The 72089-nt window shown below is 37.6% G+C and overlaps 3 protein-coding genes and 2 long non-coding RNA genes across 6 annotated transcripts; all 5 read left to right on the top strand.

Annotated features, from left to right (window-relative positions):
- The first annotated feature begins 14051 nt into the window (after nucleotides 1-14051).
- popdc3 (popeye domain containing 3) lies at nucleotides 14052-20311 on the top strand. The gene is made up of 3 exons (XM_056476190.1): nucleotides 14052-14710; nucleotides 16910-17018; nucleotides 17088-20311. The coding sequence occupies exons 1-3, from the start codon at nucleotides 14217-14219 to the stop codon at nucleotides 17379-17381; spliced, it is 897 nt and encodes a 298-aa protein (XP_056332165.1). The 5' UTR covers nucleotides 14052-14216; the 3' UTR covers nucleotides 17382-20311.
- An 863-nt stretch (nucleotides 20312-21174) lies between these two features.
- Nucleotides 21175-21977, top strand: LOC130243757 (uncharacterized). The gene is made up of 2 exons (XR_008839165.1): nucleotides 21175-21379; nucleotides 21611-21977. It is a non-coding gene; the product is annotated as an uncharacterized LOC130243757 (long non-coding RNA).
- A 6256-nt stretch (nucleotides 21978-28233) lies between these two features.
- LOC130243763 (uncharacterized) lies at nucleotides 28234-29036 on the top strand. Its single transcript, XR_008839166.1, has 2 exons — nucleotides 28234-28438; nucleotides 28670-29036. It is a non-coding gene; the product is annotated as an uncharacterized LOC130243763 (long non-coding RNA).
- A 3062-nt stretch (nucleotides 29037-32098) lies between these two features.
- Nucleotides 32099-67915, top strand: bves (blood vessel epicardial substance). 2 transcript variants are annotated; one of them, XM_056475258.1, is made up of 9 exons: nucleotides 32099-32206; nucleotides 32984-33203; nucleotides 51294-51418; nucleotides 51620-51807; nucleotides 54221-54329; nucleotides 54627-54794; nucleotides 59414-59555; nucleotides 59900-59928; nucleotides 66866-66957. In XM_056475258.1, the coding sequence occupies exons 2-8, from the start codon at nucleotides 32999-33001 to the stop codon at nucleotides 59920-59922; spliced, it is 960 nt and encodes a 319-aa protein (XP_056331233.1). In that variant the 5' UTR covers nucleotides 32099-32206; nucleotides 32984-32998; the 3' UTR covers nucleotides 59923-59928; nucleotides 66866-66957. The 2 variants fall into 2 exon arrangements, with proteins under 2 accessions (XP_056331233.1, XP_056331232.1); XM_056475257.1 differs by lacking the exon at nucleotides 59900-59928 and having other exon boundaries at nucleotides 66866-67915.
- LOC130243176 (uncharacterized) lies at nucleotides 37323-42600 on the top strand. Its single transcript, XM_056475256.1, has 10 exons — nucleotides 37323-37743; nucleotides 38863-38956; nucleotides 39157-39303; nucleotides 39378-39505; nucleotides 39580-39716; nucleotides 40681-40774; nucleotides 40854-41189; nucleotides 41282-41459; nucleotides 41673-41800; nucleotides 42286-42600. Exons 1-10 carry the CDS (start codon nucleotides 37732-37734, stop codon nucleotides 42598-42600), a joined length of 1569 nt encoding a protein of 522 aa, XP_056331231.1. The 5' UTR covers nucleotides 37323-37731.
- Nucleotides 67916-72089: the final 4174 nt, after the last annotated feature.

Here is a 72089-nt window from a genome sequence, read left to right as displayed (position 1 = left end):
AAAACTCAGCGCTGTTCTTCTAGATTAATGACCAGCAGGTTCTATATCTGTCAGCTGAGCATGTGAGCACTGGCATACAACCTAATACAATAAAACAGTTGTGTACATTTTTATTCGGATGGAAGTACATTTGCACATCTCTAACCCCAATTTCTAGCTCTAATTCAAAATCTCTCCCTCTCTCTCTTATGTAGAAATACACAGACCCACACAAACATGTTGATATTGGTGGTTTCCATATGTGCAATCCATTTTATACATCAAAAAACAATTAATATGGCCCTGACCTACCCCTAGCCCTAACCTCAACCTTGATAAGTAACCTATGCTAAAACTTTAATATCAAAATACATAAAAGTATGACTTTGAAAGAAACGTCCTTGTAAACCACTGTAATAGAGTACAAATTTAGGTCATAGCCATGTCATTATACAAAAAACTGTCCTTGTAAACCACCAACACCAGTACACACATACACACAGGGACTTTCCATATGCCTAATGTATTTTATACAGCAAAAAACACTTTTTATGGCCCTGGCCTACCCGTAACCCTAACCCCAACCCTTATAAGAAACCTGTGGTAAAACCTGAATATCAAAAGACCCCATTAAAGTATGACTTTGAAAAAAAAAGTCCTTGTAAACCACTGTAATAAAGTACTGATCATGGTCATAGCCATGTCATTATACAAAAAACTGTCCTTGTAAACCATCAAAACCAGAATATCAAAAGACCCCATTAAAGTAAAAGGAACATCCTTGTAAACCACTGTAATAGAGTACAAATCTAGGTAATAGACATGTCATTACACAAAAAATGTCCTTGTAAACCACCATAACCAGTACACACACATACATACGCAAGATTCTTTCAATAGGCGTAATGCAGCAAAAACAGTTATTATGGCCCTGACTAAGCCCTAGCCCCAACCCTTATGAGAAACCTGTGGTGAAACTTGAATATCAAAAGACTCCATTAAAGTATGACTTTGAAAGGAATGTCCTTGTAAACCTGTAATGGAGTCCAAACCTAGGTCATAGCCATGTCATTAAACAAACTGTCCTTGTAAACCACCAAAACCAGTACACACATACAGACACAGGGACTTTCCATATGCGTAATGTATTTTATACAGCAAAAAACACTTGTTATGGCCCTGACCTACCCCTAGCCCTAACCTCAACCCTTATAAGAAACCTGTGGTAAAACATGAATATCAAGAGACCCCATAAAAGTATGACTTTGAAAGGAATGTCCTTGTAAACCACTGTAATAGAGAACAAATTTAGGTCATAGCCATGTTATATAAAAACTGTCCTTGTAAATCACCAAAACCAGTACACACAGGGACTTTTCATATGTGTAATGTATTTTATACAGCAAAAAAACACTTGTTATGGCCCGACCTACCGTTAGCCCTAACCCCAACCCTTAAAAGAAACCTGTGGTGAAACTTGAATATCAAAAGACTCCATTAAAGTATGACTTTGAAAGCAACGTCCTTGTAAACCACTGTAATTGAGTCCAAACCTAGGTCATAGCCATGTCATTATACAAAAAACTGTCCTTGTAAACCACCAAAACCAGTACACACACATACAGACACAGGGACTTTCCATATGCGTAATGTATTTTATACAGCAAAAAACACTTGTTATGGCCCTGACCTACCCTAGCCCTAACCTCAACCCTTATAAGATACCTGTGGTAAACCATGAATATCAAGAGACCCCATTAAAGTATGACTTTGATAGGAATGTCCTTGTAAACCACTGTAATAGAGAACAAATGTAGGTCATAGCCATGTTATATAAAAACTGTCCTTGTAAATCACCAAAACCAGTACACACAGAGACTTTTCATATGTGTAATGTATTTTATACAGCCAAAACACTTATTATGGCCCTGACCTACCCTAGCCCTAACCTCAACCCTTATAAGAAACCTGTGGTAAAACTTGAATATCAAAAGACCCCATAAAAGTATGACTTTGAAATCAATGTCCTTGTAAACCACTGTAATAGTGTACAAATCTAGGTCATAGCCATGTAATTATACAAAAAACTGTCCTTGTAAACCACCAAAACCAGTACACACAGGGACTTTTCATATGTGTAATGTATTTTATACAGCAAAAAAACAATTATTATGGCCCCGACCTACCCTTAGCCCTAACCCCAACCCTTAAAAAAACCTGTGGTGAAACTTGAATATCAAAAGACCCCATTAAAGTATGACTTTTAAAGGAATGTCCTCATAAACTACCAACATATAACACAACTATAAGTCATAGCCATGTCATTATACAAAACTTTCCTTGTGAACCACCAAAACCAGTACACGCTCACACTTACACAGCCACTGACAGATATTCTGGGGTCTGGATCTATATATAGATGTGCTAGGGTGTCTGATAGCCAGTATAAAGGCAGAGCTGTTCATGGCTGACCCTCCAACACACGTCAGCTCTCTGCTACTCTATGCTATCTGTGTTTTTTACAAAGAGAATTCAATGGTCATACTGGGGAGACATGATGTTTATTGCATGCGATTGTACGATGGCTGCCGAGATAGTCTGTCCTCGATTTCTTTCTTAGGTGAAGTTTGTTTTCATACCCCCAGAGTGTGTATGAAAGGCACCTTCATCTGCCAGGCTGCAGGATGGGGGGTGGGGTGTGTAGCGATGAGTTATTTTCAACCAGAACAAAACTGCCCCTGCTGAAACAACCCGATTTGTGTCCCAATGAGAAATGCACTGTACCAGTGTCATACATGATATCTCGTGCTTCATTATAGTGTGGTGGGGTTTTTTACACAGAAAGATTGTCTGCCCTTGACATTCTCCTTTATACGTGAATTCTTCTTGGGAATTGTTCTGTGTATGCAACCTTTATTAGCATAACAAATATATGTTGTGGGGGAAAAATGTCTTCATTAGTTTGAGATGTCTAAAGTACATCAGGAATTTCACTGTAATTCTCATGTAGCCTATTTTGGAAGTAAACTGATTATGTTGTGATGTAAATGTATTTATTTTTTCCAGACTGATGAGGAGTTTAATGTCTCTCTTCATTTGCATAAGTTCTTTCCAAAAAATGATCTACATCGATAACCTTCTTGTGGTTTCCAAATATGGGATCATGATAGCGTTTTGTTGTCCCGGCTAACAGGATACAACTTTAGTTAATGCTCTGACAATGTGTTCTCAAAGTTGTGGTAATATAAAATATTGACAAAATCCAGCGTTGGGTTAAATGAATACATCACCCCCAACATGAAAATTTACTCACTATTTACTCACCCCCATGTCATTGTAAACCTTTATGAGTTTATTTATTCTGTCAAACACAAAAGACGTTATTCTAAAGAAAGCTGAAAACCTGTAACCATTGATCTCCATAAAGGTAAAACAGATACTATGTAAATGTATGGTTACAGCTTTGTGTTTAACAGAAGAAAGAAGCCCCTCAAGGTTTGAAACAAGTAAAGGGTGAGTAAATTATGACAGAATTTTCAATCGTCATGGACGAACTATCCTTTTAAATGTGGTCTTTTAAATTTTATTTTATACACTGTAAAAAATTCGTAATTTTACTGTTTATTTCCGGCAGCTGGGGTGCTGGAAATAAACCGTAAAATAACGGCCGTTAAATTACAGAAAATTACTGTAAAATAACAGAGGTTGAACTCCAGAAATTTACCATAAATTTAAATTTAAGTAAATTTCTGTCATTTAATGTGCGTTATTTTACAGTAAATTTCTGTAATTTAACAGCCATTATTTTACGGTTTATTTCCAGCACCCCAGCTGCCAGAAATAAACAGTAAAATTACGAATTTTTTTCACAGTGTATATTAACCAAGCAGATAAACCCAGCAGTTCATTTTGACCATATATTTACCCAAAATGGGATCATAATAAACCCAGCCTTTTTTAGAGTGTATAGTAATTTAATTTACTCAAAATGTTAGCACAAAAACTTAGCATACAGTCAAGCCTAAAAATATTCATATCCCTGACAAATTCTGACTTTAAATTGAAAGTTAATTTTACTCAACCAGCATTTTTTAACCGGAAATGACAGTGTTCTCCCACCTCACCCCCCATAAAAAAAGTGTTTCTCAACTTTTATTTAACTTTAAGCAAAAAGTGTCATGTCCAAAATTATTCAGACACTTTGCAATACTGTCACAGGGAACCTAATGGCACAATGAAAAAGGAGCAATAGATCAAAATTCTCGACAACAGCATCAGGAATATATATAATTTTTTTTAGTAAGTTAGTGTTTATTGTCTGACAAAACACTGTGTATTTTTTACAAAACAAAACTGTTATAATAACTGAAACTGTTAAATGAATCTGATATCTCACACTGCAATTGTCACGGATTGGCCAGGCTCTTCCACCAACATCACGCATCGAGCACCTTCACCTGAGTATTAACCACGCACAGCTGCACCCAATCACTCCCATGCACTATATAAGCACACACCTCACTTCACTCATTGTCCGGTCTCGTTCCTACGAAGCGGACTCTGAGTGAACCACTTCCTAGGTTTCACTCCCCTACGATCTCAGCAAATATACTTACCTTATCTCTGTTTTCATTCCAGTCTGTCCAGTGTTCCAGTTGTCCTGTCAACGTTGTGTGTCTCGTCAGTCTGTCTTCCCCGCAAGTCCTCTGGTGTGTGCATTCGGTCATCCTTCTGTGTCTGTCATCCCATCTGGCAAAGAGAATCATCAGTTCATCCAAACTCCATTTCAACTCTCAATCATTATCCAAATTACTCTGCTGTTGTAATAAACCTCATTTATACTTACTCCCCTTGTTTGTCCGTCTGCTTCCGTAACAGAAGACCGGACCTTCAACTACCAACAGCATGAGCACTCACGATCCCCTTCAGGAGTTGGTGGATTCATTGAAGAGAGTGCTACTACCATCTGCTCCACTTCCCGAAGCACCACCAGCACCGAGCACTTCTTCACCGTCCACCCACTCATCCAGTCCCATGGCTCGACCAGCGCCCTACTCTGGCGGGGCGGAGGAGTGCAATGGATTTCTCCTACAATGTTCTCTGGTATTCACTATGCAACCCGAGTTATACCCTACAGATCGGTCCAAAATCGCATTCATCATCTCCCTTCTCTCTGGGTCGGCTCTTCGGTGGGCTGAAACCATCTGGCAACAGTCTGGGCCGGTAACAAATTCCATTCAGTCATTCACCCAATATTTCAAGGAGGTTTTTGGTCGCGCGGATGCCGAAGTAGCAGCTGGAGAACAGTTATACCATCTCAAACAGGGAGCCATGTCCACTCAGGATTATGCTCTCAGGTTCCGAACTCTGGCTGCTGCTAGCGGGTGGAATGAGCGATCTCTTCTCACAACCTACCGGCTCGGACTAGAGCCCAGCCTCCGGTTACAGCTAGCCGCCCTCGACGACACGATGGGATTGGAGAAGTTCATCCAACACTCTCTGCGCTGTTCCGATCGTCTGAGGGTCTACCAGCATGATCCTCCACCGGTATCCCAAGCACTCCTCCGTTCGCCAGAGCCAGCCGTCCCTCCAGAACTAGAACCCATGATCATAGAATCTGGTAGACTCACAATCACCGAGCGACAGAGGAGGCTGACCCGGGGTCTGTGCATGTACTGTGGTGCCAAAGGACATGTCAGGCTGGACTGTCCCATTCGTCCAGCACGCTCTGTGGTGAGTTTGTTCAGTTCTCCCATTGAAAAAATGCATCCTCTCACCACTAATGTCCAGTTAACTACCCCTTCTGTCTCAGTTTCAGTCACAGCCCTCATCGACTCCGGGTCAGCAGGAAATTTCATCTCGCACGCCCTCTGTCGCCGACTACAGCTTAACACCGAAGCCTCGACGCACGTCTACCAGATTCAACCCATAACCAACGATATCCATTCTCAGGCACGTATCCATCGAAAATGTGAACCCGTCAATCTCCAAGTAGGACTGCTCCACAAAGAGGAGATTCAATTTCTGGTTCTGGAGGGTGCATCGATGGATATCATCTTAGGGCGCCCGTGGCTGGTGAAGCACGATCCCATCCTCTCTTGGGGCACAGGAGAGATTAAGAGATGGGGAGAAGAATGCAGATCCAGCTGTTTTCCCGATCTACCCTTACCAATTCAATGACCCCTTACCGTCTACGTCACGTCTGTCGAAAGTCCTGTCGAGAAAATATCCATTCAGATCCCGAAGATCTACTCCTCATACGAGGATGTGTTTTGCCCCAAGAGAGCTTCCCAGCTACCTCCACATCGGCCATGGGACTGCGCCATAGACCTGCTTCCAGATGCTCCTATGCCCAGAGGTAGGATCTACCCGTTGTCCCTTCCGGAGACCAAGGCAATGGAGGAGTACATCCATGAGGCTCTGAGTCAGGGGTATATCCGTCCATCCACGTCACCTGCTGCCTCAAGTTTCTTCTTCGTGGCTAAGAAGGATGGAGGGCTGCGGCCATGTATCGATTACAGAACCCTAAATCAAGGTACAGTCAAGTTCCGGTATCCCCTTCCTCTCGTCCCTGCGGCCCTGGAACAACTCAGATCCGCCAAAATTTTCACCAAGTTGGACCTCCGCAGCGCCTATAACCTGGTGAGAATACGTGAGGGGGACGAGTGGAAAACTGGGTTTGTGACCCCTACTGGACACTACGAGTACCTGGTCATGCCCTATGGTCTGGTTAACGCCCCCTCCGTATTCCAAAACTTCATCCACGAAGTTCTCCGGGAGTTCCTCCATCTCTTCGTCATCGTATACATAGATGATATCCTGATTTACTCCCGGAGTGAGGCCGAACATCGCCACCACGTTGCGGAGGTCCTGAAAACCCTCAGGAAACACCGCCTGTACCTCAAGGCTGAAAAATGCTCCTTCCATTCACCATCTGTTCGGTTCTTGGGGTACATCATCGATCAAAGAGGGGTTCGTATGGACGAGGGGAAGGTCACTTCCGTCATCTCCTGGCCCGAACCAAAGACCATAAAGGAACTCCAACGTTTCCTAGGATTTGCGAATTTCTACCGACGTTTCATCCAGAATTACAGTCTTATCACCGCTCCGCTCACCAACCTGCTGAGAAATAAACCCAAAGCACTACCCTGGCCTCCCGAAGCCGCCGCAGCCTTCCAAAACCTAAAAGAATCCTTCACTCAAGCCCCACTGCTGACTCATCCTGATCCTGACTTGCCGTTTGTGGTCGAAGTGGATGCATCGACCACCGGAGTGGGAGCCATCCTGTCCCAGTACCACGGTACTCCTTCATTACTCCATCCATGTGCCTATTTCTCCCGGAAGCTCAGCCCGGCGGAAAGGAACTATGACATCGGAAATCGAGAGCTTCTGGCCATCAAGCTCGCCCTGGAGGAGTGGCGACACTGGTTGGAGGGGGCCAAACATTCGTTCCAGGTGATCACAGATCATAAAAATCTTCAATACCTAAAAGATGCTAAAAGACTCTGTCCTCGTCAGGCCCGTTGGTCATTGTTCTTCTCCAGGTTTCAATTCTCTATCTCCTATCGACCAGGTTCAAAGAATATCAGAGCAGACGCACTTTCCAGAATTCACGACCAGCATGAAATTATTGAGACACCGGCCAAGATCCTTCCCGATCAGATCACTATCTGTCCCATCCAATGGTCCGCTCCTACAGTAAACGCCACTCCAGAATCCAGAACTCCGCCGGGCTGTCCCCCCAATCGACGCTTCATCCCTGAAAACCAACGGGTAGATCTCATTCATTCCAGCCATACATCTCTGGGCACAGGACATCCTGGGGCCAACAACACCCTCTCGCTGCTATCCCAACGCTTTTGGTGGCCGAACATGGCGAGGGATGTGAGAAGGTACGTCCAAGGCTGCAGAGAATGCGCTATGTCAAAGAGTCCTCGCCATCTACCTGCTGGTAAACTCCATCCCTTGCCCATCCCAAACCGCCCCTGGTCACACCTAGGAGTTGTCTGAAGGTAACACCTGCATTCTAGTCATCATAGATCGATTCTCTAAATTCTGTCGTTTGATTCCTTTGAAAGGTCTACCCACAGCCCTAGAGACCGCCGAAAACCTGTTCAACCACGTCTTTCGAAATTTTGGGTTACCAGAGGACATAGTCTCGGACCGAGGACCCCAATTTATATCCAGACTATGGAAAGCATTCTTCAGACTCCTAGGTGTGACCGTAAGCCTCTCGTCTGGCTATCACCCCCAAACCAACGGCCAGACAGAGAGGAAAATTCAGGAAGTGGGGCGGTTCCTCCGGACCTTCTGTCACGGTCACCAAAACTCCTGGAGCCAGTTTCTGGGCTGGGCGGAATACGCCCAGAATTCCCTGCGGCAACCTACCACCGGACTCACGCCATTCCAGTGCATCTTAGGGTTCCAACCTCCACTCTTCCCCTGGGATGGCGCACCATCTGATGTCCCCGCAGTGGATTACTGGTTCCGGGAGAGCGAGAGAGTCTGGGACGATGCTCATCACCATCTCCAGAGGGCAGTACGCAGAACAAAGGAGGTATCTGATAAGAGGAGGATTCCAGGCCCCATCTATACTCCAGGACAGAAGGTCTGGCTCTCCACCAGAGATATCCGTTTGCGACTGCCCTCCCGAAAATTAAGTCCCAGATTTGTTGGTCCCTTCACCATCCTGGAACAGGTCAACCCCGTCACATACAAGTTACAGTTACCACCACAGTACAGAATCCACCCCACATTCCACGTGTCCCTCCTAAAACCCTTTCACGATCCTCTGATTCCCTCCACAGAGCCTGGCCATGAAGAGGAACCTCCTCCCCCACTGATGTTAGAAGAAGGGGCTATCTACCAGGTCAAGGACATCCTACGGTCCCGGCGTCGTGGTGGTCAGCTTGAATATCTCGTCGACTGGGAAGGATACGGCCCAGAAGAAAGGTCATGGGTCCCCAGATCCGATATATTAGATCCCGCACTTATGGAAGAGTTCCACTCCAATCACCCAGAATTTCCAGCACCTCGAGGACGAGGTAGACCACCACGACGTCGGAGGTTCAGGCCCTCAGGAGCGGGCCCTGGGGAGGGGGGTAATGTCACGGATTGGCCAGGCTCTTCCACCAACATCACGCATCGAGCACCTTCACCTGAGTATTAACCACGCACAGCTGCACCCAATCACTCCCATGCACTATATAAGCACACACCTCACTTCACTCATTGTCCGGTCTCGTTCCTACGAAGCGGACTCTGAGTGAACCACTTCCTAGGTTTCACTCCCCTACGATCTCAGCAAATATACTTACCTTATCTCTGTTTTCATTCCAGTCTGTCCAGTGTTCCAGTTGTCCTGTCAATGTTGTGTGTCTCGTCAGTCTGTCTTCCCCGCAAGTCCTCTGGTGTGTGCATTCGGTCATCCTTCTGTGTCTGTCATCCCATCTGGCAAAGAGAATCATCAGTTCATCCAAACTCCATTTCAACTCTCAATCATTATCCAAATTACTCTGCTGTTGTAATAAACCTCATTTATACTTACTCCCCTTGTTTGTCCGTCTGCTTCCGTAACAGCAATATCATGTCTGTTGTTTATATAGATAGAATTTGCGAATCTGAGTTCATTTGATCTGTTCAATACAAATATATTTTTAAATAATGTTGCTATAGCCATATTTGTTTTCTTTCTATTGACGTCAGATATGTTTCCAACATTTTTCAATATATCTTCTTTTGTTTTAAACAGGAAAAGGGAAACGTAGTTTAGAACCATTTGAGGGACAGTAAATAATGAGTCATTTAAAATTTTGGGGTAAAATATATCAAAATCAAACGTCACTTACTGTTCATCAAACACCACGCAAACCACTACTGAATGCTCAAACAAACTCTAATTTATACATAGTAATGTGAAATCAGACTGCATCATTTGACCCCCGAGCATAGAAGCTTTTCACTTATGTACATTCATTTTCTTTCGGCTTAGTTCCTTTTTTCATCAGGGGTTGCCAAAGCGGAATGAACCGCCAACTTGTCCAGCATAAGTTCTACTCAGCAAATGCCCTTCCAGCTGCAAGCTAGTACTGGGAAGCACTCATCCACACTCATTCACACACATACACTACATACAGTTTAGTTTATTCAATTTACCTACAGCGCATGTCTGGACTTGTGGGGGAAACCGGAGCACCTGGAGGAAACCCACGCCAACACAGGGAGAACTTGAAAACTCCACATAGAAATGCCAAGTGACCCAGTCAGTAATCGGAACCAGCAACCCTCTTGCTGTGAGGAGACCACTGAGCCATTTTGCTGCCTACTTATGTACATAAGCCGGCAGCTGGCTCTCTGCAACTCTCACATGGTCGCCCACTGAAGCTAGTACCTGGTCAGTACCTGGATGGGAGACCACATGGGAAAGCTAGGCTGCTGCTGGAAGTGGTGTTAGTGAGGCCAGCAGGGGGCGCTCAACCTGCGGTCTGTGTGGGTGCCAATATCCAAGTATAGTGAAGGGGACTCTATACTGCTCAGTAAGCGCCGTCTTTTGGAAGAGACGTTAAAACCGAGGTGGTTAAAAATCGAAAAAGAGTAGGAGTTTAACGTGGCCAAATCTGCTCACTGGCCTCTGTCCATCCACCCTGATCTCACGAGAAAACGTAAGTATTTTACGTTTTGTCAGTTTAGTGGCTAATTCGTACGAATTTGTACGAGTTTAGTCGTACGAAATTGTACAATTTTAAAAAGGAGGCGTGGCACCTAACCCCACCCCTAAACCCAACCGTCATTGGGGGGTGAGCAAATTGTACAAAAATGTACGAATTAGATCGTGCGAATTCATACAAAATAGCCACTGAATCAAAAAGTTACGAATTGCCGTGAAATCGTGTTGGTCCATCATGCCCTCCTAACTATCCCCATATCATAATTGGCTTCATCACTCTGTCTCCTCTCCACCAATCAGCTGGTGTGTGGTGTGCGGTCTGGCGCAAAATGGCTGCCGTCGCGTCATCCAGGTGGATGCTGCAAACTGGTGGTGGATGAGGAGATCCCCCCATTGTGTAAAGCGCTTTGAGTGCGCTATATATTTAAGAAATCATTATTATTATTATTATTAATATTATTATTATTATTATATGAAACATAAAAAACATATGACACAATTGAGTAGGATAATCTTTTTATCCGATAATTATAGAATAGGAATCAGAACCGTCTGGAGCGTCTGCGCTGTCAAAAAGAGTTTCATGGTTCCAAAAGCCATTGTGCTTCATTTTGAGGCACAAGTAATTTATTATATAAGGAAAAAAGCCCCACAGTGGCTTTTCCTGCATGCAGCAGCAAATTTAATTTTTCTTTTTAAAGTTTGGTGCAAGTTTATAAGAAAGTGATGATTTTGTTTTCTTTGACTCATTGGATGAAAACGTTGCTTTATCCACAAATGTTTAATGCAATATTGCAGTTTTGCACAGCACTGTATATCAAATACTATTGTTGTTAACAATTTATAGTATTTAAATTGTGAATAATATGCACAATATATAATTATAGGAGGCCATTACAGGGTAGGGCTCCAATATTATGTCAAAAAACAACATTATTATTAGAATATTTGTTATTATATTATTAAGATTTTTGTTTTTGATATAGTTGTAGTTGTTTTTAAAAATGTCTGTTATTAAAATACATATACTGTACAATGCCTTAATTTGGCAACTCATACCAAACATGCCAATTCATGCCACATACTGACAAATTTTCAAGTTTCAGTTTACCTGACCCTCTTGTCTTGAAGGCCACTAAATTACAATAAAATTTTAGTGGTGTGGGACCTCCAGGACGTGACAGAGCTATAGCTTCTAGAAAACTCATTGTATAGTACAAATAATGCTGGTTGATTTTAATGTGTAATTGTCAATGAATGAGTGAATGAATGGATGGATGGATGGATGGATGGATGGATGGATGGATGAATGGATGGATGGATGGATGGATGAATGAATAAATGAATGAATGAAATAATTAATTAATTAATTAATTAATTAATTAATTAAGTGTCACTGTGGAAGTTTTCACTTTCTACATGATAAAAAATAAAGGCAATTCAATTCCCAAGACCAACTACAAATACAACGTGTAAACATATATTCATTCATTCATTCATTCATTCATTCATTCATTTCTGCTTACTCCCTTTACTAATCAGGGGTCGCCACCACGGAATGAATCGCCAACTTATCCAACATATGTTTTACGCAGCGGATGCCTTTCAGCAGCAACCCATCACTGGGAAACGTCCATACACACTCATTCACACACATACACTATGGACAATTTACCTTTCCCAATTCACCTACATGACATGTTTTTGTGTGGGAAACCGGAACACCTGGTGGAAACCCACATGCAAACTCCACATAAAATGCCAACTGATGAGCCAGCAACCTTCTTGCTGTGAGGCGGTCGTGCTAACCACTGCGCCACCGTGACGCCCATAAACATATATCCTGAATCGAATTTGCAAAAAAAGCACTACATTTAATACAATTTACTATTTAAAACATATTGTGTCATTAACTGTTACAATAAGTCATTATAAAAGATCATACTTAATCTAAATTTGAATTAAAATGGGCTCAAATAAACATTCGCGTAGATTTGTCTGTATTCCATCCACTTTCATTCATGGTGTTATAAAATTAGATCTCTGGAGTGCTTTCAGACCAATTGCAAATACAACTTACTCGTGTAAACATAAATCCTGAATCTAATTTGCATAAAAAACACTACATTGAAGACGATTTTAAAACACATCGCCTCATTAACTGTTATAACGACATTATAAGTCATTATAAAAGATCATACTTAAACTAAAATGAAATTAAAACTGTCTGAAATAAACACTCTCATAGATTTGGCCGTATTCCATCCATCACAGTTCATGGTGTTTTAAAATTAGATCTCTGGAGTATTTTACAACACATATCATTCACTGTTACAAATAGACATTAATAAGTCATTTTAGCATTTCATACTTTAAAAAGTTTAATTTAAATATGTAATTCATCATGGTGTTATAAAATTTGACCTCTGGAGTGGTTTCAGATCAATTGCAAAAACAACTTACTCATGTAAACATAAATCCTGAATCTTATTTTCATAAAAAACACTACATTCAGGACGATTTTTAAGCACATCGCCTCATTAACTGTTACAATGACATGATTAAGTCATTTTAAAATGTCAAACTTAAACTAAAATGAAATTAAAACTGTCTGAAATAAACACTCTCATAGATTTGGCTGTATTTCATCCACCACAATTCATGGTGTTTTAAAATGAGATCTTTGGAGTATTTTACAACACATATCATTCACTGTTACAAAATGAAATTAATAAGTCATTTTAGCATTTCATACTTAAAAAAACTCAGCTTAAATTAATAATGACTGAAAACGTATTTTCTGTATTAATCCATGATAAAATGAGACCTCTAGAGTGGTTTCAGATCAATTGCAAATACAACTTACCGATGTAAACATTTAAAAAACACTACATTTAATGCTATTTTAAAACACAAAGCCTCATTAACTGTTACAAAGACATTAATAATCATTTTAAAATATCATACTTAAACTAAAATGAAATGAAAACTGTCTGAAATAAAATAAAAAAAGTATAGATGTGTCTGTATTCCATCAACTATTATCCATGGTGTTATAAAATTAGATCTCTGGAATGGTTTCAGACCAATCACAAATACAACTTACTGATGTAAACATAAATCCTGAATCCACATTTGCATAAAAGCACTTTTATTTTAAAACACATATCATTCACTGTTACAAAATGACATTATTAAGTAATTTTTAGCATTTCATACCTAAACTGAACTTAAAACCGTCTCAAATCAAAACGTCATCTAGAATTTTCTGTATTGCCGTAATTCATTCCGTTATATAATTAGATTTCTGGAGTGGTTTCAGATCGCACATACCTAAAATAATCGCAAATACCCTAGTACTTTATTGCGTCCCAAAGCAGCGAGCAGCCTCTGCGTAATAATATTTCCTTCTAGTGTAGCTGGAGGATTTGGTTTCTCTGCGCGCAAAGGAGAGCGCTTCACAGGACCTTCAAGGCGATCATATCTCTACACAGGAATACACAGGGCGATTATTAACGCAGCATTCGTTCACATATACGATTTTCACTGTTAAGATTATTCAATATCCATAATGGATCTTCTACCTGAGAATAACTTGACAGATGAGGTTCTGGAATACCCGGTGTGCTCGGAATGGAAGGAACATCCCGAAGGATCGGTGTTTCATCTCGCGCATATTATGCTGGTTTTGGGATTTATGGGAGGTAGTGGCTTTTATGGATTACTCTACATGTTCTGCTTTTTAACGCTGGGCTTTTTCTGTTACTCGATCTGGGCTTGGTCCGACCCCTGCACGACAGACTCGTTTTCATGGACTTTTGCGCTTTTCGCCCTCTGTTTGGGACAGCTTATCCACGTGGCGTACCGATTACGAAGCGTCACTTTTGAAAAAGAGTTCCAGGATCTGTATGAATGCTTATTCAAAAAGCTGGGGGTGTCCTTAACACACTTCGGGAAAATCGTGGAGTCTTGTGAAGGCGATGTCCACACTATTGAGAAAGACCACTTCTTTGCTATGGAGGGTAAAACGCCTATTGACAAACTGTCAGTTCTTGTTTCAGGCAGGTGAGGGGATTTATTTTTACCCCTGATGATGATGATGATGATGATGATAGTAATAATAATAATATCAAATGTCTGTAATAATAATAATAATAGCTAATATCTTGTATCTGTATGTGTGCTTAAATGGATAGTACATCCAAAAATGAAAGTTTACAACTCTTCCTCAAGTGTTTCAAAACCTTTACGAGTTTCTTTATTCTGTTGAACACAGAGAGAGCGAGAGAGAGAGAGAGAGAGAGAGAGAGAGAGAGAGAGAGAGAGAGAGAGAGAGAGAGAGAGAGAGATTTTGAGGAAAGCTGAAAACCTGTAACCATATTGACTTTAATAGTAGGAAAAACAAATACTATGGAAGTCAATGGTTACAGGTTTTAAGCATTCAAGCAATGCCATTTTGCTGTTTGTTCAAACTACTTACGTAAAATGAGATGAAACAACATAGAGGAGAGTGAGGACGGTGGCAACATGGGGCAGGAATCATCCATTCATGATGAGCTAGAGTAATGATATTTATACTACATATTCTCAGTTAGACCCTCCTTCAATCAGAAGGAAAGCAGCCATGTGTGCCCATTCCTTTAGTATAAAACTCGTTTTGAGGTTAAAAAAATATAGTTTTTTTTTAATGTTCAGAATATTTATCATGCTGTCTAATCTGTTTTTGTGGAACATTATACATTCATGTAATTTAAATTCCTGCTTTCTTCCCTTTAAATAGGTATAGCTATTAAGTGTTAAAGCTATTGTATCTACCTAGCATAGGAAGTTTAATCATGGTTGACAGAGTAGGGACATGCTGTTGCAACTGTCCCCAATTACAAAATTAATTTAAAAGCTTGTTATATTAGCAATTTACAATTTTAATTTTATTACAGTTTCAATGTAATTTTATTTCAAAGAATGAATTATTTGATTAATTCATTTTAAAGGTCAAATAAATAATTTAGTAAATGTTCAGTCTAGATTTTCAGTCAATATATATTTTTTTGGATTTTTCAGGTTTTTGTAGGCCTGATAATTGACCAAAACATGGTTGTTGCTTGTTTTTTTAAGTCTGTATTTACAGTGCTTAGCATATATAAGTACACCCCTCACAAATCTCATATTTTTAATAGGAAGCTATACAATATTATATTTGAGCATATACATTATATTAGACAGGTCCAAAAACTAGTACATGCAAATTTATATGTTATAGAAAAATATTAAATACAAATAAAATAAAAAAAGAGGAATAATCAAGAGAAGCAAAAAAAAAAATGTTTACAACTTTGTTGAAATTTTGTAGGTTGTAATTATTATTATTATTATTTATTTATTTTTTGCAATATTTTGCTTAAATTTATTTGTATTATCTTTCAATTTCTAAATATGTTTGGTGACTAAAATATTATTTTAATAAATATATCTGTTTATTAAATCTGTTTTGTTTAAATGCACCAAAATATATTGCCTATATTCACTGAGAAATTGATCAAATATATTGGGGTGTGCTCAAATATGCTAAGCACTGTATATGATCAATTTAACAAATTTAACAATTTAACCAATTTACATTTAGTCGTTTTACAAAAATGAAAAATGTAAATAAAATCCAACCTGATGTTTTAAATTTTTTTATCAATACATTTCAATGAATGTTGCAGCTGTCCCTATGGCTTGTTGCAACCATCCCCCTGCATGCTCTGGGTAAGTTGCAACATTTGACTTTGTCTGTTCAAGTTTAAATTCTGCTTATCATTTGTACAAATATTATAACAATGCGGGTGGATGTCTGATAGATGTGAGTTTTTAATATTAAAATTTTGGGTTTCTACAAAAAACGGTCTCTGAGAAATTGAAGAAAATGCTAAAAGTATTGCAACTGTCCCCACTCTCCCTACATTCACAAAAAAATTGTTGCTTGTCCAAACTACTTACTTAAAATGAGTTGAAACAACTCATGTTCAATCCATTTATGTTCAATCCACTTAAATTTGTAAAATCTAGTAAGTTAATCCTTTATGTTGCGCACAAACACAAATCACAAAACACAAATCGATAGTGAAGAACCCAGCATTTTCTACCGTGTTCTTCAAAATATCTTCTTTCGTGTTTGACAGAAGAAATAAACTCTTAAAAGTTTGAAACAGGTGAATGGTGAAAATCATTGGCTGAACTTTTCTGTTAAAGGCAATCACGACATTTTCTCATTAAAAACAGGATACGAGTGACGGTAAACGGGGAGTTTTTGCACTTCATCTATCCATTTCAGTTCCTGGACTCTCCAGAGTGGGATTCCCTCAGACCCTCAGAAGAAGGCTTTTTTCAGGTGAAAATATTTTAATACATCATCTGCTCGTCTGTATGTTTTGTTATTAAACGTCTTGCTTCATTGCAGGTGACATTACGCGCTGATATCCGTTGCCGGTACGTGGCGTGGCGGAGGAAGAAACTGTACCTGCTGTTCGCGCAGCACCGCTACATCGCCAAGATCTTCGCGCTGCTGGTGCGCAATGACATCGCGGAGAAACTCTTCTCCCTGAACGACAAGGCTTTCGACATCCGCGGGTTCCGCTATGATCTCCGGTTACCAAGCTTCTGTAACGGCCCGGGGCCAGAAATAGCAAACACAAATGAATCCCGGCCAGTGCTGGGACAGAATGAAACCAAACCAGCAGAGAGAGACTCGTGAAAAACCCCCACGCTCTAATGTCTTAAATGATTGTGGTCCTCATTTTTATTCTGCATTTTTTTATATATCTTGAATCCGCTTGAGAATGCGTCCTTGTTTTTTATCAGTGTATTCTTTGTATTTTATTCTATTCAATTTTAGGTTACAGTTGACCATGGACCACAAAACCAATATTAGGTTGTATGGTTTAATTGTATAAGTCAAAATTAGATTTTTCTTTCATGCCAAAAAGTATTACACGTTAAAAGAATTGCAAGTTACGTAATAATATTTATTTTTCCAATGAATAAAGTAAGACATTACTTTAAAAAAGTTAATAATATTTCAGTTACTCTTTTTTAAATTACCTTTTAGATTAATTCGCTTTAATAAACTATTTTGCTGAATTAAAATTAAAGTATAGTCACATTAAGTCAAGCACTCAAGAGAATGAGCTCCCAGCGGGAACAGACAGAAACCAAGATGGCAGAGCCTTACATTTCTGTGATGGAAGTATTCTTATTATTTTAAACACATGGAAGAAAAGGAGATAGTCTCAATGGGCAGTGATTTTACTGAACTAATATGACAAAAATACAAAAGTAGCAAACACATTGCTTTTAACTATCATTAATCTGTATAAACAGCATGGCCTTAGGAAGTTCTCAGAAAGTAACATTATTCTAATTTTCTTTTGAATTAATTGTTTAAAGGTAAATAAAGGTGTAGCTTATACAGTGTGTCGTTAAATGCAGCGCTCCTCTATTTAAAAAAGAGAAAAATACCCTGCAATTTCTGAAAGAGATAAAGCCTCAGGTAGGTATGAAAAAGTAACTCAAAAGTAATGTAACGCATTACTTTCTATAGAAAGTAACAAAGTAACGCAATAGTTACTTTTTTGGGGAGTAACTCAATATGCATTACTTTCAAAAGTAACTTTTCCCAACACTGGTAAAGATCACGCTCCATGAAGACATTTGGTACATTTGCCTCCCTAAATACATCAAAATAAATATTTTTATTAGTAAGACGTACTGCTAAAAACTTAATTTGGACAACTTTAATTGTGATTTTTTTCTCAATATTTAGTTTTTTGGACCCTCAGATTCCAGATATTCAAATAGTTACATACACTGTAAAAAAAAATTTGTAGTCTTAATTTTTTTTGTTGAATCAAATAAACTTTACTAGTCATCTCAACTAACCTCAATCAAACTGACTAAAATATTAAGTCAAACTTTGTGCAACTTTAAAAAATTAGTTGGAACCTGATTAATTAAAAAATAAATAAGTTGTTAAAAAATAAGTCAAAGCAGCATAAAAATATTCATTGTCTTTACTTTTTGTTGTTCATTTTCATTCATACAGTTATCAATGAAAAAGGTTATTTATTCTGCTCTCAGATTATGTATAACCCCAGTTACCAAAAACTGACCCTTATTATTGGTTTTGTAGTCCAGGGTAACAATTTATTTAAAATGTCCGGTTACACAAAAATATGGTATTTAATAAAATGTTATTACAGTGTTTATTTAGGCATGTATTTCTAAAAAAAAATGTTGTTTGGAAGGATGAGAGATTCCACATGAAAAAACACTGAAGTAATTTGTTTTGTCATAAATACTATAATGTTTTTGAACCATATTATAGCATATTATATTATAGTCTAGTACAGGGGTATCCAAATTCGGTCCTGGAGGGTCTATGTACTGCAGATTTTAGCTCCAACTTGCCTCAACACACCTGGAAAGACGTTTCTAGAAAGCTTAGCAAGAGCTTGATTGCTTGCTCAGGTGTGTCTGGTTGAGGTTGGAACAAAACTTTGCAGGACACTGGCCCTCAGGACCAAGTTTGGACACCCCTGGTCTAGTACAACTCTTCGTTAATGAATGCTCCAGCATACTGTATATAAACTAGTGAACTGCTAATATGTTGTAAATTCTATAGTATAGTATACTTTAGGTTGTACAACAGAAAACTGGTGTATTAATTGTAGTATAATCCACTCACCGGCCACTTTATTAGGTACACCTGTCCAACTGCTTGTTAACGCAAATTTCTAATCAGCCAATCACATGGCAGCAACGCAATGCATTTAGGCATGCAGACATGGTCAAGACTGAGCATCAGAATGGGGAAGAAAGGTGATTTAAGTGACTTTGAACATGGTTGTTGGTTCCAGACGGGCTGGTCTGAGTATTTTAGAAACTGCTGATCTACTGGGATTTTCACATACAACCACCACTAGTGTTTACAGAGAATGGTCCGAAAAAAATATCCCTGTCACCATGTCATAAAGCGCAAATCACCTCAGACTGGTTTCTTGAACATTACAATGAGTTCACTGTACTCAAATGGCCTTCATAGTCACCAGTTCTCAATCCAATAGAGTACCTTTGGGATGTGGTGGAACGGGAGATTCACATCATGGATGTGCAGCCGACAAATCTGTAGCAACTGCGTGATGCTGTCATGTCAATATGGACCAAAGTCTCTGAGGAATATTTCCAGGACCTTGTTGAATCTACGCCACGAAAGATTAGTTCTGAAAGCAAAAGAAGGTCCAAACCAATACTACTAAGGTGTACTTAATAAAGTGGCCGATGAGTGTATATAGTTTAATATATAGTGAGTATTGGGTAGTTTTTTTTTCTATTGTTGTATATTAACATGCATAATGTATATATCAAGCATTGTATATTATCTTACTAGAGTATGGTTAAAAAAAACTATTGTATTTATTAAAAATCACTATAGTATTTTTTCATATGGGATTTATATCATTTTTGTGGAAGCTTTAATATTAAAGCACAATTATTTCAGTATATCTACTTTACCCATAAATGATTGCATCAAATAAGAAAACATTCAACACAACACTGTGCCGATGTGATATTTGACTGTTTCCTGTGTCATGTTTGCTTTACACACATATTAATTGTTCATCTTAAATGTCCATTATTGTATGAAATAAAATAAAAATTAACTACAATCAACAGAAGTCATTCCAAAATGGGAGAATGTCCAAGATAAGACAAATTAAGTTAATTTGTCAACATTATGTTGCCATGACCATGTTGTGTTGGCGTGGGTTCCCTCTGGGTGCTCCAGTTTCCCCCCACAAGTCCAAAGACATGCGATATAGGTGAATTGGGTGAGCTAAATTGTCGTATGGGTGTTTCTTAGAGATGGGTTGCAGCTGGAAGGACATCTGCTGCGTAAAAGTTGGCGGTTCATTTCGCTGTGGCGACCCATGAATGAATGAATGTTGCCATGACAGGCTTAGATCTGTTTTGAGGAGAAAACTTGTTTATGATCCATATCCGCGTATAATGTACCAATCAGTACTGAAATTTTAAAAACGTCCATTTACCGCTAACATGCTAGCGCATTCTTAAACACAGCTGTTCGTGTGCTCAACAGATATGACTGGGATTGGCTGTGAAGGTCATCAGTTTAACACTATTCACTGTTCACTTATCAGCGAATGACTTATATGTGACCTTCACGGCCAATCACAGTCATTTCTGTTAAGCATGTGAACACAATAGCCAATCAGCCATGTTTAAGAATGCACCCAATAGAGCTCAAATTGTAAAAAAGCCATTGTTCAGTTTATGCACATTTAAAATAGGTGTTGTATGACGATTATTTCATCTCTCATTTAGAAGAAAAGGTGTGGCATATTTAGTGAGTCGCGCCACCGCGAATCAGTTCAGTTAAGAATCAACCAAATCAAGCAAGCGTTCGCGAATCAGTTCAGTTCCGTTCAAATCAACCGAATGAAAAAATCGAAAGTGAATCAGTTCAGAAAGGCGATGTGAAAGCAGAGGTCCTACAATCTCATCTTTAACGGCGTAAAACAGTAAATTATCGACTCGTTCTGTAGCACCTTCACTTTGTGAACTGCAGAAGGGTATATGATAATCCGGATTGACAGCGGATGGGTTTTAATAACGCTTATAGACGGTGCCGAAGTCTCGCTCGTGACGATCTTTGCAAGTGCGTCAATGAAGAAAGTGAGTTACACTCGACAGTACATTATATTATTAATATGATTGTCAGTTACTTGTGTTTAATTGATGTACAACTGCTGCATTGTTGATGTAATGTTTGAGTATTTAATTGTCCACATTACTATTATCTACATGCATATTGTATGGCTATGACTCAGCACATTAGTAGTGCTGCTGGTGTCCATCATACGATGATTCAAACTATTACTGATCACGTTAATTTGTTCATTATAGAACCACATGTGTAAGAGTCGTATGAAGCAGCATCATAATTATTCAGCAACATCCAGTACTGGCTGAAATTCCTGCCCTTCTCATCGCGGGAGGATTCATTGTGCACCAACGGCCCTGAGACTGTAGCTAAAAGACCAGCTTCATTCAACCTCCTGGTATCTGAACGTGTAGAAAGGACCTTTTATAATAGTTTTCTTTACTATTGATTAGTAAGCAATCAGCATTATTCTTTACATCCTATTGTGAACCTTTATTTCATTATTATTTGCGCAGGCCTACGCTTTTTTGATGTATGTTTTTGTTTCATTTAAATAATATTGTTATTTGAGGATTAATATATCCTATTTGAGTAAACACCTACAATTTAGTACGTCTGTGTTTTTTCTTTCATGGTTATTGGACATTAATAGTGTTAATATACATACTGAGACGATTGGCACCGTAACAGTTACCAGTGCAACCCCGTTCTACATAACATTTATGGTCCTTCGAGCCGGAGCACAACCGTCTCAGTAACGATGTCCAAACCAGGAGAGAAAATGTTAGATAGTGACGTAGTTCGCCCACGTAGAATTACTAGACCGCCTTCATATCTTCAAGATTATGAGTTTGGTTTAGCTCAGACACAGCATACATTCGCACACGAGCATGCTAGTGCAGTAAGAAATACTGATGTTATCTCTTTCATCCACGAAATGAGAGAAGAGAGCAAGCAGCTGAGGCAAGAGGTGCAACGAATTTCAGAAATAATCACTAATTTACCTGTGTTAGATACACCACAGGTTTCGCCCTCCTTACAGCCATCTCCTAATGCGGAGTTTGACAGATCGCCATCCTTTCAGCCCCCTAGGAGGATGTCTCCCCCTCATTATGAGCAAAGTTCTGATCAACCCGAACTGCCCCCACCAGTGCCTCCAAGAGATGAGTCTCTGCATGTGTATAATGATAGCCGACAAGACCTCATTGAAGATCTCATACATCGTCTAAAGGAAACAGGACGACTGAGTGGTGCTCCAATACATTCAGGTCAGGCAACACCTCAATACGCGGAGCCCCCCATGGTAGAGAGGAAACTCATGTCACATGCAATCGATCGTCATAATCAGTCTACTCCAACTAATCGGCTATATGATGAATCTAACCCATTACCCAATCACTTTCGTCAACCCCCTCGAGATCCATGTCATCCTCCTGCTGACCCATATAAATATAACTCGCATTCAGAGTACCAGCCTGCCAGAAATTTTTGTGATCCACGTTATGGGCATTTAACTCAAACTTCCCACAAACCAGTCATGCTTGAACATTCAGGTCCTTATTTTCAACGAGAACGGAGAAATGATCGCTATCCTGATAATGAACGATTCTATTCAACTGATATGTCATATCCAACCTTGCACCAAGAGCCTAATCATCATTACCAGCCTACGTCAGTCCAGTATCGTGGGCCTACACCCACCATCCCAGATTTTATACATGATGATCCGCGAGAGTTTAATCGACTTAAACTTGCTTTAGATAACGTTTTGCCTGAAGACGCATCTGAATCCTTCAAGTTTCAAATACTCATGGATCATTTGAAATTAGAAGATGCCTTGCTCATTGCAGATTCTTACAGTCATGGTCCTTCTCCCTTTAGTGACACTATGCGAGCACTTATAGACATGTATGGGCAACCACACCAGCTGGCACTGCAGCGAATATCCAGTTTGATGGATGGGCCCAATATCAGAAGTGGAGATGTCAGAGCCTTCAAAGGATTTGCTCTTCGTGTTCGTGCTTTAGTAGGGATGTTGAATCAGTTGGGTAGTCCAGGATGGACCGAGCTGAAATGCGGTTCTCATGTATCACGCCTCTAACAAAGTTGCCTTATGATCTGAGAGCCAACTTTAAGAGATTTATCAACCCACTGCAGACTCCCATCCCTACACTGCTAGATTTAGCCGACTGGCTTGAATATGAGGTACGTGTGCAGGTAGAGGGAACACGATACACTACCTTCCTTGATCGAGAGAAGTTTGGTCTACACAAGGATAAGAGGCCAGGATTTCCTGCTCGAAAGCCAACTACTATCCTACATGGGAGAGACCAGAAGGAAGTATTAACAGGAAACTTAGGTACAGGGTCAGTACCTTCAGGAAAAACACAGGAGAATCCCAAGAAGTATTGTCCCTTTTGTGATACCATCAATCATTATATGAATCAGTGCTCAAACTTTAAGCTCCTGACTAAGCAACAGGTCGAGAATTGGATTAAAATGGGTCACCGATGCTGGAGATGTGGCCGAAGTCATCCAACCTCAAAGTGTACTCTAAAGGCGAAATGTAAACAATGCGAAAGGAGACATCTTGAAGTGCTGCATGATGTTAATACCAACTCTGATCCAAGCAGGATCAGAGAGTCAGATAGTAGCACAGATCCAGTAAGTTCTACTTCTCAGACCTTGTATCTGGACCGACCCACAAGCGGAAAGCAAGTGCTACTTAAATTGAGTCGGGTTGTGATTCGTAATGGGGACAGGTCACTAGAGACCTATGCGGTGCTGGATGATGGATCAGAGCGAACGATTCTATTGCATGAGGCTGCTCAACGTTTAGGCCTTCAAGGAACAATTGAGGACTTAGCGCTTCGTACAGTGAGACAGGAGGTACACACCATTCGTGGAAATTCAGTGTCCTTCACAATCGCTCCTGCTTCACAACCTGACAGATCATTTCAAGTTTTTGGAGCCTTTACTGCGAAAGGGTTGGGGTTAGTCAAACATACTTATCCCATCACTGAATTGCAGCAGAAACATGGCTATCTCAGAGATTTGCCTCTACATGCTATCAATCAGGCACAGCCATTAGTGCTTATTGGTTCTGACTACCCACATCTGATAACACCTGTGGAACCTGTGATATTGGGGTCTAAAGGAGGACCGGCAGCAGTACATACGAGACTTGGATGGACATTGCAAGGTCCATCAAGGATCCTTTGTTCTCAGCTCCAACCACAGGAATGTTTCTTTGTTTCTTGTGCAAAACCAGACTCAGAACTATTCAACCAAGTGGAGAACTTGTGGAAACTGGATATTCTGCCATATCGCTCTGATAAGGTTATGACACGCTCACGTCAAGATGCTGAGGCTATTCGGATTCTGGAAGAAAAAACAGTCAGAATTGATGTGGAGGGAGTCAAAAGATACGCAACCCCACTACTCTGGAAAGAGTCACTCCCACCATTGAATGCACCCAAAGAAGCTGTTCTACCTCTGCTACGTAGTGCAGAAAAACGACTGTCTAAAGAGCCCAAACTGACCGATATCTATAATGCTGAAATCCAAAAGTTACAGCAAGCAGGATACATCACTTTACCAACAACAAAGGAGTGTGGTTCGAGCTCTCCTTCATGGTATATACCTCATCATATCGTCCATCACAATGGAAAGAACCGCATAGTATTTAACTGCTCCTTTGAATACCAAGGTCAATCACTAAATGAGAACCTGCTACCTGGGCCTACTCTTGGGGCAAGTTTGTTGGGAGTACTACTTCGCTTCCGGGAGCATCCAATTGCTGTTTGTAGTGATGTGAGAGGCATGTTTCATCAAGTTCGCCTCCTTGATGAAGACAAACCCTTTCTCAAATTCCTATGGCGTGATGGCAATACGTCTGAGCCTCCAACCATCTATCAATGGGCAGTCTTACCTTTCGGAACCACCTGCAGTCCCTGCTGTGCTGTTTTCGCCCTTCAGACACATGTAGGAATCCTTGAGTCCACAGATGATGTGCGGCAAACTGTTGAACGTAATTTCTACGTAGACAACTGTCTTAAAAGCATCTCAGATGTGGAACAGGCCAGGCAGCTAGTAAACAGATTACAAAATCACCTATCGGAGGGTGGTTTCGAGTTGCGACAATGGGCCAGTAATGATCCTACGGTCATTGACCATTTTCCATCTGAGCTGAAGTCAAAGGGCAGCGAGATTTGGCTCAGCCAAGGTACAACTAACCCTCTGGAACGAACCCTTGGACTGATATGGAACTGCCGATCTGATACCTTAGCATACAAACCATTCCAAGAGGATAAAGGAGAAATCCCCATGCGCAAGATTTACCGCACACTTGCAAAGCAGTACGACCCCTTAGGGTATCTGATTCCCTTCACAACAAGGGCTAAGATCATTGTACAATTGCTCTGGAACAAGAAAAGAGGCTGGGATGACCCCTGCCTGCCAGCTGATCTGCTAGCTGCATGGGAAGAATGGGAGAATGAGCTTTCCCATTTAGCTCAGATCACCTTACCACGGTGCTACAGTGGTATTGTTCAGCAGCCATTCAAACATCGCAGTGTTCACATTTTCTGCGATGCTTCAGAGAGAGCCTATGGCTCAGTAGCATACTTGAGTACTGAAGATGATCAGCACAACACACAGATAGCTTTCCTAGCAGCAAGATCCAGAGTGGCTCCGAAGAGACAAATCTCCATTGCTGGCTTAGAGCTATGTGGGGCTCTGACGGGAGCACAGCTAGGTGCAGTCTTGAAGAGAGAACTGACGCAAGAGATCCACCACTTTGTATATTGGACTGACTCTACCACAGTTCTAGCTTGGCTGCAGTCTGATTCTTGCAGGTACAAGGTGTTTGTGGGAGTCAGAGTTAGCGAAATACAAGAGTTATCTGACCCAGGATCCTGACACTATGTCGATTCATCGACTAATCCTGCTGATGATATTACTCGTGGTCTGACGTTGACACAATTGACCCAAGACAATCGCTGGAGGCAAGGTCCAGCCTTCTTGACACAACCAAAATGTAACTGGCCAAAGGTTCCTGAACGTCAAAACCCTGATGAAGACTCTGAGCTTAGGAAACTCACCTTCTGTGGGACACTTAATGAAACACCAGTTATTCCAGATGTTCAGCAATTCAGTAGTTATCAAGAGTTACTAGACAACACAGTGAAATCCCTTCATGGGGCGGCTGAAAATGGACAACCACCACATGCAGATGACTATCATGAAGCAGAACTGACTCTCCTGAGACATTGTCAGATGCATGATTTCCCAAAGGAGTTTGCATTGCTCAAGGAAGGAAAGCCTGTACCAAACAGTAGTCAATTATCAGGACTTGCACCTGAATATGACCAAGACTCCAATCTGATCAGAGTGGGCGGCAGACTTAGAAGATGTGAGAGCCTCACCAAAGATATTTTACATCCTGTCGTTTTAAATCCCACTAATCCAGTAGTTACTCTTCTTATTAAGCATTATGATGCACAATTACTCCATTCAGGACCTGGAAGAGTGTATGCTGAGCTACGACGGAAATTTTGGATCCTAAGAGGGAGAGAGGCAGTGAAAAAGCATCAGCGCTGCTGCCCAGAATGCCAAAAGTGGAGAGGCCGACCAGTTATTCCGAAGATGTCAGATATTCCACCTTCCAGTCTTAGGTTGTTTAAACCTCCCTTTTACTCCACTGGGGTTGATTGTTTTGGCCCACTTATGATAAAGGTAGGCCGACGAACAGAGAAGAGGTGGGGTATAGTGTATAAGTGCCTTACCACTAGAGCAGTCAGTCTTGACCTTCTGGACCATATGGACACTGATTCATTTCTGTTGTCTCTCAGACGCTTTACTGCACGTCGGGGAAGACCTTATGAGCTTTTATCCGACCAAGGAACTAATTTCCGAGGAGGAAATACGGAATTGGAGGAAGCTTTTAAGGAGATGCAACCACTACTGAGAGACCAACTGGCTAAAGAACAAATCAGATTTCGCTTTAATCCTCCCAGTGCACCACACTTTGGTGGATCTTGGGAGAGAGAAGTGCGGTCTGTGAAGACAGCACTGCGGACCACCTTGGGTGCTCAAATAGTCACTGAAGAAGTCTTGAGGACTGTCTTAGTGGAGGTCGAAGGTATCTTAAATTCGAGACCACTCGGTTACGTGTCTAGTGATGTCGCGGATCCAGACCCTGTGACGCCAAATTCATTGCTCATGGGGCGGCCTGACTCCTCCCTACCTCAGGTAGTCTATCCGGAGTCGGATCTGCTCAGTCGAAAGAGATGGAGGCACAGCCAAATTCTCAGTGACCACTTTTGGAAACATTTTGTGCATGACTTCCTGCCTACATTACAACCGCGTCAAAAGTGGAAACAAGAAAGAGATAACATCACAGTTGGAACTGTAGTCCTCATAGCTGACGAGCAATTACCCAGAGCACTTTGGCGTGTTGGTACTGTTTCATCAATCATTCCTAGCCCTGATGGTAGAGTTAGAACAGCTGTCATTAAGGTGAAGGAACACACCTACACTCGACCAGTTGCCAAATTAATCAGACTACCCTCTTTACCACAAGATACAGATGTCATACAGTAAATATGCTGTTAGCAAATTTGACTACCAAATTTGGGGGCGGCTGTAAAAAAGCCATTGTTCAGTTTATGCACATTTAAAATAGGTGTTGTATGACGATTATTTCATCTCTCATTTAGAAGAAAAGGTGTGGCATATTTAGTGAGTCGCGCCACCGCGAATCAGTTCAGTTAAGAATCAACCAAATCAAGCAAGCGTTCGCGAATCAGTTCAGTTCCGTTCAAATCAACCGAATGAAAAAATCGAAAGTGAATCAGTTCAGAAAGGCGATGTGAAAGCAGAGGTCCTACAATCTCATCTTTAACGGCGTAAAACAGTAAATTATCGACTCGTTCTGTAGCACCTTCACTTTGTGAACTGCAGAAGGGTATATGATAATCCGGATTGACAGCGGATGGGTTTTAATAACGCTTATAGACGGTGCCGAAGTCTCGCTCGTGACGATCTTTGCAAGTGCGTCAATGAAGAAAGTGAGTTACACTCGACAGTACATTATATTATTAATATGATTGTCAGTTACTTGTGTTTAATTGATGTACAACTGCTGCATTGTTGATGTAATGTTTGAGTATTTAATTGTCCACATTACTATTATCTACATGCATATTGTATGGCTATGACTCAGCACATTAGTAGTGCTGCTGGTGTCCATCATACGATGATTCAAACTATTACTGATCACGTTAATTTGTTCATTATAGAACCACATGTGTAAGAGTCGTATGAAGCAGCATCATAATTATTCAGCAACATCCAGTACTGGCTGAAATTCCTGCCCTTCTCATCGCGGGAGGATTCATTGTGCACCAACGGCCCTGAGACTGTAGCTAAAAGACCAGCTTCATTCAACCTCCTGGTATCTGAACGTGTAGAAAGGACCTTTTATAATAGTTTTCTTTACTATTGATTAGTAAGCAATCAGCATTATTCTTTACATCCTATTGTGAACCTTTATTTCATTATTATTTGCGCAGGCCTACGCTTTTTTGATGTATGTTTTTGTTTCATTTAAATAATATTGTTATTTGAGGATTAATATATCCTATTTGAGTAAACACCTACAATTTAGTACGTCTGTGTTTTTTCTTTCATGGTTATTGGACATTAATAGTGTTAATATACATACTGAGACGATTGGCACCGTAACAGTTACCAGTGCAACCCCGTTCTACATAACACAAATGTTAGCAGGAAAATGACTTTTTGTCCACCGTGTCAAATACTTCTCAACCAATCAGATTGGCATTATTGTTCACATGCCCGAAGCTGCTGAAGTTACAGTAAACACCACTTGAAGGTGCTCAATGCACGGAGGCTATGGCTGCGTCCAAAATCCCCAATTACTCGATTAGGCACTACATTTGAGTTTGAATTTACTACACATCTGTTAGAAAAGTATGTACTATATAGTATGGAACCAATTGAAATTATAACGTAAAGTCCCCGCCTCAGTTGCATTGCTTCACTCTCTTTCTTGAATTCTCTTGTCTGGCATTATGGGATGGTGTAGCATCCATCAGATGCCTACTTCAGAATCTCACCGGATGTAATAGGTCATCCGGGTACTTCTCGCATAGGCTACTGTTTTTCGAATACTATGAATTCGAACGGGTGTCACGGTGGCGTAGTGGGTAGCAAGATCACCTCACAGCAAGAACGTTGCTGGTTCGAGCCCTGGCAGGGTCGGTTGGCATTTCTGTGTGGAGTTTGCATGTTCTACCTGTGTTGGGGTGGGTTTCATCCGGGTGCTCTGGTTTCCCCTACAGTCCAAAGACATGCGCTATAGGTGAATTGGGTAACCTAAAAGTGGCTGTAGTGTACGTGTGTGAAAGAGTGTGTATGGGTGTTTCCCAGTGATGGGTTGCAGCTGGAAGGCCATCCGCTGCGTAAAACATATGCTGGATAGGTTGGCGTTCATTCCGCTGTGGCGACCCCAGATAAAGGGACTAATAAAGGGACTAAGCCGAAAAGAAAATGAATGAATGAATGAATGAGTATGTGATTTCGGATGCAGCGAAGATGAACGTGTAGCTGCTTTTTTATTAGTGTCTGAACACATAGAGTTGTATGATATATGCAACAGCATAATGTCAGTAGGGGTGGAGAGTAGCAAATAGGATATGACATTAAGTTTAATTTCACTTTTCTTTCCTGACTTAAGTTCATTAAGCGCCATTTAATGGCCCATTTTCACTGAGTGGTACGGTACAGTATGGCCTTTCCACTGTCAAAAGGTACCTAAAAAAACAAACCATACCGTACCATTTTTTGATTACCCTTTGGAAAGAGTACCTAGCACAACAAAAGGGTAACAAAAAGTGGAGCTAGACGCGCAACTGAACGCTATTGGTTTACAGAGATGCGTCACTCGCTCGAGCAACAAGCAAGAATGAAAACAAAGGAAGAGCCATTTTTAAATACACAGCCGAAACATTACACATTAATAATATATACATTTAATAACGACCCATGGTCAGCCCAAGCTCAAGCAAACCTTGTTGTCATCTTGATGAACAGCTACAAAGCCAAGAAGAGCAGAATCTGCCCTGTGCCCCGTAGTCAAGGCCGCCTAAAGTGCAAGCGGTTTCACTTCTTCAGCTGATGATAATAACGTGCGCATGATTATTTAAATGCTTCTGACATCCGATCCTGTCAGAAACTAACAAACGCAAGACTGACGCACGAAAAACAAAGGAGAAGATGGAAAAAACAAAGGAGCAAATGAATCTTTCAGCAACTTAAAACATGAACAAACTGCCATGTTTAACTATTATCATCACCTCCTGGACTATTATAAACTCAGAATGATGGAATTACTTTCTAACAGAGGTTACTGGTGAAGATTAAGATGCAGATGAGAGGTTTGCACTGACTGTAGGGTACATGTTGTGTGTTGTTTTTTAACCCAAATAAGGACTAAATGTATGTTGTGTGTAGGTTATCTGTAATTGGTAACATATCAGAGACTGTATGGGGGTCTGTATGTGTTCATATATGTTGCATTTATTTATTTAGTGTATATAGTTGCAGACGTTACAGTAGGCTATTTCACACTATCATTGATCTGCAGTTATAATCCAATTATGTTTATTGAAAGGTTAGTAATCAACATTTCTACACAAGTATTTATGTGTATAAAGCATCTGTTTTGTAAGAAGTGCTTCTCATATGATATGTGAACAACCTGTACAGCTTTACTTTGACATTTTCTCGAGCGAGAATGACATCGACTGAAACTTTCTGACATACACCACGCCCACCAAAAGAGTACCATTGGTACCCTTTTAGCAGTGGAAAAGCAAGCCGGATAAAGGTGACCCGTACGGACCCGTGCTACTGTACCATTGTACTTTTGCATGTTCACTCTTATCCATTCTGATGAAAATCAACTGGGTTTGAATGCGAAAAAAGTCTCGAAAAATGCTGATGATAAACGTGAGCAAAAAGTCTTGTTGTGTATGAGCCTTGGCATAAAAGCAGTGGAGCTTTTATTATGCCACAGACAGACAATTCTTGTTCTTCTGGTCTTTTTAACCCGTGAGGGAGAAAACAGTGTTGTTTTCATTCATTCATTTTCTTTTCGGCCTGGTTCCTTTATCAATCTGGGGTTGCCACAGCGGAATGAATCACCAACTTATCCAGCATATGTTTTATGCAGCGGATGCCATTCCAGCTGCAACCCATCACTGGGAAACATCCATACACACTTAAGCACACATATACACTACGGACAATTTAGCTTACCTATACCACTTGTCTTTGGACTGTGGGGGAAACCGGAGCACCCGGAGGAAACACACGAGAACACAAGGAGAACATGCAAACTCCAAACAGAAATACCAACTGACCCAGCCGAGGCTCAAACCAAAGACCTTCTTGCTGTGAGGCGATTGTGCTTCCCAAGGTTCCTCGAAACATTTGGAATATTGAAGGTACATTAGTCAGCAAAATATATAACAGTAATGTTGTGGGATATTTAAAAGAAAACATCTTATATGTTGTGCCTCGGGGTCATGAATGTCTCCCTCTAGTGCTGGAGTTGTATGTGTGTATGTGTGTGTGTGCGCGCAGAGGAGTGGCCGCGTGGTTTGTGCCCATTTTAAGTCAATGCCTGTCATCTGGCCGGAATGCGCTCCTCACACACACACTGCGGCTCTCAGCTCTGCTAAACCTGTCTCTTATCTTCTGCATTAACATTCCTCCAGACCGAGCACATTAAAGCTGCATTCGACAACACGGTGAGTAGACAATGTTTTAATTTAGACAGTATTTTAAATATTGTTTTCTTATCTGAAGGTAGAACTTGGAGATATGGAAATAACATAAACAATAACGTGTTTCCATGAGTTCATTGGGGGACAGAGACAGCTGGAAAGTGGGTCTCTGATTTTTTCTGTCATTTAAATAAATTTAACCATGAAGAAATATATATATATATATATATATATATATATATATATATATATATATATATATATATATATATATATTGTAGTAATTGTAGTAAGCATGTTTTTGCGCATTCCATTTGTATAACCGCAGTTTTACTAAAGTAACCATGGTATGTTTGAATATAAATAAAAACAGTTAATTTGTTGTTAGCATGGTTGACTATATTAACCACAAATTAACCATAGTTTTACAACACTAACCATAGTTGTAGCATGGTAAGTAGTAGGCTAATACTGCGGTAATACAAACGGAAGTCAATGCGCAAAAAACAAGGTTATTGTACTTTTAAAAAACCATGGTAAATTGTCGTAGGGGTAGTTATATTTTTACGCCACTGCGTTATTTACATTGACGTGTTTACACTGATGGCTGTATTGCAGTTAGAAAAACATTATGAAGTTGTCATATAATTAATTAAATAACTTGGGTTAAACTTTTACAATCATTTAGTATGAAACATACACTCTTGAAAAAGGCAACACATTTGAATCATCACAAACCTCTTCTGCTTTGCTTTGTTTATGATTGTGGCCGTCCTAACAAACTCTCCATTTCCTAAACAGCTTGACCGCCTCAGAATGTCCGACTCTTACAACACAACATCCGCTTTGCCCTCCAGTGTTCCAGCAGCTACCTTGGATCCAAACGCCACATTATGCCAGGATTGGGAACAGTCCCATCACCTGCTCTTCCACCTGGCCAACCTGAGTCTCGGGCTGGGTTTCCTCATTCCCACCACATTAGCGCTTCATATGGTCTTCCTCAGGCTGCTGCTGATGACAGGTACACAGCGCCATCTTACGGTGCTCTACGGGATCTCGACGCGCTTGTGTTTATTCAGTTGATAAAGAATATTTTTAAGTATTTTGCTAGTATTTTGAATTGTGGTTCTTTTAAAAAATGAATACTCAAGAATTTTATCTTAAAATGTAAAGAATAATATTTTGACTTACCCTGCTCGTCAGGCTTTCAGTGGATCTGCCTTCAGCAGTGAGATTTACTAAAATGAACTGAAACAGTATTCCTTTAACTAGAACTACAGCAGCATTCTACTGCTACTCTCCTGCCTGCTTTTTTGCTGGAATGTTCCACAATCTAAAATATATTCTTATGGCTTTTTATTCTTTTCTTTATCAAAAATAAAACTCACCCTCATCTTGTTCCAAACCTTTATGAGTTTTTTCTGTTGATCACCAAAGAAGATATTTTGAAACATGTTAGAAGCCTGTAACAAATACTATGGAGGTCAATGGTTACAGGTTTCCAACATTTTTCAAAATATCTTATTTTGTGTTCAACAGAACATAGAAAATCAAACAGGTTTGTGTCAAGTGAAGGTTAACTAAATGATGACAGAATTTTCCCATTAAAGGCGACCTATTTTGCAAAAATCTCTATTTTAAGGTGTTTAAATACACTTAACAAACAGTTTGTGAACATAACTAGTTTAAAATGGTAACATTTTATAAACTGTAATCTCATTTCATAAAAACACTTTGTAGGAAAGAGGGCTGGGAGCAAAATGTCATTTAAATTTAAAGTGACAGTCACCAAAATGGCATAATTTGGATCAAAGCCTAAAAGGGGCAGATTCAAAGAGGTATTAAACATTTTTTGTGAAGTATTTTGTGCTGAAATGTCACATACACACTCTAGGGACATCAGAGACTTATTTTACGGCCCAATCACAATACTATTTTTGTACCCCTTCTCCTTGGCCCTTACAACCGAGGGTTAAGGAGAAGGGCTTCAAAACCTGCACACGTCATCATATGTCATCGCGATCTTTTGCTTCATGTGAGATCAGACGATCGCGACTGCTGTAGTTATTCCAGTTGTGTTATTTTTTTAGTATTTATCTTCAGGAAATCACTGAAGGCATATATTATGTTATCATAACGATCTAATGTGGCAATAATATCGTAGCTGTACTGTGCATTTACACAGTGGCCATATTCATCTATGTAAACACACCAAAACATCATTAACATTATAGCAGACACTGTAAAAAGCTCATTCCAAGCCACTCAACTTTTCTGACATGGGATTCGAGTGTCACAATGTTGTGCGACTACTGTACAGGAGTTTTTATTAGGGATTATAGATCGCGAAATTTTGCGGGGTTTTTTTTGCGTTTTTTTTTTTTTAAGCATGACGGTAAAACACGAACTCGGTTATGAATATATTAAAACATGTTTGTTTGTTGTAAAAATATGTAATAATGACAAAAAATACTAATTTGTGGATCTCCTTTCTTCCGGGTTCAGCAATGCTGCCGCTGTGGCTGGTGTATTCTGAGAAATTTTCTTACCCCTTGGTTTCGAATGTGGTCTTTAAAAATCTTTGTTCAAAGGGCTATCTATCCTTTCCCCTTAGCCCTACACCTAAAGAGAATTGGGACACCCCTACCCCTTGGCGTGCATGCGCAAAACGAGGGTTAGGGGTAAGGGGAAGGGCTAAGGGGTAGAATTGGAATTGGGCCTACATCTGGTAAATAGAGGCATAATAGGTCCCATTTAAGGTGAACTATCCCAGCAAGCACAAGACGTCAACATTGACGTTGGACCCTAACCCAAATTTTGTTTGGAAATGAAAATCCGATTGACATCAGATCCCAATGTCAGGCTGACATCAATGTCCAACGTCCAACCTAAAATCAACCAAATATCAACGTCTAATGATGTTACAGCTTGATGTTGTGTGGACATTAATTGTATGACGTCTATCAGATGTTGGATTTTGGTTGCTATACCTGATGAATAAATGTCAGTATTTATTAGATTAGATTTTAGATTAGATTCAACTTTATTGGCATTACACATCTACAAGTACAATGCAACGAAATGCAGTTTAGGTCTAACCAGCAGTACAATAGCACCAAGTGCAGGATACAGGTATACGTTATAAAGTGCAGTTATAGAAAAACTATGGTGATATTTACAGATGGATTTACTATGAGCATTATAAACAGGTTGTATTAGCTATGAACAGAGATTTACAATAAATGAATATATGTATAGGAATCTATTAATAATCAGAAGTGTGCAGATAGATAAACATAATTACAAATGTATGTGTATATGTACAGTGGTTGTGTACATAATTACAAATGTCCATGTGCAGTGGGTATGTACAGTTCAAATAAGTGAATCAGTGCAATGTAGCGCAATTAATATGTGCAAATTTAAATGTTCAAATGTTAAACAGTGCAGTGATTGTGAGGAGTATAAGTTAGAAGAGACTGGGTGGTGTATTGGGGGGCAAAAGAGTCAGTGAGGGGCAGAGTTCAAGAGGGAGACAGCTCTGGGGAAAAAGCTGTTCCTCAGTCTGCTGGATTTTGTCCAGGGGAGCCTGAAGCGCCTGCCGGAAGTCAGGAGTGAAAACAGTCTGTGAGCAGGGTGAGAGGTGTCCTTAAGAATACTGCGTGCTCGGCGCAGACAGTGTTTCTTCTGAATGTCCTCAATGGCTGTCAATGTAGTCCCCGTGATGCGTTGGGCAGTTTTCACCACCCGCTGCAGTGCCTTACGTTCCGCAACAGAGCAGCTTCCATACCAGACTGTGACGCAGTTGGTCATGTCTAGCAGTAGAAGTTCACCAAGACGGCTGATGAAAGCTGGTTCTTCTTAAGTTGCCTTAAGAAAAATAGGCGCTGGTGAGCCTTCTTGACCAGGCTGGAGGTGTTGGTGGTCCAGAAAAGGTCCTTTGAGATGTGTGTCCCCGGGAACTTGAAGGATGAGACGGGCTCAACGGCCATCCCATTGATGTGGATGGGATCATGTGAGGCTGTTCGTCCCTTTCTGAAGTCCACAATGAGCTCCTTGGTCTTGTTGGTGTTAAGGAGCAGATTATTGTCGGTGCACCAAGTGGCCAGATGCTGTATCTCCTCCCTGTAGGCAGTCTCATCATTATTGCTGATTAGACCAATCTCTGTGGTGTCATCTGCAAATTTGATGATGGTGTTGGATCTGTACACAGGCCTACAGTCTACAGGCCTACACTTGACGTCGATATGATGTTGGTTTAAGATGTTGGCTCGACACTGGATTTTGGTCACTTTCCAACACATCCTAAAATCAATCAAATATCAATGTCATTTGGCATCATTATTGGACATCAAAATACGGTTGTCCTCAGGGATGGGCAGTATTTATGATATATGTATTTCAAATATGTATTGTAAATACAAAATAGTATTTTGTCATTTGTATTTGGTAGGGATTATGTAACTGTAACTGCTTTCTCAGTTATTGGCCAAAGCTTGAGATAAGACTAGAAAATTGAAGAATACTGAAGAAATTGATCAATGCTTGGAGTATGGATGGAAATTATGCATCACATATATGAAGAAAGAAACAGACAGATAGTAGGGGTAGATTCGGGAGCAGGTCAAAATAAGACAGGAAAATAAGACAAACAACATAAAAAAGTCAGACAGTGGCCATACCTCCAATACTTCATTGGCTGTTTCAAATACCAGTAGCTGATCTGCAGGTGCTCTTTATAGTTAATTACAAATTTTGACATAGTAAATCAGTATGAAACAAAATTTTTGAATAATGCTCTAGTCTACAGACTGGTCAAAAACTTCCAACTCAGGTTTCATGGCAGCAAAAACCGATGTATATATATATATATACACAGCAAATTGTGAGGTGTTGAATTTCTGGTGTAAGCTCATGTAGTGTTTTAGTGTTAAAATCTAAGTGTACATATACTGTTTTTAACGCTGATGTGGGTTAAATTGTGACTTTAAAAGTGTGCATTATTGGTGTTGCCTTTCCATACTCCTCATCGGTGTTAATTGCACATACGGGAACTTGAGGTGACTGAGTCAATACGGTCCGCATTTGACGATAAACTTTTCATTAATGGCTGCTCCTGCCGGACAGTTTCCTGCTGGAAACTTGACATAAAAGCAAACGAAAGACACGCGAGTCGGAATTTTTACATTTTAGAATTAAGAAGCCGGTTTAGCAACTTTAAAATCCGGGATTGTGGGACTATACCCGTGAATCATTACAGCATTAGCCACACAAAGCCATCAGGTGTTGAGGTACGTCATTTTCCTCATTTAATAGCACAAACTGCAGTTTTTTTTATTTGTAATGTTATATATACGCCTGGGCTACTTGTTAATTACACAAATTGTCCTAAATACTTTTGTAAAACCTTAATGTCACGAATCATTTTAAATGATTTTTGGCGCGGGATTCTACACCACTTCAGTGTATATTTTACATACAGGACCTTCTCGTGAGTCATCAACACGGAGCGGAGCGGTAATGGCAGCAGCAAGTTTTCCGCTCATTTAATGCCAAAACAGGTGAGTTGTTTTGTACGTTTTATCGAAATTATAACGTAGTAATTTTATTTGAACAAAGAGAGTATTGCAGAGTAGTGTAACGTTACGCTTTCTGCCTTTAACGTTACTGCGAATGCCTCATAAAATGTCACTCATAAATTTAGTTTTAGACAGCTTTCCTATCTTTACACATGCTTAAAATCAAATTTTTTACCGTCTGTTTATTCGTTTGTGCGTAAATGGTATGGGTATGTTGTTGAAACTTATTTTAAATGTGACTGAATCAACCAATGTAATCCAATTTATTATTTAACGTCGCAAATTATGTGCTATTGAGCATTTTACACATGGTACACGATATCTGTAAGTGATTCTGGTCGGGCATGTGGAGAATGAATTAGTATCCGTACATGTATACCGTTAACAGCATTTCTTTTACGTTTGCCGTCAGCTAGTGTGTATATTTTTGAAAGATTTTAAGGCGGGTTAATGTACACTGATTTAGTGTTCCTTTTTTCAAACGGAGACTCGACGCCTTGCGTGTCACGCTGGAAAAATAACGAACTATGCATGAAGCAAGTAGAATAAAAAGTAAGTTTTTCCTTTCCATTTTTGCTTGAAAACAAACTCATTAGCTTAACTTTTAAGTTATACCGTTTTACATTAAGGATAGCAATTTAGTGTATGACGTCTGCTGCTGTGGTAAATGTTTTATTAATACTGCAAATGTTACTGATAATATATTCTAATATTCGTTTTATCATCTTTCTCCTGGAAAAGTCTAATGTTACTATTTACTAATATTATTTTCACCGACGTTTAAAGGAAAAATGTACTAACCAGTCAATGTTTTTATTATATTTCGAGTTAAAATCCTGCACTAAGACCGGTTTTGTGCAAAGATTTGAATCTAATGTTTTTTGTGACTTGTCCAACTATTGCAAGAATCCATAGAATGTTAAACTCTCCATAATGTGCAAAGTTGGATGTCTACTTTTACATGTTGTAAAAGAAATGTGGTAAACCAGACTTAGAATTTTGAAGAACATTGATATTTATTTATGTAAATGTTTTTCTTTTTTTGTTTGTTAGTGTTTATTACCAAACTCTATTATAATCATATCTTTTATTTCTAACCAGATGATCAACAGAATGCTGTTTAAAGTACAGTATCAAGCTCGTAAGAGATACATGAAGCTTCCAGTATTGGCATATGATGCCCTTATACGGGAAGGTAAGTTTTCATACAGTTTCTTTTGATACCTGGCATTTTTTTGTTTGTTTGTTTTTTGGCTAATGTCTATATATTAGTTTACCCTAAAACACGTTTAGAAACAGATATCATGAAACAACTGATGGAAAATTGTAATTTATTTAAATATTTGTTTTTCTATTCACCTAATTATATTATTTATTTTATGCCATTTTGTGTAGTCAAGGAGAAATTTGGTATATCTCCAGATCATACCATTTATTTGGCAGACGAGACCGGAACTGAAGTGGATGAAGATGTTTTTGCTGATATTATGGAACAAAAGCCTGACACACTTTGGACAATTGTTGATTCTATGGCTACAGAAGGTTTGCAAGGCTGCAAATGCAAATATGTGTGTTTTAAATAGTTATGTATTTGTAACATTTCATTATCTTGTTAGATTCTACTGCCCCACCAACCTCTCAATTTTCAAGTGAAATGAAAACGGTGTCACCAACAGACAGCTGTGTTTCTGTTCTCTCAACAAAAAGACCTCGAACTGACGACCAATTTACTGAGGCCAAGGAGGTAGATTACATGATTAAAACCTATATAAATGTTGCTTTATGAAATGATTTGATCAATTTATCTTTGTTTTTAAGCTTGTAAAAGATGTATTGGGGAAAAAAAGTGCAGGGGAGAAGATTTTTCAGGAGTACAGAGCAACTGGGAAAATCACAGATTCTACAAGGCGAATTCTTGTGAATGCTGTAGTTGGAGACATGATTGAAAAACATGGGTAAAGTATATAAATATAAGCTGTTTTTACAATGCATTGTCATCTCAATTTAAAGGGATAGTTCACCCAAAACTGAAAATTTTGTCATCATTTACTCACCATTTACTTGTTTTTTTTTTCTTTCTGCTGAACACAAAAGAAGATATTTGAATAATGTTGTAAACATGTAACCATTTTCCCACTGATGGGTTGCAGCTAGAAGGGCATCCGCTGCGTAAAACATAAGCTGGATAATTTGGTGGACCCATCCCTTTTTAACAGACTTGAACATTCAAATCAAAATCTTTGAACTGTCTAGAAACTTGAGTCCAATTTTGCATATTAAAGGGACATTTAAACTAAAAATTTACTCACTATTTGCTCACCCTTAAATAGTTTCAGACCCTTATGGCTTTCTTTATTCAGTTGAACACAAAATAAGATATTTTGAAGAAAGCTGAAAACTTGTAACCATTGACTTTGTTAGTAGCAAATGCAAATACTATGGAAGTGAATGGTTACAGGTTTTCAACTTTCTTCAAATTATTTTTTTGTGTTCATAAAAAAAGTCTAGCAGGTTTGATAGAAGTAAAGTCTGGGTAAATGATTGTTAATATTGTGGGGTATAAATGAAAATCGGTTGTACAAAGTGTTACCTTGTGCAGCAAAACTGTTGCATCACTTCACTACCTCATCATGGGATAGTAAAGTGTGCATATGTGCATTTCAGAATCTTTGTGACGGTAATTTACCTAAATACTTCTCACTCAGTGTCCTATTAATACTTTGTTTTTGGAAATGGTACTCTGCTTACATACTGTTTACATATGGTAGTATGTGTACTATGAGTTTGTACACAGCATAAGTCTGTATTGCTTGTTAAAGATTAAACTCTGCAGAAGCAGCAGCCATGTTCTAGTTATTTGTTTTAATAAAGTACACAGTTTACTACATATTACACACTTAATTTTATTTATCTTCTTAGGAACATTCCACCAAAAGAAATACGAATTATATATGCTGTTGGAATAGTGACTCTGTTCCCCTCCCTCAAAGATCCCTACTCCAAAAGAGGCTATGTGAGTTGTAGTTTATTTTCCCTAAAAAATAAATAGTGTCTTTTTAATTTAACTAAAACATCTTGTTTTTTTATTGCAGGAACATTTTTATGATCCAGAAGGTAACTCTGGATACATAGCCTGGAGACTGAAAACGGTTCAGCGCAACAGTCAAGTCAGTAGGACCAGCATTCCACAAGGCATCTCTGAGAGGAGGGGCCCTATCACTGAAAGAGCGTTTTTGACAACGGAGATACAGCTAGAGGGAGATAGCTGCCAGGAAGCCATTTCATTTCTAAAACACTGTTCTGATCTGGAGCAAGTGGCTGCAAAGATGAAATCTACTTTCCAGTATCGCCAGGAACTGATCCGCAATCCTGAAAAGTCGTCTTCTGTTTTCAATATATTCCCTAGGTTTCTTGACACAAAAGGCCTGGTATGTGCTGCACCAACTGATGGTGGTTTAAAATGGATTTTAATCTGCTGATGTGACATGACATTTCTGTTTTAATCTATATAAAACATTAGGTGCTTCAAGACTTTGAGTTGCTGTTTGGAGTAGAGACTTCAGCAAAGCTTCTGGAGAAGTGGGGATCTTCTCTTAAACACAAAGTAATTGGAGAAGCCAAAAACCTGACCCAGTCATTTCATCTGAGTCGTCTGATCGAGTCTGCAGAGCAATGTGAAAGCAGTCAAGAAGTTACAGGTAGTTATTTATGTATCGCAATAATTGTGTTTCTTTTATGGCTTTTAGGCTTTATTATAAGTAATTTTAAGTCATACACATAGATTATCTTGATTTAATTCATGTAGATTGAAACAATTATGGGCCATGTTGTTTTCTGAAAGGATGTGATTAATCATATGCATTTGTTTTAAAAATAATGGGCCATGATGTTTTCCTTTTCTTGACTTTTAGAGTGGGACAGTGACATGTCTTCACTGTTGTTGCTTCTCTATCTCCTTCCACCACCTTCAAGTGGAAAGAAGAATATTGTAAAGATCAGTGTCCAAGAAGCATTAAACCACATAGTAAGGTTCCACAAGGTATGCTTTGTGTTTGGGTCGGACTAATTAGTGTTCCAAATGTTCTAAGATGCAAGTTAACAATGGATATTAACTTAAATAGTGGTAAATGATTACAAAAAAAAAAAACTGCAGTAACTATTACATGACACAAATTTTTGCAAAATGTTTAATTTAATAAACTAGGCACATTTTGCAATGACTAGTGCTGCACTGACCATGAATTTTCATGAACCATATGATTTGCTTTTTTTTTTTTTTTAATAGCATAAAATAGTCTTGCATAACAATAATGTTGTTTATCACAATATATCGTACAACAAAAATTTGAATTTGTGACAGGCCTACTGTACACACTTTGTGGCTGAATTCAAACATTTATTTTGCAGACGTGTTTGGAGCAAATTTACGGTTGATCTGTAATTTTTAGATGTACATCATACCCTCTTTTGTAAAATACTGAAATTTTTGTTTTACTTTTTTTTAATTTATTTATTTTTTTTCAGTCCTGTTGCAGTTTCGATGACGTGCTGAGGGCAGGACAGACAACACAGCCGTACATCTTGGCAGTCGGAACTTTGAAGAATTGCATCCATGACTATTACATCATCGTGGATGGACAACTCATTCCCTGCAAGGCGATGTCCTCTCTGGCTGCTTTTTATGAGCTTTTCAAAGCACATTATGTGTTCGGCATTTCATATGATGCTGCTTTACACAGTATGTACACGTTTCTTCAAACAACGGTTTACAACATTGATGTTGGTGTCACTCATGAAAGCCCTCGAGTCAGGGATCTTCGAGCCAAGATTCTAAATTAGGACACTACTGCAGAGCTTAAAAATGTTTAGGTGCTTTGTTTGCAAGTTGACTTGCAGTACAGTCAATGAGCTAATACGCCATCTAAAACTTTCTCATGCTTTTTATCCTGGCAGAAGATTACAGTTGGTATGCAATCAGGATGATTGTTGTCTAAGATTTGTTTCATATTCAGGGTTTAGAAAACATCTTCAACGTAGGCACAACAGTGAGCTCTCTGACATGTCTTTATTTGAATCCTCCCCTGCTCCTTCTGTTGAAAGTGGACCAGCATCTGTAACACAACCTTCCAACTTAGTTTCAGGAAATCCAGGAACATCTTCAAACACTGATGAGAGAAAGTTGAGAACCCAAGAAATGTGTGCATCTGTTATTGCAAAATTACAGAGTAGCGGAGTAGCCTCCAACGTGATTACATCAGTGGCTGAAAATATGGAAGAGCTTGTGAGTGAATTGCATTCAAACATCAGAGAGGATATTGTTCAGTTGGTATCTGATGATCACAGGTCAGATGTTGAAGAGTATTTTGACCATCTTGACAACCCATTCTCTAATTTCACAACTGAGACAAAATGGAAAAAGTATTTCTTTGAGAACTGGGGTGTTGTAGAACCTATTGAAATACCCTTAGGAGTGAGATATGACAGTAGACGCAATAGAACTACAGGCACATATGATCAGGTTCCAATTACTGATAAATTTGTATATGTTCCTTTATTGCAGACTTTGAAATTTATGTTCAAAAATGTAGAAATTCAAAAACATTTTGTCCAGCCAAGTGAGAATGGAGAAATATTAAGAGAGTTCTGTGATGGTAGCTATTTTAAAGAACATCCTCTTTTTTCCAAAGAACAAAATTCTCTTCAGATACAACTCTTCTATGATGACTTTGAAACTTCGAATCCCCTTGGTTCTAAGCATGGAATCCATAAGATTGGAAGTATTTATTTTGTTTTGAGAAACCTGTCATCAAAGGTAAACTCTGCTTTAATGAATATTCATCTTCTGGCACCTTTTCACACACAAGATGTAAAGCGATATGGCTTTAATGCCATTTTGGATCCAATTGTGCGTGACTTTAAAATTCTTGAGACATCTGGAATTACATTGCCGATCTCAGAGGATCCTGTCCATGGAACTATAGCTCAAGTAACTGGAGATAATTTGGGAATGCACACACTTTTTGGATTTGTAGAATCTTTTAACTCAAATTATTTTTGTCGTTTTTGTTTGATTGACAAATGTGCTTCACAGAACATTTTCTCTGATGACCACCCAGACATAATATTGCGTGACAGACTTCTACATGCTCAACATTGTCAAAGCCTCTTTTCAGATGCTGGTCCACAAACATCCTTTGGTGTGAAAAAAACATGTTTGCTGAATGAGCTACAGTATTTTAATATTTTGGACAATTTTGCATTTGATATAATGCATGATATATTAGAAGGTGTAGGACAGTTAGAAATGAAATTGCTTTTTAACCATCTATCACACAGCAGCATTATATCTTCACAATCTGCAAGCAATAGAATTTACTCATTTAACTATGGCTTTGTTGAACGTAAGAACAGACCAACCATGATTAATTTTGAACAAGCTGGGAATGGTTTGGGTCTCAATGCTATTCAGACATTTTGCCTTATTAGAAATCTGCCTTTAATTTTTGGAGATCTGGTTGAAGTTGGAGATAAACACTGGAGTTTGCTACTGCTTTTACTTCAGATAATAAATATTGTGTTTTCTCCAGTCATCTCAGAGGGCATGACTATTTAAAGCATCTGATTTGTGAACACCACACACTGTTTAAAGAACTTTACCCAAGGAATCTCATTCCTAAGCACCACTTCATGACCCATTATTCCAGATGCATCAGGAAGATAGGCCCGCTGGTTCATGTGTGGGGAATGCGTTATGAGGCGAAACATCGCTTTTTCAAAAGAAGTGTGAAGAATTTCAAAAATATTACCAAATCTTTAGCGCTAAAACACCAGATGTGTATTGCGTACCACTGGGAATCTCAGCCATTTAAGAATATTGACTGTGGGCCTGCAACAAGCGTTCAGCTTTGTGACCTGATTGACTGTGAATTCATTGCAGAAAGACTGCAAATTGACAATGAAAGTAATGTAGATCATCTTTCTTGGATTACTTGTTTTGGAACTGAGTATCGGTCAGGCCTTTTTGTTTGTTCAGATTTAAGAGATGACATTCCTGTGTTCAGTAAAATTACTGATATTATTGCATTTGACAGTCAGTATTTTTTGCTGACATGTGAATTTGAAACTGTATGCTTTGTTGAACATCTTCACTCCTTTAAGGTTAAGGAGGAGCTTTGTAGAAAAGTTTCCCTTTTGAATGTTGAAACCTTGCGTTTTTTTAGGCCATTCGACCTTCAGATAAGTTATGGATTGGAGGAAAATGACTTTTATATAGTTCCTGTACACGTTTTCATATGAACCACTTTTGTTCAGTGATGGTACATTGCTGAGGCTTTCCTGTATGTTTAGATTTGAAAGATGCTATTTCTGGGCTCAGTAAAACGTCTGATATTGTTTGATGGACAGCGGTTTTTGCTTGCTTATGAAATTGAAAGTGTGCTTTTGTTGAACATTACTAATTTCAAGGAAATCCCCCTTTTTGAATGATTTTTGCTGTGGTTTTAATCCATGTGTTTTTTTAAACAACTGTATGCAAAAATTACTTTTATACTTTTCTAAAGCGTTTTAGTTCAGGAATGGGGCTTTAGCTCATGTTGTATTGTTTAGGTTTGGCAGTGACAAGTAAAATATTAAACATTTCCACTGCATTTTTTTCAATGTGACAAATGTTTGTCTAAAAAATGACATTAATGACAAATTAAAGTTTTCAGGTATGAAATGCATATTCTGTGAAGTGATTTAATGTTGCCTGTGCTGTGTATTTTAAAGAAAATAAATTCTGTTTTGTAACTCTCCATGATTGTTTAATTTATGCGCTAAACACTTATTTTAATAAGGCTTTAACAGAAGAATTTATTTACATTTTGTTATTATTCCAGGTGTTAAAATGTTTAAATATACACTTATCTTTATGAGTTTCATGTGTGGAAAATGTTAACTTTTACTCATGTAAGTTCAAAGAAAAATTGAATTTATGCTGAATATGACCTGGCTATGGTGATGGAGTATTTACTATACACTATATCTAGTTTATAGTTTTTACACTCTTAGTGTAAAATTATTTACTCAGCTTAAGTGTATATATTCAACACTTTTCAAAGAGTAACTTATACACTGGGCTGGTGGGACTCGTATATACACCAGAAGAGAGTGTAATTTAACACCTGAGGAGTTATATGTACACTGGACAATTTGCCCTGCAGGTGTTAAAAATGTTTAATGTGGTGTGCATTTTTACACTCTAAGTGTAAAATATTTTACACTGCAGAGGTGTACATATTCAACACTTTTCAAAGTGTAATCTGGACACTTGGCTGGTGGGACTCATATAGACACCAGAAAAGTGTTAAATTCAACACCTGTGGTGTAAAATGTACACTGGCAAATTTGCTGTATATATATATATATATATATATATATATATATATATATATATATATATATATATATATATATATATATAATTATTTATTTAATTATTTATTTTATTTGATTAAACTCATTTGCTCATTGTCTGTTTTCTTTTAAAGTCTTTAAATTTGATATTAGGCCTTGAATGGCAAATACTTAATTTAAATCATGTGGCATATAATTCAGAAAATATAATTCAATAAATCATATAAGCATATAATTCAATAAATGTTACCATATTAATTACATACAAAATAGGACAATATATTTAGCACAGTCTAGTACGCTTAATTTTAACAAGAAAAAATATGCATTCTGAAACATTAAATAAATGTTACAGAAAGCAAAAAAAACTTTCTCAAACATCAACATATTGTTACAACACAATTTTTTTATTATTAAATTAATATGCAGACTGATTGTATTTCTTAAAAGAAAAGCTTCAATTAATGATCTGCCAAACAGAACCTTATAACTTTAAGCAGAAAATTACTTTGTAGAATTAGAAGTTTCTGTCTGCATTTGCCCTTTTTTACCCCAGTTTGCAAATTTGAGAGAATTTGATCATTTACATTTAGAGTACATTTAGGATCTCTGTAATGATAATGTATGAAAGAGAACTGTCACACACATATTGTTTGTTATATGGAATGGTGACGATATGTAATCACAAAATTTTATTTTGGATGTAATGACATTGTAATTACATTGTAATTACATCTGAGATGTAATATGTATTTACAAACTTATATTTTGGATGTAAGTACTGTGTCATTACATTGTAATTACTATGTCATTGTCATGTACAGAATTTGGTTATTTATAGTTGTATATATAAATATACAAAGTACACATGTACTTAAAAACTTAATTACTATGTCATTACATTGTAATTACATGCAAGATAATCTTTATAAACTTAAATGTTTCTTTGTATGTTTCATGTACAGTATGTGTGTATTAGTATGTAAATATATGCGGTACAAATGTAGTTACAAACTTTTGTTTATCTTGTGTGCAATTGCTGTGTCGTTACAATGTAATTACTGTGTCGTTACATTGTAATTACATTGCTATTACTTTGTAATTGCGTCCAAGATAATATTTATAAACATGTTTCTTTGTATATTTCAAGTACACTATTTGTGTATTTATATGTAAATATACGCAGTACATATGTAATCACAAACTTTTATTTTGGATGTAATTACCATGTCGTTACATTGTAATTACTATGTCATTACATAGTAGTTACATCCAAGCTAATATTCATAAATGTAAATGTTTCTGTGTATATTTCATGTATTTGTATAAGTATTTGGTTATTTATAGTTGTATATGTAAATATACTCAGTACACATGTAATTACAAATTGAATTATTATGCCATTACTTTATTACATTGCTATTACATTGTAATTACATCCAAGATGATATTTATAAACTTAAATGTTTCATGTTCAGTATTTGTGTATTTATACGTAAATATGTGCAGTACATACTTTCATTTGGATGTAAACTTTTATTTTGGATGTAATTACATTGTCATTACATTATAATTACTAAGTAATAACATTTTAATTACATTGTTATAACATCGTAGACACTTATTTGATAGTATTGTAACTGTTTTCGTATATTTCATGTACAGTATTTGTGTGTTAAAGTTATTACATATACACAGTACACATGTTGTGTAATTACAAATTTTTATGTTGCATTGTAGTTACATTGTAATTACACCAGACATTTACAAACGAGTTTGTATGTTTCATGTACAGTGTATATTTATAATTATATACTTAAATATGCACAGTACATATGTATGTAATATGTAATTACAAACTTTAATCTTGATTTATAAACACATCTGTACAGTGTACAATTACTGTCATTACATTGTAATTACATTGTAAATATATTGTAGTTACATCCAAGATAATATTTATAAACGTAAACATTTCTTTGAATATTTCATGCACTGTATTTATAGTTATTTACGTAAATAAACACAATACACATGTAATGTAATTACAAACTATTATCTGGAATTTAATTACATTGCTATTACATTGTAATTACATCCCAGATAATATTTATCAATGTGTTTCTTTGTATATTTCATGTATGTATTTATAGTTTATACTTAAATGTACACAGAACAAATGTATGTAATATGTAAGTACAAACATTTATCTTGTACTTACTCTGTCGTTACATTGTAATTACGCTGTAGTTACATCCAAGATAATATATATAAAAGCAAATGTTTCGGTCCCACTTTATATTAAGTGACGCTTATACCTGTGAAGTTACATGGTAACAAGATGTGTAAGTAGTATGTCACTAGTGTATGTACACACTGGTACATAGTATTTACTTAATATAAAGTGTGACCAATGTTTCTTTGTATATTTCATGTACAGTATTTTTATATCTATATGTAAATATATGCAGTGCATATGTATTTACAAACATTTATCTTGTGCGCAATTACTGTGTCATTACAGTGTAATTGCTATGCCATTACATTGTTATTGCATTGTAGTTACATCCAAGATTACATTTATAAATGTGTTTCTTTGTATATTTCAAGTACAGTATTTGTTTATTGATATATAAATATACACAGTACATTTGTAATTTCAAACTTTTATTTTGGATGTAATGACAATGCAATTACATTGTTATAACATTGTAATTACAGCTGAGATGCGATAGGCAATTACAAACTTTTATCTTGTGTGTAATTACTGTCATTGCATTGTACATACATTGTAGTTACATTCTAGATTATAGTTATAGATGTAATTGTTTCTTTTTATATTGCATGTACAGCATTTGGTTATTTATAGTTGTATATGTAAATATACACAGTAAACATGTTATTACAAGCTTAATTACTATGTCATTACATTGTAATTACATCCAATATAATATGTCTAAACCTAATTGTTTCTTTGTATATGTCATGTACCGTATTTGTGTAACTATAGGTAAATATATATAGTACATATGTAATTACAAACTTTTATTTTAGATGTAATTACCATGTCATTACATTATAATTACTACATAATGACATTGTAATTACACTATGACGTTCTAATTACAATGCTGTTATAACATTGTAATTACATCTAAGATAGTATTGTAAATGTGTTTTTGTAAATTTCATGTGCAGTATTTGTAAATTATAGTTATATACATGTACACAGTACATATGTAATATGTATTTACAAACTTTTATCTAGGATGTAATTACTATATCGTTACTTTGTAATGACTATGTTGTTACATTTTAATTACATTGTAGTAACGTCCAAGCTATTATTTTTGAATGTAAATATTTCTTTGTATATTGCATGTACAGTATTTGCTTATTTATAGTTGTATACGTAAATATACACAGGACACATGTAATTACAAACTTTTATCATGTGTGCAATTACTGTGTCGTTACATTGTAATTACTATGTCATTACATTGTAAGTACATTAGTTTTGCATCGTAATTACATCCAAGATAATATTTATAAACATGTTTCTTTATATTTTAAGTACAGTATTGGTGTATTTATATGTAAATATATACAGTACATATGTAATTTCAAACTTTTATTTTTGGTTGTAATGACATTGTAATTACATTGTTATAACATTGTAATTACATCTAAGATAGTAATGTAAATGTGTTTTTGTATATTACATGTACAGTATTTGTGTGTTACAGTTATATAGATATAGACAGTACACATATAATATGTATTTACAAACTTTTAGCTTGAATGTACTTTCTTTGTCGTTACATTGTAATTTCATTGTAGTTACATCCAAGATAATATTTATAAATGTAAATATTTCTTTGTATGTCACATGTACAATATTTGTTTATTTATAGTTGTATGCTCAGCACACATGGAATTACAAACTTTTATTTTGTGTGAAATTACTGAATCGTTACATTGTAATTACTATGTTGTTATATTGTAATTACATTGCTGTTACATTGTAATAACATCCAAGATAATATTTAAAACCGCTTCATTGTATATTTCAAGTGCAGTATTTGTGTATTTATATGTAAATATACAAAGTACATATGTAATTACAAACTTTTATTTTGGATGTAATGGCATTGTAATTACATCTGAGAGTATTTGGTTATTTATAGCTGTATACATAAATATGTAATTACAAACTTTTATCTAGGATGTAATTACTATATTGTTACTTTGTAATGACTATGTCATTACATTTTATTTACATCCAAGACAATATTTATAAACATGTTTCTTTGTATATTTCAAATACAATAATTGTGTATTTATATGTAAATATACACAGTACATATGTAATTTCAAACTTTTATTTTGCATGTAACGACATTGTAATTACGTCTGAGATGTAATACGTAATTACAAACTTTTATCATTACTTTGTAATTACATCCAAGATAATATTTTTAAATGTAAATGTTTTTTGGTATATTTCATGGACAGTATTTGGTTATTTATAGTTGTATACCTACATATACACAGTACACATGTAATATGTAATCACAAACTTTTATCTTGTACTATGTAGTTACATTGTAGTTACTATGTCATTACGTTGTAATTACATTGTAATTACATTCAAGATAATATTTATAAATGTAAATGTCTCTTTGTATATTGCACATACAGTATTTGTTTATTTATAGTTGTAAAAGTGAATACATACAGTACACATGTAATTACAAACTTATTATTGTGTGCAATACTGTCATTACGTTGTAATTGCTATGTCATTACATTGTATTTACATTGTTGTTACATTGTAATTTTATTTTAACTTTTATTTTAAATGTAATGGCATTGTAATTACATCTGAAAGTATTTGGTTATTTATAGCTGTATACATAAATATGTAATTACAAACTTTTATCTAGGATGTAATTACTATATTGTTACTTTGTAATGACTATGTCATTACATTTTAATTACATCCAAGATAATAGATATAAACATGTTTCTTTGTATATTTAAAAAATTACAAAAAAGCGGAATTGAATAAAAAAGCGGAATTAAATAGAGAGGAATTGATAAGTCGCATTAAAATGTGTTTCTTTATTGTCTTTCAGGCTGCTCTTTGTTCATAGTGTGGGCTACGTTATATAGATGCACACTGGATGTGATGGTGTGGAATGTGGTTTTCCTTCTGGTGAACTTCATGCATTTCTTCTTCCTGCTTTATAAACGCAGACCAGTGAGTACAATCAGATACACAGACAGATGGACACAGGTCAAAGTCAAACACTATGATTTATGCTGAGAAAATATGTAGTTTTGTTCTCATTTTCTCCTTGCTGATGTCTTCAGTTGCCGTTTCTGTATGGGCTAGTTGTAAATATTGTTGATTCTGAATTTAACTCAGAATTCAATGTGCGTTTCTTTTGTTTAATTCCAGATTAAGATTGACAGGGAGCTCAAATCAGTGTACAAGCGCATGTTCGAGCCGCTGCATGTGCGAGAGGCTCTGTTTCAGAGGCTCACGGGTCAGTTCTGCACCATCCAGACGTTAAAGAAAGGCCAGGTCTATGCAGCAGAAGACAAAACCTCTGTGGACGAGCGCCTCAGCATTCTTCTCAAAGGAAAGTAGGTGTTTTGCTTCACTAAAGTGCATGTGTTTTGAATGTTTATTTACAACTCCGCCATTTTAGAGATCTGTTAACCAGTGGTGGCTTTTTTATAAATTTTTTTTTGGTTGCATGTGCTAGTGGGGCTTAACACTTTAAACAGGGTGCTAAAAATAAGTAACACTTTGAAATCATGGTCCATTTGTTAATTAACAGTACTAACATGAACTAACTGAAGGGCTTTATTCTGCAAAAACCGTCCTGGATGTACTTTGTCCCGCTTATTACACAGCTATCTGCAAAGCATAAAATTAGACACAAAACATTGTTCTGAATCTGAGCCATAAAAGTTGATCAGTTCTTTAATGAAGCGCAAAGCTGATGAAAACAGCTGATAGGGTACACTAACTTGTGCGTTATACAGTCACAAGATGGCGCCAAAGAGTCAAAAGCGCAAAGCTGACAGAACGAAACTGGCTAAATAAAGACATGCGCTGCGTCCGAAACCTCCCACTACTCAGTAGGTACTGCATTTGTATTTAAACATACTACTCGGCCGTTAGAAAAGTATGTTCTATACAGTATGAATGGGAGAGGTATGAATGGAATTCGGACGTACTACATCTGCCATTTGTCATGGTCACGTGACCTACTTGCATCAGTCGCGTCGCTTCACTCCCATTCATGAATTCTCTTGCGGGGCATCATGGGATAGCGCAGGGTGCATAGAATGCGCACTTCAGAATCTTGCTGGAAGTAGTAAGTCATCTGGGTGCATACTGATTTTCGAATTCTATCAATTCGGACATACTACTCGGCTCACATACTGATTTTAGTGTACTGTATAGTATGGAAGTATGCGGTTTCGGACGCAGCCCTAGCCTACATATTATTCAGTCACAAGATGGCGCCAGTCAAAAACTGATAAAAACCCTTAACAAGAACTAACAATGAGTAGTAGAAAGATTACTGAAAAATCATACTTAGATAAAAGTACTATTACTTACCCAAAAATGAAGTGCAAGTAGAGTAAAAGTATATGTTGTAAATATTACTCAACTTATGGGTAAAAAGTAGCCCTTTTAAAACTACTGACGCATTTACATGTAATTTGTGGATGTGTGTAAACGTAACATTCTGTAGTGAATTTAGTTATTATCCAGCAAGCACACAGCATCATAAAACGTTAAAAAGATGCTAAGCATTTCACTCATCATAGTACACGTGCTGCTGATGATGTGACAATAAAAGGGATTTGATTTAATATTAGGTTAGATTTAGGTTGTGATGTCAGGTGTACAAAATTCAATCTCTAGCCAGCGTCTAAGGACAACGTTATTTTTATGTCCAATAACAACGTCAAATGACGTTGATATTTTGTTGATTTTAGGTCTTTGGAAAGTGACCAAAATCCAACATCGAGCCAACATCTTAAACCCACGTCATACTGATGCCAAATACTGACATTTATTTATCAGATATGGAAACCAAAATCCAACATCTGATGGATGTCATAGTGGTAACGTCCACATAACATCAAGCTGTAAGATCATTAGATGTTGATATTTGGTTGATTTTAGGTTGGACATTAACATTGATCTGACATTGAGTTCTGACGTCAACCCAATTTTCATTTCCAAACAAAATGCAACGTCCCTGTGACGTTGTGGTACAACGTCAATCTGACATCATGTTGATGTCCTCTACCTGCTGGGTGTTTAAGGCCATTTCAATCATTATACAGTAAACATCCGTCATCTTCTCATCAGTGACATGCATCTAAACAGTCTCTGGGTCAATGCGTGTAAAGATTTTGGACATCTTGGACACTTTTAATGCTTTCAAACAGTTTGCTGCAATTCTAAATCGCCCATGTCTTGAGGTTGTTCAATAATGATGCGATTTACCTTCTATATGCGATTTGATTGAACAGGAATCACAGGACTGATTTTTTTAAATCCGCATAGACAAGAAAGAATAAAGTAGTGACTGCAGGTTAAAGAAAAGTAGTGGAGTAAAAGTACCGATACTGCACTAAAAATGTACTCAAGGGAAAGTAAAACCACACATTTTAAAAACTACTCAGTTGATTACAATTCCTGAGAAAAACTACTCTATTACAGTACTTTGAGTATTTGTAATTTGTTACTTTACAGCACTGCTAACAATAAACAATTTTACTTGAATTCCAAAACAATAATGTCAGACTACATGCATGTAGTATTCCTTTAATGGATTGTTATCCATAATCGAGTGTTTAAAATCATTTTAACAGATCTGTGTGATGACCAGGAATTATTTTGTAAATGCTATTGTCAAAAAAGATACCTACTTTGTGTTGTGTAAATGTACACAAGTCATACAGTAACATACCTATACATTTGTTTTCTTTACATGTTGTATTTTTGACTTACTTTATTCATTTGAAACAGGATGAAGGTATCGTACCGGGGTCATTTCTTGCATAACATTTACACCAATGCCTTCATCGACTCTCCTGAATTCAGGTCAACTCAGATGAACAGGGGTGAACGCTTTCAGGTAATGGGTTTAAAAGGATAATATTAAAAATAATATTTAATGGATGCTATAATCACAGTAAGTGCCTTTACTTGCTACAGAATTTAGTATGTGCATCATTCCAAATCTGCACTTTATAATTTTATAAGTTAAAGCTAAAATTAAGCAGTGAATATGAAAAGTGAATTCTTCTTGCATTTAACAATAGTATGGATTCACTACACACAGAGAAATTAAAAATACATATTCCTGAAATGTCTGATCATTTAAAGGAAAGAGTATACTAATATATGTATTATGTGTCACATAAATATATAGGTGACGATCGCTGCTGAAGAGAACTGCAAGCTGTTGTGCTGGTCCAGAGAACGTCTGACTTATTTCCTGGAGTCAGAGTCTTTTCTGAACGAGGTCTTCAGGTATCTCATTGGCAAAGACATCACCAACAAACTTTACTCTCTCAACGATCCAACCCTCAGTGACAAGGTTAGAACATATTTATTCTTCTTCTACATTTTTTTGTTTGGGACTGAGTAAAAGCACCATGCTTGAAAAAAATTACACCTTCAACATAATGTTCAGTTCTTCATAAAATATTATTTGCCAAATTCATAAATGTAAACACTTTTAGGGCTTACTCACATACAATTGAAGTCAATATTATCAGCCCTCCTGTGAATATTTTTTTTTCTTTTTCAAATATTTTCCAGAGCAGAGACTTTTTCACAGTATTTCCTATAATATTTTTTCTTCTGGAGAAAGTCTTATTTGTTCCATTTTCTTTTTTTTTTTCGTACCTCCATATAGACGATTTTCTGGCAAGATCAGTTTGCTCAGTAGCTCGCCTTGTATGTCGGATTTGTGACGTGGAGTCGACCGTGTTTTGAGGACACTCCAGTCTATAAAATCTCCAGTAACTGTACCAAATGTTGTGCACCTTTAAAAACTAGAACATGTCCCCCATATAAATTGGTGGTTGACCACTTTGATGACTAAAAACGGAAAAATGTAGTAATTAAATATAACATATTGTTTGCTGATGATTAGTTTATAACAGGCGTGACCAACCCTGTTCCTGGAGATCGACCTTCCTACAGATTTCAGTTGCAACCCATGTCAAACACACCTGCCTGTAATCATCAAGTCCTGTTCAGGTCCTAATTAATTGGTTCAGGTGTTTTTGTTCAGGGTTGGAGCTGAACTTTGCAGAGAGGTCGATCTCCAGGACCAGGGTTGAGCACCACTGGTTTATAACATTGTTTTTTTACTACATACTTGATGTAGTAGTGATTATAACAGCCTAGGCCCATTGTGGGTACATGCCCAGGGTTACATATTTGGGAAACCACAAAAATATGTGCTCTGGTATACATCCAGCTGAATTTTGTGTGTAAAATTAACACTATACGTCGGTTTCACTTCGTTGGCAACTTCTATTCCTTTTCAATCTACCATTGACCGCTTACCCCCATATAGACGACTTTTCTGGCAAAATCAGTTTGCTCGGTAGCTCACCTTGTATGTTGGATTTGTGGTGTGGAGTGGACTATGTTTTGAGGACACTCCCCTCTGTAAAATCTCCAGAAACTGTACCAAAGTATTGCGCAACATTTAGAGCTAGAACATGTCCCAGTAAAAATTGGTGGTTGACCATTTTGATGAAAAAAAAAGGAAAATTGTAGTAATTATGTAGTAAATATGATATATTGTTTGCTGATAATTTGTTTATAACATCGGTTTTTACAACATACTTGATGCAGCAGTAATTATAACAACCTAGGCTCATTGGGGGTACATACCCAGGGCTACATATTTGGGAAACCACAAAATACGTGCTCTGACGTACATTTAGCTGCATTTTGTGTGTAAAACAAATGCTATAGGTCGGTTTGACTTCGCTGGCAACTTCTATTCTTTTTCGCTCTACCATTGAACACATACCTTCATATAGGCGACTTTTCCCTTGAGATCAGTTTGCTCAGTAGCTCGCCTTGTACGTCAGATTTGGGACGTAGAGTGGACTGTGGTTTGAGGACACGCCGGTCTGTAAAAACTCCAGAAACCGTACCAAAATGTTGAGCAATATTTAGAACTAGAACATGTCCCTGTATAAATTGGTGGTTGACCGTTTTAATGACTAAAAACTAAAAATAGTAATTAAATATGATATATTGTTTGCTGATGATTTGTTTATAACATTATAGGTTTTTACTACATATTTGATGTGGTAGTGATTATAACAACCTAGGCTCATTGGGGGTACATGCCCAGGACTACACATTTGGGAAACCACAAAAATACATGCTCTGGAATACATCTGGCTGCATTTTGGGATGGGATAGGACGATCGGTATGACGTAACTGACAACTTCTATTCCTTTTCGCTCTACCATTGACAGCTTACCTCCATATAGATGACTTTTCCTTTGAGATCAGTTTGCTCAGTAGCTCGCCTTGTATGTCAGATTTGGGACGTAGAGTGGACCGTGGTTTGAGGACACTCTGGCTCTGTAAAAACTGCAGAAACTGTACCAAAATGTTGTGTACCATTTAGAACAAATCATGTCCTTGTATAAATTGGTGGTGGACCATTTTGATGACTAAAAACGAAAAATAGTAATTAAATATGATATATTGTTTGCTGATGATTTGTTTATAACATTGTTGTTTTTTACAACATATTTGATGTGGTAGTGATTATAACAACCTAGGCTCATTGCGTGTACATGCCTAGGACTACATATTTGGGAAACCACAAAAATACGTGCTCTGAAATACATCTGGCTGCATTTTGTGTGTAAAACAAATGGTATAGGACGGTCTGTATGACATCACTGACAATTTCTATTCCTTTTCTCTCTACCATTAGCCGCTTACCTCCATATAGACGACTTTACTGGCGAGATCAGTTTGCTCTGTAGCTCACCTTGTATGTCGGATTTGTGACGTGGAGTGGACCATGTTTTGAGGACACTCCAGTCTGTAAAATCTCTTGAAACTGTACCAAAATGTTGTGCACCTTTAAGAACTAGAACATGTCCCCATATAAATAGGTGGTTGACAATTTCAATGATTAAAAAAAGAAAATTGTAGTAATTAAATATGATATATTGTTTGCTGATGATTTGTTTATAACATTGGTTTTTACTACATACTTGACGGGGTGGTGATTATATCAACCTAGGCTAATTAAGGATGCAAGCCTAGGACTACATATTTGGGAAACCAGAAAAATACGTGCTCTGGTAAACATCCGGCTGCATTTTGTGTGTAAAACGAACGCTACAGGTTGGTTGGTATGACATCATTGACTACTTCTATTCCTTTTCGCTCTACCATTGACAGCTTACCTCTATATAGATGACTTTTCCAGTGAGATCAGTTTGCTCAGTAGCTCGCCTTGTATGTCAGATTTGGGACGTAGAGTGGACCGTGGTTCGAGGATACTCTGGGTCTGTAAAATCTCCAAAAACCGTACCAAAATGTTAGTAACCTTTAAGAACTAAAACACATCCCCGTATAAATCTGTGGTTGACCATTTTGATGATTAAAAAATTAAAAATTGTAGTAATTAAAAATAATATATATTTTGCTAATGATTTGTTTGTAACATTATAGGCTTTTACAGCATACTTGATGTGGTAGTGATTATAACAACCTAGGCCCATTGGCAGAGATGTATAAAGTAATAGAGACCCAGACTTGAGTAAAAGTACAAGTAAAATATTTAAATTAAATATTGCAAGTAGTTTATTTTACAATTTACTACTCAAATACTGAAAGTAAACGTACAAGTATTGTGTTATGTAATTATTAAAGAAATCAATCAAAAGACATCATATTGTTTTGTTTATTATAAGTACCTTTTTTGGGGCACGTGATTAAGCAGAACAAAAAGAAACATTTATATATATATATATATATATATATATATATATATATATATATATATATATATATATATATATATATATATATATATATATATTAGGTCAAAAACACCATTCAGTGTGACACAGCCTTTATGATTGTGGTCTTCTTCCTCATCGCTATGAACAGTTGAAAGTGAAGAAGTTGAAGGTGCAATTTCTGAATTTTCCATGTCAAAAACATCTAAAGTGCTCTCAATGCAGGCAGGCAGTGCTGTCTTCTTTAATCGTCTGAATGATGATGAGCCAGCTTATTCAAACCTGTGACAGAGCCATCTGCTGCTCTGGCATTGATAATGTGGGTTTGTAATGATTCGTAACATTTTTATAATTTTAACAAGTAACAATTCAGCACATCAAAAATCTATCGGAGTAAAAGTATTAAATTCATCGAAAATATGTACTGAAGTAAAAGTGGAAGTAGAAGAAAAAACAATACTGCAGTAGGGTACAGATACAGCCTTTTAGTACTTAAGTACAGTAGTGGAGTACTATACATGTTACTATACATCTCTGCCCATTGGGGGTATGTGCCCAGGGCTAGATATTTGGGAAACCACAAAAATACATGCTCTGGTATACATTTGGCTGCATTTTGTGTTCAAAACAAATGCTACAGGCCGGTCGGTATGATATCACTGACAACTCCTATTCCTTTTCATTCTTCCATTGACCACTTACCTCCATATAGATGACTTTTCCAGTGAGATCAGTTTGCTCGGTAGCTCACCTTGTACGTCAGATTTGGGACGCGGAGTAGACCGTGTTTGTAAAATCTCCAGAAACTGTACCAAAATGTTGTGTACCATTTAAAGCTAGAACATGCCCCAGCAAAAATTGGTGGTTGACCATTTTGATGACCACAAAAACAAAAAAGTCATCCAGCTGCGTTTTGTGTATAAAACAAATGGCGGTATGACGTCCCTGACAGCTTCTATTCCTTTTTACTCTACTGTTGACCGCTTACCTCCATATGGACGGCTTTTCCAGTGAGATCAGTTTGCTCTGTAGCTCACCTTGTATGGTGTTGGACCTGGGACACAAATGTACACAGCGCCCTCCAGAGGACGTTGCCTTGGTCATGTATTTCACGATTCCCAAAAATGTAGCCCTGGGCACGTATCTCAAATGAGCCCAGATTGGACTGTAACTAAACTGTTGATGATTGATCTGTAGGCTGTGAAGAAAATGGACCGCCAGCCAAGTCTGTGTTCCCAGCTGTCTATGATGCAGATGAGGAACAGTATGGCGAGCACTAGCGACACAGATGACGTGCTCAACCAGATCCTGAGAGGTGGATCAACTGGCTCATCACTCCGTAAGTATAAAGACTTTGCTTAAGCCATGGTCTGTAACTAATCTGCCAATGCTAAGCTGCGTTTCAAGCACTAACCACAGTTTGCCCAGTTGGCCTGATATTACACCCTTCATGCCCACAAATGCTGGTATAAACTAGAACACATGAGATGGCTCCACCTTTCTTTGTCTTTCCTAAGCTTCATTTAATGCATCCTCCACTTTAAACTCCATCTGTTCCAGCGCGAGTACACACTAATAAACACTAAGTTTGCGGTTTAGCACAACACACTGGTGTGATTTCAAAACTATTAATATGGAGTGTCAGCGTATCCCTGATGTTTTCTCCTCCTGTTCCTCCTCTAGCTGTGACCTCAGATCGGGCCTGATGGGGTGTAAGATAGTTTCTTTTCTTTCCTCACTGTCTTTCTATTCCTCAACCCCAACAAAAATGACCCAACATAACCAAAAAAAGTAGATTAACTCCCTTCTAGTCCTCAGAAGAAGTAACCTCTGATAACCAGACCTGTTATGACGTTAACCTGTAACAAACCCGAATTGCATTTGGTGAGTTTTCCCATAACATCCTGCCATAAAGCATATTGTCATACAAGTTTCATCTAAAATCATCTTGTCTGTATATAACAAGCACTACACAGTATTTTACATGTGTATTTTGTTTCTCTTTCACTCTTATCCCAATTTAAATCAGTACTTCATTCAGTTTGTTTCCTAACATTGAATAGCTATGTATTAAACGAGAAAATGACGCCAATCCTCAGAGGACTTCGAGAACAGCACAAGATCTTAAGCAATACACAAATACACTTCATTAAAAATGTATTATACACATAGACATCACCTTTTTTGAAAGGATGCTATATATTCTAGAACTGCAGGTTAAAATAAAATGTGTTTTACTAGTTATACAAGTTTTAAGTTAATTATATATGAGCAATATTACATGAGTAGCAGTGCAATATGGCTGTATATTGGCACTGGTGGGAGGCGTGTGTTGCTTAATGTCCCACCAGTGATGATATACAGCCATATCATACTGTTACGAGTGTGACATTGCGTTTATACAACAGTTTGACGGCATAATTGTGTATATAAAAAAGAAAATTTAACTTGGAGAGTCTCAAAATCCTTTTGTATGAGGAATTACTTTCTTCCGCCAATCTTTCACATCTGCAGCCATAGGCGGAACGTGTGTAAGGCTGGGGAAGGCTTAGCCTTGAAAAAAATGGCAGCAAAGAAAAAAAATGCATTGAAAACATGTTACGAGTGTAAGGCGTAATATGAATGTAATTTAATGTTGATGATTAACACAACACTTTAGCTATTGTAAGTTTGTCAATCAAATTTAAATTCCCCCTCTGCACAAAAATTAAACTATCCAACCCCGCACGTTGCACTGATGAGCGCTGTTTATTACTGGAGTTCGCAGCAGCTCCAAACCAAAAGTGCTGGCCAGCGGACTATTCTGATTTACTGGTCAAGGACATTAGTAATAAAATGACAAATGAGGATTACGAGAGAGGTATTATATATTATTCTGGTTTAATTTGTTTTCAGCATTAAATTGGTAGTTTCATTGTAACGTAGTCTAGCCTATAGTGTAGTAATCTTGTTTAGGCAATTGTTTGGAGTTTTTAAATATTTTAAAGGTCAAATATTTATTGCTGAATTACAAGTTCAGTTTTCGATTGGCCTCGTGAAAAAGAGAATGATTTCATATTCTCGGGGCCGGCACGTCCAGAGGCGACCTAGACGGCCGCCTAGGGTGGCAGAATAGTGAGGGCTGCGTCCGCGATGATGAATTTTCAGCTTTTTTACTTCTGGCTTCAGAGTCACACGATCCTTCAGAAATCGCTCTTATTAAGAGTAATAAAGTTATTACTGGTAATAGTAGTAAAAGCAACAAGTAGTAATAATTTCATTTGGAACTGCATACAGTAAGTAATAAATAAATATTTAATAAATAAGTATTTAACATTTTTTTAATATTCAATAAATACCGCCTTGATGAACAGAATAATTTTAATTAGATTTTTAAATAAAAGTAATAATAATAAAAAATAATTAAACTGACCCCAAACTTTTGACCGGTAGTGTAGATCAGTGGGTGAGTTTAATAAAATAATTTAATGTGAGTGTTGAATATAATAGACGTTTGTTAATAGGCGGTGCTTTTATTAAAACCTCTTCTTGGTCGGTCGCAAATCTTTTTAAATGCATTAAAGGGCAATGCATATATTAGCCTTACCCTGGAGTTTGTTCACCCTCCGCCTATGTCTGCAGCGGACGTCAGAACACTGTTACTAATTCACTAACGTCATTTTAGAGCTAGTATTTGAATGATTCTCTAGCATAACGTCTAAAGTGATGACAAAACAGGTGATTTAAGAAATAAAGACTGGATTATAAGATTATAAATCTAGAGATATTTCCTAGTATTTCTCTGTTGCAAACGGGATATCATAATAATTAACCCCAAAAAAGCCAAAGCAATGCCAACACTAGCAGTATACTGTTGTGTTTGCGATAAGGAGAAATGCTAAACATTTCTACTTTCTGTTTACCGAACTAGTCTGCAGTAACGAAAACAGGAGACTCATTAGAGACAAACAGCTGGCCAACCAAAAAGGCTTATTATGTGGTCTCTGTTTACATCTTGTGGATGGACAACGTCAACCATCTTTGCTCTGCTCAGTATGACAGGCTAATGAATGCTGACGTATCACTGAAATGATAAATTATTTAAAATAAGCACTATCCTTATAAATAAACTGCATAGTTGCATTCTAAACAACTACATTCTCGCCTAAAAGAGCCTCCAAAATACATTATGTTGTCCAACAGCTGCAACATTTGTCAAACTCTAGTGAGTTTATTGATCTGCTGCCACTCTATGTGGGCGGAATAACACGGAAGGGTGAGGAGGCTGTACGAGTGCTGTTATTGCAGAATATTGCACGTCTATCAGCCGTGACGTTTTCCAAAACTGTCCTAATGCATGATTGGGTGTTGTTCAGTAGTTTTAGGACAACTTTGATAAAAGGTGATGATCCATATATCACACAGGGACGTGATTTTTACTTTAATGCATGGGAATGAAATCAGAGTCAATGTTTGACATTCAGGTCCTGTCCACATAAACACAGGTATTTTCAAAAATGCAGCTTTTTCTACGCGTTTTAGCGTTCATCAGTTGACTGAAACCAAAACTTCCTGAAAACTCCAGCCAGGATAAAGATTTTCAGAAACAGCCAATAGTGTTTGGTAACAGTGTGGTCGTGTGGCCACTAAAACCCGAGTTTTTATCTCATCACATCAGTGTGTGTGCTGTTTTCTCCTTTCTGATTGGCCACCACAGCTTCATTTTAAGGCTTTAAATTCGGCATACTATAGTGCATGACACTGTCACTGTTTACACTAAGGCAGGAAAAATCCATTTATAAAAATACCAGTGTACATGTGGACATGGCCAAAGACCTATTTGCTGAATTTACATGGCTTGGGCAGTTTGATACAAGTTCTAAACCACTGATTTGTTTAAAACCTGCTAATGGGATAAAGTAAGTTGGTCGGCTCAAGTAATAAATTCAGGTAATGAAGTTTACTAAGAAACCCATATAAGCCCTTTGCGATCAGGTTATTTGTGTTTAAGAATAGAAGGCAGAAAATGCAATATTGAACCCTTTAAAACCATATTTAAAAACATAAAATTAAAAATCAGGGGCTCGACCTGAGCAGAAACACAATATTTTGGTGTAGCTGCTGATGTTTAATGGCCAAAAAGAAGGGAGAGTTAACCTAAAAAAATCCAAATGTTTTCATTTGTTCGCAATTAAGCCGTCGTAAAACACTTATGATTTTTTATTTCTGTTGCACACCCCCATTAAATTAAAAATAAATTAATTAATACAAATTAAAGAAAGCAGAACTAGTATAGGAATAGTATATGACCAAATACTATGGAAGCCAATTTTCCAACATTCCTCAGTACATCAGAAAGAAATTCATCAACAGAATTGAAACTACTTGAGTGTGAGTAAATAGTGAAGAAATAAAAGTAAAATCTGGGGGGTGAACTGTCCCTTTAATGTAAGTTCATGAGAACTTCGAACACTCAAAAAATTACATTTGCTGTCTGGTCAGACTACTTATTTAAGTTGAGCTGAAACAACACAATTCTTGAGTTTTTTTGGGGGGACAACTTAATTGTTTTATGTTCGATCCACTTCAGTTTGTAAAAACTAATAAAGTTCATTTAGTTCCTTCATATTGTCCTGACACAAATCGATTGTGTGGAACCCAACATTTTTACAGTGTCGTGGACTACTTGCATAAAATATATACAGCGGGCAAAATAAGTACTGAACGCATCACCATTTTTCTCAGAAAACATATTTCTAAAGGTGTTGTAGACATGAAGGTTTTGACAGATGTTTGTAACAACCAAATAAATCCATATACTGTATGCAAAGAAAAGAAATCTAATTAGTTTACAAATTAGGTTATGCGTAATAAAATGACATGACACAGGGCTAAAAGAGAATTGAACACATGAAGAAAGGGAGGTGTAGAAAGGCAGTGAAAGCCCAGACAGCAGCTGAAATCTCTCAGTAGTTCTTCAATGCTTTGCCCTTCGTCAGTGTAAATTCATATTAGTTGCTTCAGTCCAACATCTACATTAAGCAGGATGATGAAGATGAAACCAGGATGGACATTTTAGCAAGACAATGATCCAGAACACAGCCAAGGGAACTCTCGAATGCTTTCAGAGAAAGAAAATAAAGCTGTAGAATGGCCCAGCCAATCACCTGACTTAAATCCAATTGAAAAATACAAAATAAGGATCAGATTTGATAGACGAGAGCCACATAACCATCAAGATTTTTAAACTCACACATTGAAAAACTCACACTTGAGCAGTGCATGTGACTTCATTCTCCATGCAAAAAAGCATCTTTAAGGCTGCCATCACCAAAAAAGGCTTTTATATAAAGTATTAAACACATTTCAGTAGTTCAGTACTTTCTTCTTGTGTCATTCCATTGTTATTACACATAACTAATTTTTCAGATTTGTTTGGTTTGATTTATTTTTATGTTTATTATGTTTTTACCAAAATCTGTTTTAGATCCATGTCAACAGCTCCTTTAAAAATATTATTCCCAGGAAAAAACGACATGTTCAATACTTATTTTCCCCACTGTACATGTCAACAAATGCATACAAACATGCATGTATATTAGTTGTGAGGAGGAAAACACATTATGTAATGCAATGAAATCAACACAGGCTCATTGTGAAAATGTAGCCCTGCGGACGTTTCTGGAGACAGCGAATTATGTAGGCGGAGGTACATATGGGTGCATTTCATTTCTTTAAACCAACGCTACAGGGCGGTGTGACGCCTTTCCTTTTCGCGCTTACCAGCTGACCGCTTACCTCCGTATGGACGGCATTCCGGCTGCAACCAGTTTGTCCCGTTAGCGCGCCACGTCCGTCGGCTGATTTGAGATGCAGAGAGGAGTTGACCACGAAGACGGGGGTTTGAATCCGGTGAAGAGCGGTTCCAGAAAACAGGTCAGACAAAAACAGAATATGTCTATATAAAACAAACGTATTCAAAAGTGAATAGCATTGTGAGGATGTGGTTAAAAAAAAAAAGTCAGACGAGGGCTTTGTTTTTTTTGGATTGATTTTGAAACGTGTTGGTTGGGTTTAGGGAAGTGGGTGGGTCAGCTGATCGTTCGCTCAGTCAGTCAGAAAGTCTGTCCAAAAGTAAGTCGACAGCGGCCTCCGGTGGGTTTATGCGAGAACAGCAGGCGCGAATGGCACTTGCGAGGGAAATTTGAGATCTCGAAAAGTGTACACGGCGACCTCTGGCGGATTCGCGAAAACAAAAACTGCAGAAAAACGTGCCGCCGGGACGTATTTCGCGGTCTCCAGAAATGTCCGTGGAGGTACGTTTTCAGAATGAGCCTGGGTTGAATGAAATATGCTGCTGAACTGAAAAATTCCTCAAAAGACTGTTGCGGCATATTTGATACTGACATTTTTAAACCAAGTTCTGATCGTTTTAATAATTTAGAGATCTTAAATTTGTATAGTTATATACATCAGTGTTTCTCAACCACGTTCCTGGAGGACCACTAACACTGCATGGTTTGGATGTCTGCTTTGTCTGTAACACCCATTACAGGTCTTTCAATCTCTGCTAATGAGCTGATGATCCAGCCTGATCTCACGAGAAAATGTAAATATTTAACATTTTGTCAGTTTAGTGGCTAATTTGTGAGTTCAATTGTACGAAATTGTACGATTTTAAAAAGGAGGCGTGGCACCCAACCTCACTTCTAAACCTAACCGTAATTAGCTATGTTTCCATCCAAAAATGCGAATGTTGGAATATTGCATAAAAGACATGCGAATAAAACAGCGTTTCATCCAACGAGTCAAAGTGAACAAAATCGTCACTTCCTGATTAACTGGCGCCAAATATCAACGCTAAAATCTGAATTTGCTGCAGTAGGAGAAGCTGCGTCAGTCTTTTCGTTCTTTTAATAAATGACTTGCGCCTCAGAAGGCAATCCTGACATGCAGGGAAGCGCGGTGGCGTTTGAAGCCAGTTGAAGTTGATTCCTGAAGTCAATAATACAATAACACTTAAACGGTAATGCATTTTAGAATGACCAAAACAACATTTCTGATGTTTTACAATGAGCTCAGCCTGCTGGTTTGTCCTTTTACACACATTTTTGTCATCACATGATCTTTTATAACAAAATCACATGACCTATTTAATGCGCATACTGGAATTTGTTCGGTAAAAGTGTTTCCATCATAGTTTATATGCATCTTCACTTACAAAAAGCGTTTATGCGACTCAGTTATGCGCATACATTTTTATGTGCATTTTTAAAATTGATGCGCATCTTGGCGTTTCCATCAACCGTTTTTTTTTTTATGCGCATATCCAAAATGCGCATAAAAATTGGTGGATGGAAACGTTGTTATTGGTGGATAAGCAAATCGTACTAAATTGTACGAATTAGATCATACAAATTCATACGACTTAGCCACCAAATCAAAAAGTTACGAATTGCCATAAGATTGCGTTGGATGATCTGAATCAAGTGCGTTTGGTTAAGTATGTAAAATGTGCATTCCTGGTGGTCCTCCAGGAATGTGGTTGAGAAACACTGATACACAATAACCAAAGTTACACTGGAAATGCAGCTAATTACTCTGTTAATATGTAACCACACTATTAAGAGTCAGTTTTTTGACATTTATTATGTTTTTCTTTCTCTCCAGAGAAAAATCCTCTAACGAAAACATCCACGACTATGAAGCCAATTGAAGAAGGACTGGAAGATGATGTTTTTGAATCTGAGTCCCCCACCACCTCCCAGAATGTTTCAAAGACCACCAAAAAAGACATTTAAACGTATTTGATCACCTCACAGTCTTAGCCTTTAGCATTTCACTGCTCATTCTATAGAAATGAATGAAGGTGAGATGAAGTGAAAAGAAAAAAGCTCACAGATTACACTAGAGACCCATTAGGCAGGCAGATTTATCCTTGAACATATTTTCAGATATCATGTAATCTACTGTTGTATTTTCTTGCTTCACATTTCAAAAACAGTTTGATTTTTCCATCATTTCTCTAATGTTCAAGTTCAAATATAGCTTATGCGTTTCCTTGCATGCTCCTGACTTCCCAAGTCCTATTTTCACATGTTATATTATGCTGATTACACAATTTGTGCCTTTGATTTGATCACATAACGTTACTAAGGAATCATTCATCCATTTATTCTCTTTTCGGCTTAGTCACTTTATTAATCCAGAGTCGCCACAGCGGAATGAACCGCCAACGTATCCAGCACGTTTTACTCAGCGGATGCCCTTCCATCTGCAACCCATTTCTGGGAAACATCCACACACACGCTTACCCACTATGGACAATTTAGCCAACCCAATTCACCTGTACCACATGTCTTTGGACTGTGCGGGAAACCGGAGCACCCGGAGGAAACACATGCGAATGCAGGGAGAACATGCAAACTCCACACAGAAACGCCAACCGACCCAGCCGAGGCTCGAAACAGCGACCTTCTTGCTGTGAGGTGACAGCACTACCTACTGTGCCACTGCGTCACCCTACTAAGGAATCACTTAGGGTTAAGCCATGTAGAAGTGTTACATTTGAATGTATACTTAATGTCCGATTTAAAGCATTTTAATCTCTTGTAAGCTTTTCATTTTATTCTGTGACAATAGGATAATGTGACGTTTGTGTGTTTGAAATCATAGATACTTGAAATCACTTTTTAAATTAAAGATTTGCATCATGCTGTCTTCATGCTAACCTGGGTATTTTTATAAAAACAAAGAACATTAATAATGCAGTACTGCCTGAAATACTATGATTTCTTCCTCATTCTCTTTTTTTCTCACATCTGGCCACTTAACTTATGTTATGAAGTGAACTTCATGCGGTATCAAATTCCATTAAAACATCCTGAATGAAAATATGCTGAATGACAGTGAACGGCTGAACTGCAGTTAAAGTCTAAAGATTAAAAATGAAACACCCGAAAATGCATGATACCATGGAGGAAATGCTGGATAGCCTGGTGATGCAACATGAATTGTTTTATACTGAAACTTTCCTTCTAAAAGCGCTTCCTTGGTCTTATCCAAATTTCTTTGCACGTTAAACACATGTCGGCCACAACAGGAAATAAAAAAACTGCAACAGGCGTTAACGTGCTAATTTTGACAGCCCTAATATATATATATATATATATATATATATATATATATATATATATATATATATATATATATATATATATATTAGGGCTGTCAATTGATTAAAATATTTAATTGCATGATTGTTGCAAGTTAATTTATGATTAATTACAACTATATTGCACATTGTATCTGTTCTAAATGTCCCTTTATATAGTATTATTTGCATTTTGAAACTGCATGACACCAATATCCTAAACATAATACTGTTTTATAGGGCTGCACCAAAATGAAAATTATGCTATCCAGGCTCATTCCGATTACGTACCCCTACATACATTTCTGGAGAGCGCCAAATACGTCCCAGCAGCTATGTTTTTTTTTCAGTTTTTGTTTTGGCAAGTCCACCAGAGATTGCTGTGTATGCATTAACAGATCTCAAATTTCTCTTTCGAGTGCCATTCGTGCCTGCTCTTCTCGCGTAAATCTACTAGACGACACTGTTGACCAATCTCCCCACCCTCCTCCTTCCCTTAACCTAACTAATGATGTTTTCAAAAGCATCAATTGACCCATCCTCTCACTTCCCTCAACCCAACCACAGTGTTTTAAAAAGCAATTCAGAAAAAAAAAAAAAAGCCCTCGCCTGATTTTTACCACGTTTTCAGATTTTACCACATTCTCACCGTTATTTACTTGTTTATTTTATTTTTTTGGCTCCTGATTTTGTTTTACCTGCTTTCTGGAAGCGTCCTTCATCGGACTTGAATCTCATCATCGTGATCAACTCTGCTCTGCATCTCAAGTCTGTTGATGTATGAGTCTAGCTACCGGACAAACTGGTAGCAGCGGAAAAGCCATCCATATGCAGGTAATCGGTCAACGGGTAAGCAAGAAAAGGAACAGCATCATACCGCCTCGTAGCATTCATTTTAAAGACGAAATGCAGCCATACATAACAATACATAAATCTTGATCTCCAGAAACTTATATAGGGCTCTGTATTCAGGATGAGCCTGTGTTGAGATTATAATGAAGCACTTTAAGAATTTTCATTTTGGTGCATCCATATAAAACGTTACAGTATGTTTCAGCTTTTCATTGCATGCACTTCAGTATCTGATCTTATTGTTTGCAGTTTTAAAATGCAACACTATATTAAGTTAAGGTACACTGAGATCAGATTAATTAATCCCAAATTAACTTGTAGAAATCATGCGATAAGTAACTCACTCTCGGCAAGTACTCTGGCATACATTTAACCAGTAAATTCCCTTCAACATTTCACTGAAAGCCTAATAATTTTGACTTCAATTGTACATTTAAAAAAAGTCTTTATTTAGTCAGGATGTATGTTGATCCTAATCTGCAGGATCCTCCAGTGAGATGATAAACAGCCAAAGCTGTTTTCCACCACACTTGCTGCATTGTTGTGTTGACCCGATCCTGACCAGGGAAAGGCCGCATGAGCTGCTTTCCTCAGATGCTCTGCTCCTGGAACTGTATCTGCTGATCATCTGGAACCTCCAGCTTTTTTGCATCTGATGCCTGCCCTATGGGTGAGCCAGCAAAGACCCCATCGCTTGACTGTCCATACTCTCCAATATGGACTAGATATACTCCTAGACTGCAGCACATGTAAGCTTGATGGCTTTGGACACTCTGATCTGCCTCGTATGATAGTGGGTGAATGTTCTGAAAAAATAAATAAATAAACAAATAATACAATAAATGAATAAATAAATAAACTATAGCATACTTCAAGTGATAATTCCACTTACCCTCCACTGAGATATCTCCACTTGTTCTTAACCTCTTCGACTTTCTTTCTTCTGTTAAACACAAACATTTTTCATCAAACCTGGAAACCTGTAGCCACTGACTTCCCCAGTATTTGTTTCTCCTACTATGAAAGTCAATGGTTACAGGTTTTCAGATGCCTTCAGAAAACCTTCTTCAGTGTTCAACACGAGAAAGAAACTAATATTTACAGGTTTGGAACCATTTGAGTGTGAGTAAATCATTTTTGGATGAACTACTCCTTCGAAATAGCAAAGTTTAATTCCATTGAGTGACATACAAAATTCAGCTATTATCAACAAAAATAAATGTAGTAAATGAAGTTACACTTACCCATCTTGAAGTTGAAATGTCAGTTGAATGTCATATCGTCACAGATGTGGTGTGACTCGATGTTTACATTCATATATCACACACTAAAATGCCATTTGAATGAAACATAATATATAAATCAGGGGTGTCCACACTCGGTCCTGGGGGGCCAGTGTCCTAGAGGATTTAGCTCCAACCCTAATCAAACACACCTGAACCAGCTAATCAAGCTCTTACTAGGTATACTAGAAACTTCCAGACAGGTGTGTTGAAGCAAGTTGGAGCTAAAGTCAGCAGGACACCGGCCCTCCAGGACCGACTTTGGACACCCCTGATATAAATCATGGTGTGAAAAGAAAAACATACAAAATGTGCTGCATGATGGGGGGGGGGGGGGGGGGGGGGTACTGTAATTGCTCACATCAATATAGCATCATTTGTGCAACACTGCACAACAATAATGAATATTTTTACTTTGCTATATTTTTTTGAACATTGGGTTTAGGGTAGGCGTTAATAAATTAAATTGAATGTGTAATTTAATAAATAATATGAATAACTCTGTGTAATTACAGTTTTTACATTACTGTGAGGATTGTGTTTAGGGTCAGGGTGGGGGTAGATGTTAATACAATACAATGAATGTGTAATTTAATAAATAATATAAATAATTCTGGGTAACTTGGCAGATGTATCCAGGGGTTTACGAAGACCAGGGTTGAGAAATACTGCTCCATAATACTTGGTGAGGAGATTAAAATTAAATAAAAATAAATTGAAAGCCTCCATTCTTATTACTTGATCTAATGTAGGTCTCGTGGCCAGTCGTGTCCTAAAAAACTTTTAAAAATCTTTCTTAAGGCTGAGTTATACTTTCGCCTGGTGACCCGTCGTGAACCTCCACGTTCTCGCAACTCGCGAAACGGACAAGACTTTTATACTTGACGCGTTCGCCATTGAGATTTTTTTTAAAACAACAGGGGGCTGTCAAAAGAAACCTATCATAAAATTAGACTATATTTAGCGACTTTTCAGATCCCCTTAGCGACAAATTTTCCAAAATGCCACTAGCGACAAATCTAGAGACTTTTTTGTGTGTTACTGGAGATTAGGGTTGGTCGATGTTGACCAATTTGGCATCGCACGATGTCTAATGTGAAACATCGCGATGGACGATGGCATCGTCATCATAGGCGGAGGTGAATTAATTATTTATGAATAATTAATTAATTCATAACAAATTAATTATTTGTAGCCTACTGTTTCAACTACCAGTTGTACCCCACGAGAACCCTTTGTTCATGCTCAATGCTCATTTTCAACAGTTTTATTCTGTTTTTCTGTGCTCAAAACAGTGGCAGGAATAGATTTATGGGACTCACCGGCTATATGCTGTGAGCGTCCACAATGAAGCTGCAGTTCTAGTCGGATCGCAAGTAATTTTGTTTCAAGAACTGCAATCTTTTGTAGAAGTTTGTGGCAGTTTGTACAGCAGTGAGAATCTGAATCTGATCCAGAGGAATTTCACAGCTGTGTTCTCCCGTCTCAGGAATGTAAGCAGCTGGTAGCGGGAGGATTGTTTAGATGATAATTCCCATCTTGTTAGTAAAGCTATATTCCAGAAAGTTTGTAGAGTCGATGCTGATCTTCAAACTGTGTCGTTTGA

This window comes from Danio aesculapii, chromosome 16 (assembly GCF_903798145.1).
Source record: "Danio aesculapii chromosome 16, fDanAes4.1, whole genome shotgun sequence".
Classification (NCBI taxonomy): Eukaryota; Metazoa; Chordata; class Actinopteri; order Cypriniformes; family Danionidae; genus Danio; species Danio aesculapii.
This window is presented reverse-complemented; position numbering and strand designations above follow the sequence as displayed.

Coding starts and splice junctions, on each gene's coding strand:
- popdc3 (XM_056476190.1), top strand. CDS start 14,217: ATGGATCTTCTACCTGAGAATAACTTGACAGATGAGGTTCTGGAATAC. Junction 14,711..16,909: donor TCAGTTCTTGTTTCAGGCAG/GTGAGGGGATTT, acceptor CATTAAAAACAG/GATACGAGTGACGGTAAACG. Junction 17,019..17,087: donor CAGAAGAAGGCTTTTTTCAG/GTGAAAATATTT, acceptor GCTTCATTGCAG/GTGACATTACGCGCTGATAT.
- bves (XM_056475257.1), top strand. CDS start 32,999: ATGTCCGACTCTTACAACACAACATCCGCTTTGCCCTCCAGTGTTCCA. Junction 51,419..51,619: donor TGCTTTATAAACGCAGACCA/GTGAGTACAATC, acceptor GTTTAATTCCAG/ATTAAGATTGACAGGGAGCT. Junction 54,795..59,413: donor ATCCAACCCTCAGTGACAAG/GTTAGAACATAT, acceptor ATTGATCTGTAG/GCTGTGAAGAAAATGGACCG.
- LOC130243176 (XM_056475256.1), top strand. Junction 39,304..39,377: donor TGATTCTATGGCTACAGAAG/GTTTGCAAGGCT, acceptor TTATCTTGTTAG/ATTCTACTGCCCCACCAACC. Junction 41,801..42,285: donor ACATAGTAAGGTTCCACAAG/GTATGCTTTGTG, acceptor ATTTTTTTTCAG/TCCTGTTGCAGTTTCGATGA.